The 72,089-nt window shown below is 35.2% G+C and overlaps 1 pseudogene; it reads left to right on the top strand.

Moving 5' to 3' along the window:
• The first annotated feature begins 46,709 nt into the window (after nt 1-46,709).
• LOC115516961 lies at nt 46,710-47,181 on the top strand (annotated as a pseudogene).
• The last annotated feature ends 24,908 nt before the right edge of the window (nt 47,182-72,089 follow it).

Raw genomic sequence — 72,089 nt, 5'->3', positions numbered from 1 at the left:
AAAGCAAATGTTGATTTACCACCTATTTGCTTTATGCTATACACCATGCTAGAAGTTGAGGAAATATTTTTGTTTATGATAAAAATAAAGGAGCTTTAGAACAAATAATCAATTAGTTCAAAATAAATTAGTACCTCAATATCACTTTTTACTTATTAATATTGTATTAAAAACTTGTTATTCAATCAACCCCTCTTCAATTTTTCTTAATGTGGATTTAAAAAACCTTAACATCAGGGGTGCCTGGGTGGCTCAGTCAGTTAAGTGTCTGACTTCGGCTTGGGTCATGATCTCACGGTTGGTGAGTTCGATCCCCACGTCGGGCTCTGCACAGACAGCTCAGAGCCTGGAGCCTGCTTCCGATCCTGTGTCTCCCTCTCTCTCTGCTCCTCCCCCACTCATGCTCTGTTTCTATCTGTCTCAAAAATAAATAAACATAAGAAAAAATTTTAAAAAATAAATTAATTAAAAATTGAAAAAAAACCCTTAACATCGAAAGACTTAGCATGATGGATTACACAAGCAAGAAAGGGTTGCTTTCTGTAATCGTCTATTGCTGGTCCATTAAAATTTCTGGGCCATTAAAAGTCTTTATAATATCAAACATTTATAAGAGAAGGATGAGGTACAAATTTAAGGTTAAATAATAACAGCTCTGGTAATTATAGCAATAATAAGATTATCAATATCAATATTTACCAAGTGCTTACTTAGTGCAAAGAAGGAGCTAATAAAAATATATGAATTATCTCACGTGATAATAACCTAACTTCTCATTTCATATTTAAAAATTAATTAATTAATTTTACACTTAAACACACATATATAGAAAACCTATGTTCATTGTGCATTCTCTGTTTACCATATCATCATTTTCTTCCTTATATACACTTTTTCCATTAAAAACTAACATTTTGGGGCACCTGGGTGGCTCAGTCAGTTAAGTGTCCTACTTCAGCTCAGGTCATGATTGCACGGTCCATGGGTTCAAACCCCGCATCAGGCTCTGTGCTGACAGCTCAGAGCCTGGAGCCTGCTTCTGATTCTGTGTCTCCCTCTCTCTCTCTGCTCCTCCCCCACTCATGCTCTGTCTCTGTCTCTGTCTCTCAAAAATGAATAAACATTAAAAAAAAAACCTAACATTTTTAATCAGCTTAAATATTACACTTTCTAAATAAGTGGTCTCTGTTTCAGAATTGGACATTAATAATTTAGGATGCACAGAGGATTCTAATGGTATTCAATCAAATCATATACCTCACTGAAATTTTGAACTTTTAAAATTTTGATAGTAGGTGACAACAGGTAAAGGACAAAGGTCATCAAAAAAGTCCCTAAATTGGCATTTTCATTGCTAATGCCATTACCTGGAAAGAATACCAATACAGTAAGTTTATTCTTACACAATGATTACAAAATATATCCAGGTATAAGTTATAGGAAAATGCTTTAATTTGTATAACTGCCATTATTTGCATTATTTTAAAAAGAACAATCATTTAAGTACTAAATGGAACTTAATTCCTTTAAGGAGAGAAGGAAAGAAGAGGTGTTTGTGAGAAAGCATGCTATGATTTTTTTCTGGAAAATTTTGAAATACACTTCAAACTTATTATGTTAGTTAATATAGAAATGCTTATAAATACTTCTTATTCATTCACTCAGTTTGTTGATTCAACAAGTATTTATTGGGCAGGAAATGTCTGCCAGATCCATGGAAAGAGATACATACTTTAGTGAGCAAACAGAACTGTCCTTATTCAAACAGCCTATTGTCTAGTAAGAATAGATAGGCATGAACTAAATACTAAAATAAATATAAAATTATAAACATGACAAGCATTCTGAATGAAAAATACATGGCACTATGGAAAATATAAATTAGGAGAATGTTTTCTATCTGGTCTGGATAGTTAGGCAAGGCTTCCCTAAGGAAGTAGCTTTTGAATTGTAATTTGCAGATTGTGTTTTCTAGGTAAAAAGAAACGGTACATTTTTTCTCTGAAGAAGAAATGAAATATGAAAAGGCTTATGACTCCAGGAACTTGATTATTAGAAAAAACACAAGAAAGTCACTGTGTCTTAAGCAGAGAAAAATAAAAAAAGGGGGGTATGACTAGATAATCCAGAAGAGAAGAGAAAGAGCCACATAGTCAGGACCATGTAGGCTACATTAAAGATTTAGATTATTTAAAACCAATGGGAAACAACGGAAGTGGTTTATGAACATAATCGGATTTTTTATTTGATGAAAACCACTCTAAGGGAAGCAAGGCTGGTGAAGGTAGACCAGTTAGGAGATATGATGGGAGGAATCAATTTCAAGAGTAGACAGAATCAAGATAATTTAGGTTAAATTCACATAGTGATGGAGCTGGATATGCAATAATTATGACTGAAGTATCAGAATTGACTCCTAGGTTTTCTGGCACTGAACTCAGGGTGCTGTTGTGGCATGCAAGAGGAACATATTTCATAATGCAGAAAAAAAAAGAGAAATACCAAATGTGTGCACAAGTAATAGAACTTCAAAATATATAGTCAAAATTTATCTGAAAGGAGAAATAGAGAAATACACATGATGTGAAAGGTGTAGAATTAAATACTTTTAAAAAAATAATTGAACAAGTAGGCAAAAAATTATTAAGGGTATACAATTTAGTGACAGAAAATCATCCCTGAAGATAAGGAAAGTATTTTTGGTATAGTGACATTGGCAGAAATCAGCCCATGGCTTCTTTAAATAATTTACTGATACCCGATTATCTAAAGATCTCCATTTATTTTCATTTTCTGTGCCTGAATCTTCTGCTATTCTGCTACATTTAAGATAGAAGCCAACTCTGAAAATGCCTGGAATTACAAGATAACACTAGTTATCCTGGGAGACTGGGATACAAAAAAAGTTAACTATAGCCTCAAAACCAGACTAAAAGAAATCATCCAAAAAGGTTAAAAGAATGTATTACCTTACCAAATTAATATAGCTATTTAGGAATCCCTTCAATGACCTAATATTTTCTTCTTTTTTTTTATATATGAAATTTATTGTCAAATTGGTTTCCATACAACACCCAGTGCTCATCCCAAAAGGTGCCCTCTTCAATACCCATCACCCACCCTCCCCTCCCTCCCACCCCCCATCAACCCTCAGTTTGTTCTCAGTTTTTAACAGTCTCTTATGCTTTGGCTCTCTCCCACTCTAACCTCTTTTTTTTTTGTTCCTTCCCCTCACCCATGGGTTCCTGTTAAGTTTCTCAGGATCCACATAAGAGTGAAACCATATGGTATTTGTCTTTCTCTGTATGGCTTATTTCACTTAGCATTACACTCTCCAGTTCCATCCACGTTGCTACAAAAGGCCATATTTCATTTTTTCTCATTGCCACGTAGTATTCCATTGTGTATATATACCACAATTTCTTTATCCATTCATCAGTTGATGGACATTTAGGCTCTTTCCATAATTTGGCTATTGTTGAGAGTGCTGCTATGAACATTGGGGTACAAGTGCCCCTATGCATCAGTACTCCTGTATCCCTTGGATAAATTCCTAGCAGTGCTATTGCTGGGTCATAGGGTAGGTCTATTTTTAATTTTCTGAGGAACCTCCACACTGCTTTCCAGAGCAGCTGCACCAATTTGCATTCCCACCAACAGTGCAAGAGGGTTCCCGTTTCTCCACATCCTCTCCAGCATCTATAGTCTCCTGATTTGTTCATTTTGGCCACTCTGACTGGCGTGAGGTGATACCTGAGTGTGGTTTTGATTTGTATTTCCCTGATAAGGAGCGACGCTGAACATCTTTTCATGTGCCTGTTGGCCATCCGGATGTCTTCTTTAGAGAAGTGTCTATTCATGTCTTCTGCCCATTTCTTCACTGGGTTATTTGTTTTTTGGGTGTGGAGTTTGGTGAGCTCTTTATAGATTTTGGATACTAGCCCTTTGTCCGATATGTCATTTGCAAATATCTTTTCCCATTCCGTTGGTTGCCTTTTAGTTTTGTTGGTTGTTTCCTTTGCTGTGCAGAAGCTTTTTATCTTCATAAGGTCCCAGTAGTTCATTTTTGCTTTTAATTCCCTTGCCTTTGGGGATGTGTCGAGTAAGAGATTGCTACGGCTGATGACCTAATATTTTCAAAAGGATCTGAACAAAACATGAAATGAATTTTTAGCATGATAATAATGTTTCAATTAAGCAATTGAAGAATACCATTAGTAACAAAGAAAGATTGGAAAAAGAGTAACTCCCTAGCCCAAAAAATAGCAATTTAGCCTTATTACCAATATGAGCACATGTAAAGGGGGGAAAAGGCACTGTGAGAAAGGACAATCATACTTAAAGAGAAATAAAAAATCCAGAAGTCCATGAGGTAGAACAGGTAGGTTATATCAAGAACTGAGCAGACATAAGAAACACTGATCTACGAAACCAAAAGTGTCTGATTGGGTATTCTCTTGAAAGGCAAAGGGATTGATTAGGCTTCACCAACACTTAGGACAAATATTCTTCAATACTTCAATTCATCTTCTTTTGATCCAAATCAATGCCCACCCCAATGCTTACTAACTCAGCTTCTTTCAATATCATAATGCTAGGGAAGTAGTTGCTATGTATACTGAACAATTGAGTCATTAAATAGGATTATCTGTCTACCTTGGACATTTAACAAATTGTCATCCTAGGTACTGGTCTCACATACATTATGCTATCAGTGATCTTTCTTTGTGTGACTGCTCACATATGAGCAACCCAAAAACTTAATGGACCTATACAAGTGAGTATAAGACCTTGAAACCTAAAAAAAAGTCAACAATAGATGCTAACCCAATAAATATTCTAGTAGCCAAGCTTTCTTGTTGACATGCTGATGATCCAACACACCCCTCACTTAAAATATCTATAGGCAAATATCTAAAGACTAATGTAAATGAAGAGCACAGATCTCTCAAGAAACATTCAAGAATACAAATATACAAGTGGCCAAAATTAACCTAGATTTTCAAAAAAAAAAAAGGTGGAATGTATATTGAGAAACAGTGAAAAAGACATGTAATCCCTATTTTTATGTTGTCTTCTTCCCTGAGAATATTGTTTTACAGATTGAAATGTGTAGTAAAAGAACTGATAATCAAATGAAGAGGATGTCTAAGTTCTTAATAAATGAGTTCAACTTTTGGGGGCTTAAAGAATTATATTACAAGGTACTGAGAAAACTCTCACACGAAATCTCTGATATGCTACTAGTAATTTTAGAAGGATTATGAATAACATGAAGTAAGAAGTGTAAATAAAACCTCAATTTAAATTGTGGGATACTAAGAAATACATAATGGTAAGCATTGAATTAAGTTGGGGAAAGAAATTTGTTGAAGAGGAAGCTTGCAAATATATAAAGAAAATTAGCGAATATCAAAAACTACAATGAAATTGCTAAATCAAGCATAAAAAATGTGTAGACTTGATGTGCATTCTTACTAGACTTGAATATTAAGAAAATATGGTACATTGATCACATATAGATATTATCAAGATGCTCAACAAATTCTATTTTGACAACTCAAATCTCTTTGTTAATATTCCAAGCCCACTAAACAACCGTCTGATTATAATTTAGATTGCTGACTAGTCTGATTTATTGAAAGTATATATGGATCAGTATGTTTAAGTTTTTGGATATTTTGTATATAGTTCTTTCTGTCAATTGTTATGTATATCAGTGTTGTGAGAGCCTGGTTAGTGAGAGCCCATTCTTGGGAAACAAACCTAATCTCACTTATGTTTAAGAAGGATTTAAAAAAAATCTGTGCTTATAATGCTGAGTACTAAAGTTAAAATCCAGATGAATTCCCCAAACCCAGCAAAAGAAAGAAAGTAATAAGATTAGAGCAGAAACACATGATGTAGAAACTAAAAAAACAATAGAACAGATCAATGAAACCAGGGGCTGGTTCTTTGAAAAGATCAACAAAATGATAAATCTCTAGCAAGACACATTTTAAAAAAGATAGAGAATCCAGTAAATAAAATTACTAATGAATGAGGAGAAATAACAACCAATACCACAGAAATATGAACAACTATAATGAATATTATGAAAATCTATATGCTAACAAATTGGACAACTTAGAAGAAATGGATCAATTCTAGAAACATATAACCTACCAAAACTGAAGCAGAAAAAATAGAAAATTTGAACAGCCCAATTACCAGCAATGAAATTGAATCAATAATCAAACACTCCGCAAAAAACAAGAGTCCAGGACCATGTGGCTTCATAGGTGGATTTTATCAAATATCTAAAGAAGAGTTAACACCTATTATTCTCAAACTATTTCCAAAAACACATGAGAAAGAAAAATTTCCACATTTATTCTATGGTATCATCCTGATACCAAAAACAGATAAACATACCATAAAAAAGAACTACAGACCAATATCTCTCATGAATACAGATGCAAAAATCCTCGACAAAATATTAGCAAACTGAATCCAACAAAATATTTTTTTAAAAAATCAGACATCATGATCAAGTGGAATTTCTTCCTGGAATGCAAGGATGGTTTAATATTCACAAAACAATAAATATGACATGTCACCCCAATAGAAGAAAGTGTTAAAGCTATATGGTCATTTCAATAGATGCAGAAAGAGCATTTGATTTAAAAAAAAAGTCTGCAAAGTAGGTCTAGACAAAATATATATCAACACAATAAAGACATTATATGAAAACCAGCAGCCAACATCATATTATACTCAACAGGGAAAAACTGAGAGTTTTTCCCTTAAGGCCAGGGACAAGACAGGGATATCCACTCTCAGCACTTTTTTTTTTCCTTTTTATGTAATGTCTACATCCAAACCGGGACTTGAACTCACAACCCCAAGATCAGGAGCCACATGCTCTTCTGATTGAGCCAGTCAAGTGACCCTACTCTCACCACTTTTATTAAACATACTACTTGAAGTCCTAGCCACAGCAATAAGACAAGAAAAATGAATAAAAAGGTATCCAAATTGGTAAGAAAGAAGTAAAACTCAATATATGTAGACACATGATACTATATATGGAAAATACTAAAAACTCCATATATATGTTTAAATTTTTATTCATATGTTTTGAGAGAGAGAGAGAGAGAGAGCAAATGACAGAGGAACAGAGAGAGAAGGAGACAGAGGTTGAAAAAGAATTCCAAGCAGGCTCCATGCTGTCAGTGCAGAGCCCTATGCAGGGCTCAAACTCACAACTGTGAGATAATGACCTGATCTGAAATCATGAGTTGGTGGGACTTAACCAACTGAGCCACCCAGGTATCCTAAGACCCCATATATAGAAAACCCAAAAGACCCCACCAAAAAACTTCTACATCTGATCAATTAATTCAGTAAAGTCACAGGTACAAAATCAATGTACAGAACTCTGATGTATTCCTACACACTAATAATGAAGTAGCAGAACGTGCAATTAAGAAAACAATCCCATTGATAATTGTACACACACACACACACACACACAAACACACACACATGTATATATATGGAATAAACTTAACCAAAGAGGTGAAAGACCTGTACTCTGAAAACTATGAACCACTGATGAAAGAATCTGAAGACAACACAAAGAATGTAAAATCATTCCATGCTCATGAATTAGAAGAACAAATATTGTTAAAATTTCTATACTACCCAAAGCAATCTACAGACAATAAAATCCCTTTCAAAATACCAATGGAAGTTTTCACAGAACTAGAACAAACAATCCTAAAATTTGTATAGAACCACAAAAGACCTCAAGCAGCCAAATCAATCTTGAAAAAGAAAAACAAAATTGGAAGCATCACAACTACAGATCTGCAGTTATAATACAAAGTGGTAGTCATTAAAATAGTGTGGTACTGGCAAAAAAATATAGACACATAGATGAATAGAACAGAAAACCTAGAAATAAACCCACAATTATATAACCAATTGATCTTTGACAAAGGAGCAATGAATATGCAATGTGAAAAGCATCTTCCACAAATGATACTGGGAAAACTGAATAGTCAGTGCAAAAAAATGAAATTGGACCACTTTCTTTCACCATATACAAGAGTGAACTAACAATGGATTAAGAACTTAAATGTGAGACCTGAAACCATAAAATCCTAGAAGAGGTCACAGGCAGTAATCTCTCTGACCTCAGCCATAGCATGTTTCTAGAAGTGTCTTCTGAGGCAAGGCAAACAAAAGCAAAAAAACAAAAAAACAAAAAACAAAAAAGCAAACATTGGGACTACATTAAAAAAAAGCCTTTGCACATCAAGGGAAAAAATCAAAACTAAAAGGCAACCTACTGAATGAGAGTAGATATTTGCAAATGACTTCTCTGATAAAGGGTTAGTATCCAAAATATATAAAGAACTTATACAACTCAATATCCCCAAAATAATCAAATTTAAAAATGGGCAGAAGATATGAATAGACATTACTCCAAAGAAGACATCCAGATGGTCAACACAAAAAAATCAACAACACAAGAATCAACAACACAAGAAACAAGTGTTGGCAAAGATGTGCAGAAAAAGGAACCTTCTTGAATAATTGGTGGAAATGCAAATTGATGCAGCTACTGTGGAAAACAGTATGGAGGTTCCTCAAAAAATTAAAAATAAAACTATCCTATGATCCAAGAACCACATTGATGGGTATCGACCCAGAAATGAAAAAACATTAATTCAAAGGGATACAGGCACCCCTATGTTTATGGCAACATTATTTATAATAGCCAAATTATGTAAGTAGCCCAAGTGTCCATGGGTAGATGAATGGATAAAGAGAAGGTGGCATCTATCTATCTATCTATCTATCTATACACATATATGTGTGTATATATATATATATATATATATTTCAGCAATTAAAAAATAATGAAATCTTGCCTTTTGCAACAACATAAAGTTAGTATAATGCTAACTGAAATAAGTCAGAGAAAGACAAATACTATATATCACTCATGTGATTTGTTTAAGAAACAAATGAGCAGAAGGAAAAAGAACGAGAGAGAGTGAAACTAAGAAACAGGATCTTAATTAACTACAGGGAACAAACAGATGGTTTATCAGAGTGGAGGTTGGGGGGTGGGAGGATAGGGTAAATAGGGGATGGGGACTGAGGAGCACATTTTTTATGATGAGAAAAAAAAAGAAAAGAAAATGGAAAAAGAGAGATCAATGTGTGAGATGATGGATATGTTCATCTAGTTAATGTGTTCATCAACTAGATAGGGGGATTCCTTTCACAAAGTATACATACATTCACCAAATGTACACCTGAAATATCTTATAATTTGTGCATTATACCTCAATAAAGTCAGAAAAAAAAGAGAAAAAAAGATTAATTCCCCAAGATAAACACTATTTTATGTGTTGAATGTGCACTCATCTCACTTTTCATGTCTGCCTAATGAAAATTAACTTATGTTAGCATCAGAAATTTACAGTCTTATAAGCTATTTACTCATCACTCTTTAAGGTCTTTAATATAAAATTAAGATCTGACTGCTTATTAGATGGGTAGACAAAAAAAGATAAGAGTGAATCCAATTCTTCTATTAACATATTCTTGAGATTTGAGGAGAAAACTCATTGCTCTGGGCTTGTTTTGCTGTTGGATCAACCGGTTTACTAATCCTTTGTTATAGCACCACTATTTACTGCCTCTCTCCTTTACCAGAAAGACCAAAAGCAGCAGAACCAGATCAAGTCTCCAACCAGAGGGTGCCTTTAGGCAGATAGCAACCGTTTAAGGATTACCAGAACTCAGAAATTTATCGTGACTGTCACAAATTTTTCTTCATCACATCAGAATTGAGTTCTTACTAGTCCCTTTTCACAAAGGTGTTATTTCAGTAGTGTGTGAGTGTGTTTGTATGTGTGTAAGAGAGACAAAGAGAAACCAGTGTAGGACATAGAAGTGTGCAGGTAGTTCAGAAGAAAATAGTTTCTCTGAATTAGCTTATTTCCTCCCAAATACGTTACAAGATAGAAGTCTCAAAACCATTAGAATCTTCTATTACTTAAGCTCAATATTAGGATAGCCTTAGTCTCCATTTATATAAATGGAAGAAACATCTCATACAAAGCACTTTACCATTTTCCCAAATCCCAATATTAAGTAAACACAAGGCATTTTTTAAGTCTCTATATTCCCGATTTCAAATGACACTTGTGACATCTGGTAAATTGACTGCTTGACTGACCATACCTAAATATTGACATGGAATTACTGCCCATTTTGATGATGTGGAAAGTCACAGAGCTTCATCTTCTTCTAGCCCATTAATGACTTGCATTAAAATATTCATGGGAAGCTCAGAAAATGTGTGAATTATGTGAATTTGGGAGGCATGATGATCAAGTCCAAGATCTTGACAGGCTCAAGTGATGGGCCAAATTTAACAAGACGTATTTAATCAAAATAATTATAAGGTTACACAAGGGATATCTTATGTCCAAAAACCCTAATTGCACAAAAATGATTGGAAAGAAATGTGGCTTACCAGCAAAAACTATGGTAGAAAATTATGAAGCAGCTTAGGAGTTTTGACTGATATTGTCTCTCTCAATGTTCTCTCAGTATTAATTGCCAATGTAATGAGATGAACATAAAAGCAAGTTTCATCTTCATTTTAATTGATTAAAACTATACATCTACAACTTGATAACTATTATGGTCAAACCACACCTAGATTTTTTTCTGTAGTTATTCAATCTGCTTTTTAAAAAGAATTAAAGATAGAAGGAAACCCATCCAGGTGAGTATGATCAGTTAATAAACTTATAAATATTGAAAAAATTTATAAAAATAGTTGAAAATCTTTAAATCTTTAACGTATCTGCAGGCACTTATGTGGATAAGGTATGAATATTGTACAATCTTAAGGTACTGATAAAGCTGAAAATTACTGATTTCAACTTCTTACGAAGTAAAAAGGTAATGAGTAAATAATGTTTGCAGAATGTAGAATGTTTATGTACCAAGTGCTGTGTAACTGAATTTCAGAACAGTTGTTACTTTGCCTATTGGACACAGAAAGTGAATGCTCGATTGAGTTTTCAAACTCAGATTTGACCATATCCAAAGTCTTTGATAATTCCAATTAACCCTTTTCTTATTATAGAAAGTTTTTCTGTCAGATGAGCCAGCTGAAAAGGCAATGTGTTTTAAAAACATTGGAAATGTTCAGTCATGGGATGAAAAACCATTTGATATTTAATGAATTCTACTAAAAATACCTTTCTCCTAAATTATCATCTTTACAAATGCAATGTTTCCTTTAGCGTGTTCAAAGTATTTCCATAAAGCTGTGGTTCTTTGAAGATTTTGTGAATCTCTCATAACTAAACAAAGAATCCCATTCAACTACAGTCAAGTAACTACACTAATGTCGATTCACTACTAACTGAAAACAAAAATTAAGAAAGCACAATGTAAGCTCACAGACTTCAGAACTTTGGTCAGAGAAATTATGTAGTCCATGTTTGTATTTATACATATGTACTTCACATAAATGTATATGTGAGTGTATTCACTAGGATTCCCTAATGCTTTCTAATTATAGATAATAATTACAATGCTTATAGATAATTTAATATGTGCCAGGTACTGTAATTCTATTCATAAGATATTTAATCCTCACAACAATCCCATAGGGCAGATTTTACAGATGAAGTGACTGAGTCATAGAAACATTGAATTACTTGTCCAAAACCACACAAATAGAGAGTGCCTAAACACAATTAAAACTAAGAAGTCTTACTGCTAAATACATACTCTTAACTACTAAGGATGCTGCCTCTCATAATTATCTGCCACAGTAATTAAAATAACAAATAACTTAAATATAAATGTCTTACTTTTTGAATTTTAGTTTTCACTGGGTGAGCATGTAAAAAGTCTAAATATGTAATATATGTAATTTTAATAATATAATTTATTTCAGGTAAGTGCTAAATATTTTGTTTTATATTTTAAACTTAAGTTTATCTCCTAATGCCTTTATTTATTTAGCCATATAATATGGAACTCTCATGTGTATAATGAGCATTATCTCTACTAACCTATTTTACAAAAATCTAATGAGTTCAGCTATGCTTAACACAAATACACAAATCCTTACAATATGCTAGGCGCTACATTATATGCTAGAGAATGTTCCACAAAAATACTATAAGGTCTCTTCCTACAAGAACCATACTATTTGGGGAGATAAAAGTTGTAAAGATATTACAAATCAATGTTATATATGCTATACTTATATAAAAGTGTAGGAATAGAACAGACTGTTTTGGGGAGGGCACGCCAGGCACTGCACTGGGAAATGGTCCAGTGAAACCTCAGCAGTATGTCAGCTGAGTAAGCTTTTGAAAAATGGATATGGGTTTAGCAACCAACAGAGACTTCATGCACAATAGGAAGGAGGGACTGTGTTTACAAAACATGAAAGAATAAAACAGCTGAGTGGGCAATGGAAACTATATGCATGTAGTTCAGTAAGGGAGTAAAGAATGAGTGTCAGAGTGATGTGGGGCATGAGTCTGAAGATATTTGAAGAGTAGGCAACGTGTAAGGAGGTACTAATACTCTGTCCTTTATCCAGCAAGGATCCAAGCAGCATCCCAAAGGGGAGAATGATGTGTGGATTATTCTGGTGGTAGTGGGGAATTTGAGCTGGAGGTAGGATCAGGGAGAACAGCTAGCAGTAGTAAGAACAGTTAAGAGGCTATGCTGCTACAGTCTCTATGAGGTTTTGAGGGCCTGAACTCAAATATGTAGTAAAGATGGAGAGAACAGAAGTTGAGGAAATTTAAGGAGGTCTAGAAGGCCTTGCTTGAGTAATTAAAGGAACGGTGGGTCATACCACAAAATAAGATATCTTGGTTGGATAATTACAGGGATAGCGGTGCAGCTAAACAAAATTTTAAATACAGAGCAAACAATTGTTTTGTTGAGAAAAAGAGAAAATACACACTCAGTAATGGAGTTTGAGGGGCCTTGTGTCATCCATGAGCAATCTGAATATATGAATCTGGCACTCAGAGGATAGACAAAACCAGTATTTTTGCATATATGGTTGGTAATTAAAAACGACGCATGTTATTGCAATCACCCATGGAAAATATATGAAAAAAAACAATGGAAAGCCCTACAAAAAATATGAGCATATACATCAATGTATAAAGTTGATGATATTATTATTAAACGCTTGCACAGTGGGATTGATAACAGAAGAGGCAACTAATCTTTGGTTTCTTTCGTGGAGACAATGCTGATATAATAATGGTAATAAAGTGCAGGTCTTTATTTAAGTTACAGATTGAAACAGATGACAAGACAGGTAATTTGTTTTGCTCAGACTCAGGCCTACCCTAGGGTTACCATGGAAGAAATTGGCACTAAATTACTATCAGATTTAGGTCAAAGCAATATCATGAGCTTTTCTTAGGGCAGAAATTCAATGAATTTTTGTGGACAGCCTACAGAATCCTTTTTATTTTTTTTCACTTTACAGATCAGGCATGAGAAGAGCAGATATTTTTCTATTAGAACTAATTTATCCTGAAACTTTCCCGTATCAGCTTAATACTTCAGAAACATTTATTTTTCAATCTATAATGATTAATTAGAAAATGTCCAACTGCTATGGAGCTGGTCTGAGGCTGTGCATGCAGACAACACAGTAGGAGCCTAGCCATTCATATCTCATAGAATAAAGATGTTCATTTAAAAAAATAATAACCTCTGAACTGCTTAGAAAATCCTTATAAAACCACATTTCCATAAAATTCCTTTACAAAGAGCAAATGTGATCTTTAAGGAAAATGTCTTCAGTTACTTTCTACTGTTGTGTTAACAAAAGTTCCCACTTCCTGAGTTAAACAATGTCATTTGTATAGCAGAAGGTTCTCTGCCAATCAAAGAACAAAGTAGTTGTGCTTTGGACTTTGTGTTTGACCCTATTTTTTCTCTTTCAGCAACTACAGAACAAACACAATGCAAGCTTAGGTGGGAAATGTCTAAAATTTAGTTGAAACAATAAGTTTGTATATAAGTGCAGATGAGAAGCAGGTAAAATCAATTCCAGGAAAGTTCAGTGGAGGAACTTCAAAAGATAACTGGAACATCGAGAAAAAAATTTGTGGTAGAGATCGACATTGGGAGAAGCTTGTATGTTGTAAAAGAGAAAAAAACAAAACAAAACTCAGGTAATGAATTGATCAAAGCCTCACTCAGATTATCAAATTATGATTGACTTTGAAAGCCAGCATAAGTAATGTATAGTTGAAAAAATAAAATATTCACATCTCAGTTTAATTTTTTGAAGGTTTTGTTTCATCAATGAAGAATTTTGAGTCCCTCTAAAGAATCCAGTGCAATCCTCACTCTGTGGCATACAAACCCCTCCGAAACCTAAATTTTGTTTACCTATAAACCATCATCACATACACTCTGGAACAGTCAATAAATAATGTATTCAAAATTTCATTAAACTTCTAAACATCTTTAAGAATTTGCCCAAAATGTTCACTCTGTCTCGAATATTTTTCTTAAATTATGACAATTTATGAAAATTACACTTTCTGTAAAGTTTCACTTCTAATGTCACCTATATTGTAAAAATTCCCTTTCCCCTAAGTTATTATTAATTACCTCCTTTGATGTGAAATGTATCTATATACTTTTTTATCTATTTGTGTGTATGTGTATACACTTACATATACAACTAATATAATACTTGCTAATTCAGTTCACCAATTCAGCTGGGGGTTTGTGTGTTATAAACTTAAAGACTCAAAATATTTATTTCCTGTAGCCCATAATGCTTAACAGAATTTTTCCATGAGAAACACTTAAAAACATGTTAAGCACACCTACCCGTACATATACATATGCATTCAGACCAGAATTTAATTCATGATCCATGTTTTTCATATTAGATGTTAAAACAAATCTATATGGACTTTACCACTGGGACTGATTATGATGATAACAGATTCATATAAATCTACAGTGTTTTAGATAGCTAGGAAGACACTTTTTGCTCCCTTTCCACAGTAGAGACTTAGTGCAGGAAGTGGTTTCCCAGCCTTTGACATTTAGGTCTGGCATTGTTACTGATTCTTGCCAACAGAATACAAATAGAATCGACATGTGTTAATCTCTAATTTTATAAAGAGACAGGTGTTCCTTCTGTATTTTTTTTTTTTTTTTTTGTCCTTCTACAAAGTCTTGTGGATAGCAATGCTGCATCCGGAGAATGTTAACATGGAAAAAGTTGAAGACTCACTCTGATCCTGCAGGGAAACTTTAGAGTGTAAATTATACTTCATTGTGCAATGCTGGCCTTTTATATTCTCAAATCAGTCCACCAGTCAGTCAGTGGCTAAAGGTACCCATTGGTGTTACAACTCTCACAGGCACTTCTGACTCTCTGTGCATGTATGCAAAGTGGTTCAAGTAGCTCCTGGAAGAGAGTCACAGGTATAGTTCTTAGCGGCAAAAGAACACAGAAACCAGGCGAGGAATGCATAGACACAGTGAAAGAGACCTGAGGGCATCTGAGTAGAGCACTGATAGCATCTGCTACACACACTATGTAGCCAAACATCATCTAGCCATAATGAGCATGACTAGAGTCCCGACAGTACCTAATATAACTCCCTACCTTGGAGGAGATTCTAACCAGATATTAATAGCCTTCTTTTATACTATCTTCAAAACTTTTGGGAAAAAATAACTATCAGAAATAATAACTGAAAATTATAAAAGGCACTATTTTTCATATTCATAAGCATTCATATAGACACACATAGGAAACACACATAGGAATGTGTCTACCCTAAAAGTAACACAAATAGGGCGCCTGGGTGGCGCAGTCGGTTAAGCGTCCGACTTCAGCCAGGTCACGATCTCGCGGTCCGTGAGTTCGAGCCCCGCGTCGGGCTCTGTGCTGACGGCTCAGAGCCTGGAGCCTGTTTCCGATTCTGTGTCTCCCTCTCTCTCTGCCCCTCCCCCGTTCATGCTCTGTCTCTCTCTGTCCCAAAAATAAATAAACGTTGAAAAAAAAAATTAAAAAAAAAATAAAAAAAAAAAAATAAAAGTAACACAAATGGAACTCATTATTCAAAGATTACATCTAGCAATGGGTTCTGTCCAATGTCAGGGGCCTGGAAAAGGGAATATTACCATTAAAGCTTCAGTGATTTCACATAAAGATCTCAGAGAGTTGAATTTCCATAAAAACTAAAATTTAATCTCAACAATTCACAGGTATATCAAATTTAGAGGGTCAGTTGATTCAAAATTAGTTTCTAGAATAGGATGGTTGGAAAGCATCCCCTTTTTTTTCCCCAAAGTAGACAAAACTAACAATGACTCCCTCAAAGAGTGACTGCAACAGTATGGGTGATAGTGACCATGAGTGAATACCCACATGGGTCATGGCAGATACAACATCAACAACAGCAGGAAAATTAGCAACTGTAGTGACTCTCCCCTCAATACTAGAGACTTGGACATAGTTGTGACCGCAGTAAGGTTAATGATGACACCAAGCCAGAGCAATGACAGCCTCAGAGGTCGAGGGAGTCACAATAAGCACCTAGAAGCAGATTTCAGGATTCATGTTGGTCAGAATCCCATTCACATATATATGGATATTCAGACACTTTTGGAATTGTAATGAGGTCTCTAAAAACATCATTGACTTGGGGCGCCTGGGTGGCGCAGTCGGTTAAGCGTCCGACTTCAGCCAGGTCACGATCTCGCGGTCCGTGAGTTCGAGCCCCGCGTCAGGCTCTGGGCTGATGGCTCGGAGCCTGGAGCCTGTTTCCGATTCTGTGTCTCCCTCTCTCTCTGCCCCTCGCCCGTTCATGCTCTGTCTCTCTCTGTCCCAAAAATAAATAAATGTTGAAAAAAAAAATTAAAAAAAAAAAAACATCATTGACAAAAACTCTTCATCAACTTTAAAAGTCTTGAAGGTAAGGCGAAAAATTGATTCTCATGTAGTTATTTACTGAAGGTGAAAATAATGGAGCAAGGCAACAGTATAACAGAAGGCAAACAAGGGTAAGAGCATCTTGACAGTGCTGATGAAAATGGAATTAAAAAAGTTTCACAAGGGTGGCCAGAAAGATATGTAGGAAAAGAATATTGCTCTGATGTTATAGAACTGCCTTAGTTTGAACTGAAGAGACTGATCGGATCACAAGGGAGCCATTAGATCTTCTTTCAAGTCATTAAATATGGGGTTTATATAAAGGATTAATGAGAACACATGTAAATACCAAGAAAAAATATGAACCTCTGGGGCAAAATATAGCTATGTTGGCTAGTTGGTTATTAGAAAAAGCTAGATGAAAATCTGTTTTCTAACTTTTAAAACACTGCTCTTTTACATACATGACACGACCCATCATTTCACCATCCATTGTTTTCCTTGATTTGGATCCCGAGGAAATGTTTTACTTGAAGGAAGTGAAACTGTGGGAAATCAAATAGTTATGTCCTGTGTTAGGAGATTATAGGGAATGCATTGCAAAGCAGAATATTGCCTTCTGGCCTTGCTGAAAACAGCGGTCAGTATCTAATTAGTGCGTATATAGGGGTTGGCTTGTGCTCATGAATTCCTTAGACCAGATTATCTATGGAATATCTTGCCTTGTTCTCAACCCTGCTTTCTGCATCTGCTCTTTTGTAGCCTTAGGAATCCCGTTCTATATGTTCTTATTGGCATGTAGCCCGGGACATATTATGCAACATTTTCCCTATAATGTATGCGTAATAAATATGGGAGCATAAGAGCAGCTCAGGAGACTTACCTTAGACTCCCTCTCACCTCTCTTGACTTGCATGGAGTCTCAAGTAATCCTTTCTGCCACGCCCGCCTTTGCTGGACAAAGCCAAAAGCCAAACTCACATGAAACAAAGTATACACTAGTAAAATTCAGTGTAGGAAATTTATGCAAATTTTTTTAACTCAGTGGGCTTGCCTTACTTTTTTATATTAAATTTCCAGAAGGAAAAGCCAGAATTAAGTATTTTTATTCTAAAAAAATTATGCATATATATGTATATATATATACATACATATATATATATATACACATATATTAATAAAATATAACATTTTTGGCAAAGAAACATCTAATTGCAATTTATTAAACTGAATTGTTCAGCTTGCAGTAATATATCATTAATAAGTATTATTTTTACTTTTCCTATTAAAACCAAACTGGAGGATAGAATCATATATGAAAACAGTTGTTTTGCCATTAAAATTCTTAGGACTTAATTCTCCGTATTTATTGTTTACATTTTTTTAGAATTTCCTTCTCATTAAACTTTTTCTTTATAATCACATATATTTACCCAATAATTTTAAGTTTTATGTGTCTTCATTGTTGTATATCCTAATAGTATTAAGCATTCAAGGACTCTCAGAGATCTTATTTTCCTATTCTATTTTAGAAGTCCTGTAACTTTATACTCATTGGTTGGGTGGGGCTAACATCTTCATGAGCAAAGCACTCATAAATTCAGAAAACTATTTTTCAAAACTGATAGTCACTTGAATTTTTCAATTAAATGTAATGACTAAGTAGATTATTTTAATATTCAATAATCTTTCTTATATCACATTTTTGTTATAACTATATGTATTTGTATATAATCAATATAATAATATACCATATACTCTATAATATTTTATATATCACTATCACTTGTCTATATTTTAAAATATTACTATATAAATAGAAAAATTGAAATGATGGAACTTTGATTAACTTCAATAGAAGTGATCTACAATCAGATAGTGAATAATAGATTTCTCTTTTACATCTATGCTCATATGAGACATAGCTGTAATCTGATCAATATATCTATTTTTTGGATTCCCTTTTAATATTATTAGAAATAAATCATAAAAAATTTATGGTCACAATCAATTCTGCCTATCAAGGCTGATCCAATTTCATCTACATCTGTACTTATTTATGCTTTTTCTTAGGCAAGGCCACTTGCTCTAGGGAATACAAAATTACGTAATGAACAGTTACCTCAAAGAGCTTGCAACTAACTATTAAAGTTCTACTTTAAATCAATTCAGGAGAAAGTGAAATAAATGAATTAAAGATCAAAGGAAAATGCTATTACACACCCGTGACTGTACTGGAAAAGCCCATTTCATTAAAATTGTTTCATAAGACATATACTCTGAAATTTTCAATGACCTTGAGTTACACATTGGCTCACCTACTCCAACATCAATGATAGATCAAATTGGGCATGAGATTGGTTGTTTGGAGACTTCATTTCTTTTTTTTTTTTTTAACCTAAGATACCTTGGGCAAATCAATTTACCTTTTCTTAATATGAATTTCCCCTACTACTATCCTTAATTTTATATATTCAAGATTTTTTTAAGATACTTTCACATCCCAGCATTTTTAATATTTGCATTACTACCTTTTGTCTTGACAGTTCCCGGTCAACCCTTTTCATATACCCTGGCTTTTTTGTGATGTTTGGCAAGCATTCAATAATTTCAGAGAATTCAGATTTTATCATACATATTGTATCCCCTAAGAATTCAGCCTGGAAGATTTCACATTTTTACTCCATATAGAATAAGGATACATGCTGTATTCTCATCTTTATAGCCAAGTTGAAAGTATGATTCTGGAGCTGAGTGTAAAGTTCAGACTGGAGATTTGCTTCTCAAATGTGGCACTCCAGTAAGGTGCAACAGAAAGAAAGAAAAGAGAGGTCATTATAGAAATTATTCAGTATTTGCTACCATTTGTCTTGAGAACATAATATTTCTGCCATTTTGCATCCTAATTGCCACACATCGTTAAGGTACAGTTGGAATGAGAATGAGGACATGGAATAGATTTTAGTAAAGTTTTCATATACTGCAACTCAAAAATCTTTGTGAATTCCTCACTGTCTAAACGATGTCTGTACCAGGCTATAATCTAACTCTTACATCATAGGTTAGGACTAGATGGCTAATTGAACCTATGAAGACTCTGCTTCTTTGTCATAATTTATCTTAATGCAGGACATGGCACACTTTCTGTAAAGAAGTGAAAACATATAATATGCTATAAAATAAAAGAGCTTTAGTCAAGTAGACTGATTTAAATGGACTGACTTTTCATGTTTTCTGGTCTTGTAGTCTACTTTATGAAGCTTCTGTCTCACAGCAGAAAACTGAAATGGGAATGTGGGATGAAAAGCTATCATGGGGATTCCAGACACAAGTGATAACTTATTCTTACTGCTTACTAGAAAATGTCTTCATTCAATATTTATCCTTTACAAAGGAGGTGGCTTATGAATATAGAAGTAAAATACTGTGAAACTGAATACTCCCAATTAATCTTTTACTAGAGTCATGGAAGATCCCCTTCTTACTTCTAAGAATAATATTTTTTGTCTTAAAGTTTATAATTAGTTCAAGTGATTTGCCAATGGTGTATATGTGTGTGTGTGTGTGTGTGTGTGTATACATACGTATCTTTTCAACTATTGTCTTGCCCTTCTAATGTTTACAAATATTACTAGAGATGATAATAAAATAAAGTTTAGCAAACATTCATAGAGGTAGAAAAATCCTCAAATTGTCATTTTTCATGCTATTCACTAAGAAAATTAGAATTAAAACATCTGTTTGGCTTCTTTTAGTACCTTATTTTATAGCTGCACAGAGGAAAGTTTTTCTTGGATACCTTTCATTTATTTGAGAAGTGATACTCTCAAAATGTTTTCCTTATGTTTCAAATACTTTTTTTTCCAAAATTAATTTAGCTTTTCCTTTATGTAGACATATGTATGTACCTTTGTAACAAATTCAACATTTTATGCACTTATTAAGGTGTATTATTTCCAAAGCACATTATATTTAAACATGCAATTCAATGATGATGCTACATCTTAATATCTGTTTTTGTGTAAAGACGTAAATGTATTTAATACCAGTCTTAAATGTTATTGTCCTTATGAACAATAAAGATAATAATATGAACCTATTTCATGATGTTTCACTCAATTCTATTTCTTCATCCTTTACTAAAGCACTATAAACTGCAACTCTGCAGTAATAAGCTTTCTTCACATTGCTAACCTTATATGCATTGATATCTCCATCCTTCACTTAATCAGATACAGACTAAAATATGTATATATGTTAGTAGAATATTTTCATAGTTTAAATTAAACTGATATCATAGGCTAAAAGGGGAGCACAGGCAAAAATATAGATAAAAGATAGCTCGTGGTGGTTTAGGACATGGAGGCATCAATTAATGACTAGAAGTTAGGGGTATAGAGGTACGTGGAGATAGCTTAGGTCAGTGGATCCTAAATAATTAAAAAATTATAAAATTCATGATAATTGATTTGAATTTAACTATACAGATAAAGAAGACTTCATTTTCTCTTCTTTTTGAGAAATAAAATCACACACCAGCCGTACAAAGGATAGGCTAGAGATGTAATAGAGATGTAACAGCAAGATTCCTTAAGAAACCCTTACTTTTGCATAGGAAACAAAATTTTACCTCTAGTTTCTGAGGGTCTTCAGCTGAGCCTGAGGATTAAATTGACATAAAACAGATTAACAGAAGAGAAGCATAGAAGTTTATTTGATATATGTTTTCAGTGACACAGGAGTTTTCACAAGGAAATTTACTTCCAAAGAAGTAGCAAAACCTAAAGGTTTTATATTAGGTTGAACAGGGAAGCAATTGTGCAAAAGTTACTAAAATACATGAAAAGCTAAAAGAAGATAAGAGTTATTTTAACGAGATTTGTTTGTACAGAATTCTCTTGTTCTCTATTCCCGTCTCTGGTGATAAGAATGTTCTTTCATCCTCAGAGAGGGAGGACATCTTTCACATGGGAATTTTATCTCCTGCTTTCAGGAAGAAAAGAGAGGGTCAGAACACTCTTCTTATACCTGCTGTTGTTGAAGTGCCTTTAGCTCAAAATAATCCTTATGCTAAAGGAGCATATTTTGAGGTGGTATATTTTGCCACCCTTCACTTTACTAGGACACTTTAAAGAAGTTAAAATAAGAAAAACTGGGGGTCTGGCTTAGAACAGCAGCAGCAAGTAAAAGAGAAGAAACATATGCTACAGGGTACAATTATAGATGTGGTTTTGCTTAAAACATGAGGGTAATTGACATTGGATGTAATAAATCATTATAACGGTTCTAATCTAAGTAAAGGAAGTTGGTTACCATACTACTAAAGATACAAATGCAGAAGAGAGAACAACCACCTGTAACCTGTGTTCTGCCCATTATTCTAGCATTAAGATAAGAGTAAGAAAATTATCTGGATTTATACAAGTTTAAAATATTACCAACTAATCATTTCAGTAAAAACAAAACAAAACACACTAGGAGTATTTTTACTGCATAATAAATTCAGTAAAAGTTTACTCTTCTAAACTTCTAACAGTGGAAAAATCAACCCATATCACAATATCACTCCACTTAATATTTAACAAAATGAAGAAGCACAGTAAATACCAGCAAAAATTTCAGCAGTAGAAATCAAACAATATAATTTATAAATATCTTCATTCAAAACCTTCATAAGATAGTTGCAAAAGTAACAAAGAGAAGGTTCTAATGAAAATGAGTGAGACTCAGTGTGGCTCTGAACCCTACCTGCAACCTTCAGAAGCAGGATGGGTGAGTCAATATTACCTCTGGCACTTGGAAAGAACTATCCTATGTTATCCTAGGAAAAAGTATCCTAGACTTCCCACCTTCTAACTCAGATGAAAGATTGGACTGAGACTGAAGAAAGTGAAAAATGCATATTATAATACTCGGTAGGTCAACCATTAAGGAGAAGTATAATTGATACAAAAAAGAAGAGAAAATAATATCAAATAATAATATAATATAATTAATATAATATATAATTCATTATAATATAATATCAAATGCTCAATTAAAACCAGAGAAGGCAGAAAAGAGGAGAAAATAGTAAACACACATGAAATGGATGGAAAAACTTTCACAAACAGTTAATATGAATCCAATGAAACTAACAATGACCTTAAACATGAGTGTAATCATATTTAAATCATATAAATATGAGATCCTAAATACCAGTTAAAACACAGATATTGTCTAGGGGAATTAAAAAGAAAATCCAACTATATGTTGTCTAAAAGAAACCCACTTTACATATAAAGTCGCAGGTTGACAATAAGGGGGTAGTGAAAGATAAACCATGCTAACATAATCTAAAGAAAGCTGTAGTAACTACATTAATCTCAGGCAAAGAAGTTTTCCAAACAAGGAATATTGTGAGAGATAAAGAGAAGCACTACAAAATAATAAAGAGTCAATCCTATAAAAAGAAACATAATCCTAAATATATCTAACATAACCTGACTACAAAAATGTCAAAAACGCATGATACAAAAACTGATAAAACACACAGAAGAATTAGAAGAATCTACTATTAAAGTTGAAATTCAACAACCCTCTGTCACTAATTAGTAGATGAACCAGAAAAAGAATCAGTAAGAATATAGATGACCCAAATAACAGTATCAATCAACTTGATCTAATTGACATTTAGAATGCTCCATTCAACAGCACAATGGAACATTCATCAAGATAACCAATATACTCGACTATAAAACACATCCTAACAAATTCAAAAGAATATATATCATATAAGTACATCCTCAGATGACAATAGAATTAAACTAGAAATCCATAACAGAATAATAGTTGAAATTTTTTAAAATATCTTGTTTTAAAAAAACACATTTCTTAACAGCATATGAGTCAAAGAAGTGTCAAGAGAAAATAAAATTGAAAAAATGAAAATGAAAACACATGATCAAGGTGCCTGGGTGACTCAGTTGGTTAAGCATCCAACTCTTGATTTCAGCTCAGTTCATAATTTCACAGCTGTGAGATCAAACCCTGTATTAGGCTCCACACTGAGCATAGAGCCTGCCCCCTCTGCCCCTCCCCACTCACTCTCTCTCTCGCTCTCTCCCAAAATAAACATTAAAAAAAAAAAAGAAAGAAAATACAAGTGATCAAAATCTGTGGGATTTAGTAAAAATAGTGCTTAGAGGGAAATTTACATTATTAAATGCACATATTACAAGAGAAGATGTATTTAAAACCAATAACTTCATTTCCCCTCTTGAAAACTATACCAAGTAGAGAAAATTAAGCCTAAAGCACACACAAACAGAAGACTATGAATGAGAGGAGAAATCAATTAAATTGTTGGTAGGATGAAAAATGACCACCAGAAATTCAGGCCCTAATTATTGGAACCTATAAATGTTATCTCATATTGCAAATAGGACTGTGCACATGTCACCAATTTAAGGATACCTAATGCGGAATTTGTCCTAGATTATCTTGTCTGCCCTAAATGTAATCACAAGTGTCATAGAAGAGGAAGCAAGGGGAGATTTGAGATACGAAGCTGAAAGCAAGAAGTTGGAATGAAGCAATGAAGGGGTCACAAGGCGGAGGACTGCAGGCTGCTTCAGATTCAAGAAAAGTTAAGAAAACCCATTATCTCCTAGAGTGTTCAGGATGAACCAGCCTGGCTGACACTTTGACCTTAGGTCAGTGACAGTGACCTCCAAAACTGTTGTTTTAAACCATCAAATGTGTGGTAATTTGTTACTGTAAGCCATGGGAAACTAATACAAATTTAAAACAGGGAAATAACAGAGAAAAAAAAAAGGCAACAATAAGTGGCCTTTATGGGGGTGCCTGGTTGGATCAGTCAGTGGAGCATGCAACTCTTGATCTTGTGAGATCAAGCCCCATGCCCCATTTTGGGCCTAGAGCTTACAGGGTAAAAAAAGAAGGAAGGAAGGAAAGAAAGAAAGAAAGAAAGAGAAAAAGGAAAACACACACAAAAAAAACCTCTATAAAATTGATAAACATCCAGCCAGACTAACTAGAAAAAAGAGAGAGAGAGAGGACAGACATATTATCAATAAAAAAATAAAAGTATGGCCATAATACTGATAAATAGGGATAATAAGTAACATAATAGACAACTATAGGCAAAAGTTTTTATAACATAGATAAAATGGATGAATGCTTCAAAGGACACAGGCTACCAAAACTCACAAAATGAGAAATAGATAATCTGAATAACACTCTACCTATTAAAAAATTAATCTATAATTAAAATCACTAGAAAATATAAAGCACTAGGTACAAGCAAATTCAGTAGTGAATTCTACCAAATATTTAAGAAAGAAATGATACCAAATCTCTACAATCTTCCAGAAAATAATTTTCTTAAGAGAACACATCCCAACTCATTTTATGAGACCAGTATTACCCTAGTAGCAAAAACAGATAAAAAATTACAGGAAAACTATGCCACTCTCTCTCATGAGCATAGACACAAAAATCTTTACACTAGCAAATCAAATACAATAATAAAATATCTATTACAGAAGAATTCAAGGCTGACTCAATCCTCAAAGATCAATCAATGCACTAGACATATAAACACACTGAATTTGTGTGTGTGGTCTTATTAGTGGATTCATAAAAAAGCACTTGAAAAAATCAACACACATTAATGAAAAAAAATACTAGGAATGGAAGTGATCTTCCTTAACCTAAAGAGAATATGTTAAAATCCTACTGCTAAAATCATATGTAATGGTGAGTTATAGAATGAATCTCCAAGATTCAGACAAGGCTAGGACATCCTCTCTTGCTCCTGCTATATAAAATCATATTGGATGTCTTAGGTGATGAAATAAGACAAATAAAAGGAGAAATAAAACTATACTGTTTGCCCAATAAATATAGTCTATGTAGAAAACCCAAAAGAATCTACAACAAGAAACTTCTGGTACTAATAAATAAGTAGAACATGGTTGCAAAATGCAAAATGAATACATCAAAGTTACTTAATACCCTACATAGCAGCAGAAATATGGAATTTGAATGTTTTAAATATACCATTTACAATACCACAAACATATGTAAATACAGAGATCTAAATTTAGCAATATACATATAGGATCTACATGAAGAAAACTACAAAACACTGATTTAATAAATCATAGAAGATCAAAATAAATATATCTGTCATGTTCGCGAATTAGAAGATTCAATACTTTTAGAATGTCAATTATTCCCACTTCATCTATGAAATCAATGAAGTTCCAATAAAAAAACCAGAAAGATATTTTGTATCTATACACAAATTGGGTCAAAATTGTATACGGAAAGGCAAGGAACTAGCAGAGCCAATAGAAAACTAAAGAAGAATCAAGTTGGAGTATTGACTGACACTATCTAATGTCAAGACTTCCTATAAAACTTACTCTAGCTTATAAATCTATAGTAATTAAAACACTATAGTAATTATGAAATCCAAATAAACCTATACCATAGCCAAACTGTAAAACAGCAGTCATAGAGAAGAATCTTACATACAGGAAAAGAGAGAGAGAGAGAGACTACTTCAAAAGAACTCCATTGACATTGGCAGCCATCTAAACACTAATAGGGAAGCCAGAGCTATTTCCTCAAGGCCATGTGAGAAAATGTCAAACTAGAATGCCAAGTAAATTATTTTATGAGAATGATTGCAAAATAAAACATTTGAGGTAAATAAACATTTGAGGTAAAACAGAGATAGATTACTATCAACAAACTGTCACTAATGAAACCTCCTAAGAATGTACTTTATAAATAAAGTTTTGAGGGGTGCCTGGGTAGCTTAGTCAGTTAAGTGTCTGACTTCAGCTCAGGCCATGATCTCATGGTTTGTAAGTTCAAGCCCCACATCTGGCTCTGTGCTGACAGCTCAGAGCCCACAGCCTGCTTGCTTCAGATTCTGTGTCTCCCTCTTTCTCTGCCTCTACCCTGCTTGTGCTCTCTATTTCTTTCTTTCTCTCTCTCTCTCTCAAAAATAAGTAAACATTAAAAACGTAAAGTTTTGAGAAGCAAAAAAGACAAGTAAATGAAAAAAAACTGTGGACATGAAATTAAAGATAAGCAAACCTTTACTATATATTGATAATATTTAATTTATAAAACAAAAAACTGATACAGCTAAAAGGTTGAAGAGCACTAATAAAGGTGAACAGAATTTTATCATTGTGTATTCCAAATTAATGCAACAATATTACTTAATTTTAAATGTTTACTTATGCATGTTGAAAGTTAATGGAAAAGTATAGAAATAAAATGTATACCTTTAAAACAATTAAAAGGGAAAAAATGGAATTCAGTCAATAATAACAATAAATACCTAAGTTACAAAAAGCCAGAAAATTATAATCTCCAAATCATACGATATACATAAATAAATATAAGTCAATAATCCAAATAAATGTAAATATTATAATCTTTTTAGTTGAAAACAGATTTTCATTTAAAAAATCCTGACCAAAAAATAGCAGGTATAGTTCCATTAAAATCACCCTATTATCACTTCTGTTCAATATAGTATCAGAGGTTCTAGCCAGCACAAGTTGACAAATTAAAAACAAACAAGCAAGAAAAAGGTAAAAATTAGGGTGGAAAAACAAATTTGTTATTATTTTCAAATAGTAACATTATCTACTTGGAAAACTTCAAATAACCTATAAAAATTATTGGAATCAATAGATATGACCAGTCTTCTTACCTGTAAGATTAAAAATGAAATTTATTCTATGTTTATATATACCAGTGATAGATATGAAATTTCTAGAATTTAAAATAGTATTATATATCATCATTTAAATAGCAACAAAGAAATAACTACCTCCATAGTAATAAACACACCAAAGAAGAAAATTATAAAACTTTTAATTCAAAGATACTAAGAAAGTATACAAAATAATTATATTTTTAAAGATATTGTACCAATTTATAAAGATGTCAGTACTTCCCAATCTATATGAAGACTCATTGTAGTGCCAACACACAGTGCAACAAAATTTTCATTGACTTCACATGTTCAACTAAAATGTACATGGAATTCAAAAGGCAAAAGAATATTCCTTTTTGAGAAAACAAAAGTATATTTGGTGAATATATATTTGACCTAGAAGAAATAGGGATCTTACCAAGGGAAGAAGACATTAAGATATTAAGTGGTATGATACTAACATGGTCATGGAGAAATAAATAAATGGCATAGAACAGGAAGCTAAGAAGAATACCCACCCACATGAAAATATTGATGTATGACAGAAATGTCATTACAGGCCTTTGGAGAAAAGATGGATTATTTACTAAGTAGTGATAGAAAAAATAAGTATTGATATAAAAAAGCTAAAAACCTATGAAATGTCATTTACAAAATTTTGTCAATATGTAAATTCATCGATTAGAAAGGAAAAATTTTTTAAAGAGAATATAGATTTGCTGCTCAATTTTGGAAATAGAAGGATATCTTAAGATACGTAAAGCAGACGCAAAGAGTGAACATTTTGACACTATAAAATTACGAACCTTTCTCAATTAATAGATACCTCAAAGAAAATGAAAATAAAAGCCATTAGCTGGAAAAAAATGTTTGAGACAATTGTAATATAAAATAAATACTGGTAAAGTCTCTACTTCGAATAATAGCAATTTCCCAAATATCATCTCCAGAGCACTGAATATCCTCTAGCCTAGAAAAGGAATGTTACTTTACATTTTACTAACATAAGAACTACAGGAATTGATTCTACCCAAATGCAGCAGGGACAGAGCAAGATGCAAATACTCAGGGAGTCTAAAGCAATCTAATATCATAGGCCAAATATTAGTAGCATATTGATTGCAATTTCTATCCAGTGCAAAAATCTGTATTTTGTTAGTGTACTGCATATGGATTGTATATTCTACTTTATGGATGGGATTGGAAAGCATTTCCTCCTGAGTACCACAGAAAGTTAGCTGTGTATATAATTTGATATCTTTAGATTGCATAGCAACACATTTCCCAAGCACTTCCTGATGTGAAATTTAACTTGAAAGTTAGATTTGTATGCTCCAGCTCATGAAGTTGACACTGTTCTGACTACCACCACGGGCAAGTTATTCTCTGCATGGTATGGAATTTTGGAATTTAATTAGAGATGCTACATGATTTCAGTTACTTGTGAATTGTTGAAATGGAGATTTGATAATCCTCAGGAAAATGTTGTTCTGACAGAGAAAAAGAACAGATATGTAGTTAATTTGCATTTTAGTGTTTGATGTAAGGGTGACCGCTTTAGAGAAAACTGCAAAATTGTCTATCGCTTATCGCTTACTCATAGGTTCTGTGTCTGATGTGACATTCCTCCAGTGACTATACAATTGATCAGGAAGTTACAGAAGCAGGAATTTTGATGTTAATGGTAATTAAGACTAAAGGCAATGCCAGTAGCTCTGAGGGACAGGAAAATGAACTTATTTTTACATAAAAAAGGCACCGGTACAAACTGTGGCATGCATAACACTGTATTGTACGTGATTTTGTGTATCTATAACCACCACTGTACCATCTGCCCCAGAAAACAAGGGCTTTATCAAACCTAACTCCTTGCATTTTACATGGAAGGCACTCAGTAAATATTTGCTGAATGAAGAACTGAATGGCTAGATTACGAGATCTTTTTCTCCTTAATGAACAGATTTTACAGGAACAAATAAAGATTAACCAGATTAAATACAAAGACGATTTTTCCAGGGTCCTGTGGTAGATATGCTATATTCTAGCAAATGTGCATTCTTAGAGAACCACCAAAGCATACTGCCAACAGTGCTGTGGGAGAGGGGGTAAGGCATTTAGGATTAGAGTCAATTTTAAAATGATGCAATTTTAAAATGTTGTAAGCATAAATGCTATGAAAAAAGTGAGTTATTATCAATGATGGTTTTTTCAGTCGTCTCTATACATTGTGGTTTAAATGAAGCCAGGTAAGTGCAAGTTAATTATATAAATTTTACAAAGTGCTCTTTAAATATTGGTGTTTTCATTTTATAAAGCACATTATAAAGTGTGTTCATATAAAGCGGAGCCTCATAAATTTGATATTTCCCAAGGACAAATGGTATAATTATATTATTGACAAAAAAAACAGTGTATATTTTAAAACCACTCAATAAAAGGTTACTTAGTGCAAACTTCTGCAATAAATGTAATAGTAAAAATAGACTCTAGATCTTAAACAGAACACGTAATATATTTTACACATGCACCTCCTAAAATAATAGATGTATAAGTATATACTCAGCACATGAAACAATTGTTTTCATTTGTTTGTTAAACATTTAACCTAAAAGAAGATTAATTATTTAGAAAATAATTGTTGTGATTTAAAATTAAAATTTCATGATGTTTACCAGAATGTTCTAGGTTACTATAAAGTGATGTCAGAATAAATTTGTTTTGAATTATTTTCTAAGAAATCAGAAGCATTCAAAATATTTCCACAAATTTCCTGGTCACCCCCAAAACAGTATAATGCTTGGTGTGTATTTTTTATTGTTGTTATTTGTAGTAGTGATAATGATGATACGATTTTAAATTGTCTAAAGAATAATCAAATCTTTCTTTCCTTAATCTTTCCTACAAATCTGTTTTATTCTAAACAGTCTTAAAGCAACATATGATAGATATCAGAACTTCAGTCTTCACTGGAAAAACATGCAAGGAAAACTGTTATAAATTTATCTGAAACTCTTAAGAAGATTCTAAACTTCTTTAAATGATATGTTAAAATAAGCATAAATATTCAAACAACATATGCTGATTTTCATTGTGTCTTCACTCAGCTAATGGATTAAGGCACCTAGAGGATGGGCATTAATTAGGTAATGCTCAGTAAGTAGAGAAGGGAAATAAACTTCCTACTTTGTTAAGGTAAGATTTATATCCTTGACTTCAGGAAAATTGGATGAATTGAATAAAAGAGCTGACATTTGTAAAGTCTTGAGTATATGCCAGGCACTAATTTATGTGATTTACATTAACCCCACAGCAACTGAGTGAGGCTAATACCATTATGCAGTCCATTTCACAGATGAGGAAACTGACGTACAGACAAATTAAGCAACTTGAACTGACATTCAGACCTAAACAATCTACTCTGGAGCCCAGGCTTTTAACAATTAGGCAAACTGCCTTGCGTTGGATTAGATCTATTTGAATTGAAACAATTTTGGGGGTCAGCAGCTACTGGCGCTATACCGTGAAGGAAGGAAAGACATGTAACACAAAGCTTCTGCCCTGTAGCAGCTTTCAGTCTCATAGATGTTCATAAATATTGAACACTTAGAAATGTATGCACAGATTTTTGGCATGCCAAATTATCTTTTTATCTGATGTGCAGATCTAGATATTTCCAACTCCCTTCTCTGAATTCCTTGGTATGAAGTGGCCTGGATTGTGTATTTTGGCACCTAATCATCTACTTGTTCCCGTTGTGGGCAGGGTCACTCAGTTGGACAATTCATTGAATGCCTATATTGTATAAGGAATTATAGTGACATTATCTTTGTCCTTTTTCAACCAGATGTCTTCAACCCCAGGTCCTAGGTTATATAAAGACTACAAGAGGCCACCATGCACGGTTTCAATGGAATTGATTTCTAAATTCTCATATTCTTATATGTCCTTCTTAAAATTTATCTGAGAACAATCTAAATTCATATAGTATGTTCCTGCTTCATACAGTTACAGGCACATTCCTTTCTCACCCCTAATTTTAATATGGTAGATTAACCAAAGCTTTAAAAAACTCTAGGATGCTAAACAAAGGGATACATTTACATATTAATTACAGAAAATTTTCCTTTAATCATTATTCAAAGCTGTCTTAAACCTTAAAAATCTTTCTTTTTATACACTGACACACACATAGGCATACAATATCAATACAAATGCACATACATAGAGTTTTATATTTAAAATGAATATTCTGACCTATGACTAAAGACTACATTCAGAATAGCCAAAGCATAAGTTACTGATGCTCTTTTAAAATGTCAATATTTTACACTTTCTGCAGGAGTATTAAATTCTGCAAGTTTATTAGAAAAACATGTTGTTTTTTTCAGATGTTTTATTAAATTATGTAGTTTAAACTGACTTTATAAATATATGAAATATTTATTACTATGTTAATGAATTTTTAAGTTTTTTTCACATTTAAAAATGAAGCATAGATTATCTATCTCTTAATTGGAAGAAATATGTTTATTTCACCTTACAATTAAAAAAAAAACCTAAGATGTACACTTAAAATATGGAGGCAAGTATGTTATTCTTTCACTGTGTCAAATTATTGTTTCCCAAACTATTTCATAAATAAGTAGTAAAACAAATATGAAGAGAAAAAATTGAAGAGAGCCTAAAGAAAGCTACTACTATTTAAGCTCTCCAAGAACAGAGTTCCTGTGAATCTACAGTAAAATTTTATAAGTGAATTTCCACTGTTTAAGCTGAACATGTATATTAAAAGACATGAAATACTAGAAGTTTAAAAAACATACTCTAATAGGCCACTGTAAACATTCCATAGTAATCAGTCTTGCTGGGAATTAAATAATATCTCTTAGTATGGCAATGGTTGATACAAATCTTTCTCTGTAGCATTGATGGAATATTTTTGTTACCACAATGTCCTATAACATTCACAAAAGCTCTGTGTTGTACATCCATAAGCATTTGTTTACTCATGAGTCTGTTGATTAGCAACAGACTAATCAACTGGGAAAACTAGAAGACTCACCTCCACTCTATGGGCCTCTCATCTTCCAGTAGCAACCAGGGCATCCCTCATAGCAATAGGAGAAATATAAGAGAGCAAGTAGAGGGGCAACTGAGTGGCTCAGTTGGCTAAGTGTCCAACTTTAGCTCAGGTCATGATCTCATGGTTCGTGGGTTCAAGCCTTGCATTGGGCTCTGTGCTGAGAGCTCAGAGACTGGAACCTGCTTTGGATTCTGTATCTTCCTCTCTCTTTGCCCCTCCCTGCTCTCTCTCTCATTCTCTCTCTTGCTCTCTCTCAAAAATAAATATTGAAAAAAAATTTTTTTAAATAAGAAAGCAAGTAGAGACACTCAAGGCTTCCTGAGGCCTTGGCTTAGAATTGGTAGAAAAATACTTCTAGCTCATTTCATTGACCAAAGCTAGTCAAATGACCAAACCCCATATAGAACACTATAAGGTTATACAGCAAAGGTCATGGTTACAACGAGAAGTAAAAAAAAAAAATTGTAATCAGAGCAATTTTTGCCATCAGGCTCAGAAATATACATACTGGATTACATCGTTTTTCCTTATTATTTTTTCAGAACAGTGAAATCTGTTTGCCTAGATGTTAGCTTGGAGACATTTTTAACAGTTTTGAGGTAAAGTGACCATTTTCTGCAAAGTCTCATGTATGGGGAAGAAAAAAACACACTTTATATAGAATCAGAATTTCCAAGCCATATATTTCAATGTACAGGAGAACTAAAACATGTACTATTATGTTTATAAAAGAGGTAAAGGAAAGACTTCACAGTGTAGGTAGGGCCAAGGGTCAATCTGATTATTCTCCGGGCTTTTTATATTTGCTGTATTTAGTACCTTCCTCTTATATACGGTACTTTTTTCTCTACTTGTCTATTAATATAATGATCACGTATTATAGCTGTAATAGATAGAAAAATCATGGGTCAATAATCAGAAGATAAAAATAAATTAGTTTTAACACTGAACCAGAGTCTTCATTTCTCTTTGTGAATTTCTTTATTTTGTTTCTTTTTTAATTTTTTAAACGTTTATTTATTTTTGAGAGACAGACAGAGATAGAGCATGAGCAGGGGAGGGGCAGAGAGAGAGGGAGACACAGAATCCGAAGCAGGCTCCAGGCTCTGAGCTGTCAGCACAGAGCCTGACACAGGTCTCAAACCCACAAATTGCGAGATCATGACCTGAGCCAAAGTCGGACACAACCAACTGAGTCACCCAGGCACCCTTCTCTTGGTGAATTTCTTAAAGTGAATGATCTTTCATTGTATCTTCTCTGTCTTCACATATATTAATTTGTAGAGCATATTAACAGTGTAAGAGACAACAAATTTTGTGACTAAATGGTGGTGTTTAAAGAAAATTGTGTTTGTGAGGAAAACCCTAGATGAGGAAAGAGTTTTACATGTATTTGCAGATATCACAGTATTTTCACTGTTTAGCAAAAAGAACAAAATATTAAATTATTACATTTTAATCTCTGGATAGGAAAAGCTTTATGTGATATCAGTTAAGATGTGTCAACAAGGGGGGCACCTGGGTGGCTCGGTGGGTTAACATCTGATTTCAGCTTAGGTCATGATCTCATGTTTCACGAGTTCAAGCCCCATGTCAGGTTCCACACAGAAAACACAGAGCCTGCTTGGGATTCTCTCTCTCACTCACTCTCTCTGTCTCTCTCTGCCCCATCCTCACCCTCTCTCTTGCTTTCTCTCAAAGTAAATAAAGTGAAAGAAAAAGAAAGAAAGAAAGAAAGAAAGAAAGAAAGGTCAACAAGGGAAATGGTGTATTCACATAGAGCATCAATTACTAAATCTAGTAAGTGGTGTAGAGTCAGGTAGAGATATGGCTTTTGTCTATGCAAATACTTAAGTCAGTCTAAGAAAAATCACTGGCATTAATCTTAAAACTATATTTCACAGAATATGCTACTGAAAAATTAACAGAGTCTTGATGATAATAGTGACAACGTATTTTCCCTCCTGTAGAGAAATAACTGGTAAAAGCAACAAGCTCATGATAGTGAATCATGTTCCATTTCTCCCAGAATATACACTCTTTTCTAACCTTTATGTCTATTTTTAAATTTCACTAATGTTACACCATTCTGTGAACACACATTTGGTGCCTTCTACATGAAAAGCACTCGACTAGACATTCGGGTTTAAAAAAAAAAGGAAGGGGGGGGATGGGCAGTGGCCTCCTCCTAAAGTTGCTCACAAAATATTAAGAGAAATAAGACATGTATGCAAATAGATAGAAGATAAATGTCTAGTCTTTATAAAAAGAGAAATAGACAAAGTCTTGAACTTCAGAAGAGGGACAATAATACTACACCAAATCAAAGCTATTATTGGTTGCCTTAGAAAATAAGGAATGTAATTCAGTCACATAAGCAACAAGTATTTTGAAGTTTCCTCTCTGGCTCCAGTAACATGCTAGCAACTGTGATAGAAAACAAAATTAAACAAAAAGACAAGCACAGTGACTGGCCTCCATGATTTGTCTCTAGTCACCTAGAGAAAGACTTGATGCAGCACAGAATGCAGGTGCATTTAGGGCCAACAAAAAAGAGATCAGTGGAACCTGGCAGGAAATGCTTCAGGAAGAAATAAAACCCAAAGTGAGATGGAAAGACAAGGGTAGGGGGATTCTGGGAAGATGGCGGCGTAGGAGGACGCTGGGCTCACCGCGCGTCCTGCTGATCACTTAGATTCCACCTACACCTGCCTAAATAACCCAGAAAACCGCCAGAGGATTAGCAGAACGGAGTCACCGGACCCAAGTGCAGACGAGAGGCCCACGGAAGAGGGTAGGAAGGGCGGCGAGGCGGTGCGCGCTCCACGGACTGGCGGGAGGGAGCCGGGGCAGAAGGGCGGCTCGCCAGCCAAGCAGAACCCCCGAGTCCGGCTTGCAAAAGCGGAGGGGCCTGACGGACTGTGTTCAGACAGCAAGTGCGACTTAGCGTCTGGGAGGTCATAAGTTAACAGCTCTGCTCGGAAAGCGGGAAGGCTGGAGGACAAAGGGAGGGAGAGCTGCGGAGCCCCCGGACGACAGAGCTCAGTTTGGTGGGGAACAAAGGCGCTCGCCAGCGCCATCTCCCCCGCCCATCCCCCAGCCAAAATCCCAAAGGGAACCGGTTCCGGCCAGGGAAATTGCTCGCTCCGCGCAAACACCCAACTCTGTGCTTCTGCGGAGCCAAACCTCCGGCAGCGGATCTGACTCCCTCCGGCTGCCACAGGGCCCCTCCTGAAGTGGATCACCTAAGGAGAAGCGAGCTAAGCCTGCCCCCCCTCCCGCCGTGCACCTTGCCTACCCACCCCAGCTAATACGCCAGATCCCCAGCACCACAAACCTGGCAGTGTGCAAGTAGCCCAGATGGGCCACGCCACCCCACAGGGAATCCCGCCCCTAGGAGAGGGAAAGAGAAGGCACACACCAGTCTGACTGTGGCCCCAGCGGTGGGCTGGGGGCAGACATCAGGACTGACTGCGGCCCCGCCCACCAACTCCAGTTATACACCACAGCACAGGGGAAGTGCCCTGCAGGTCCTCACCACACCAGGGACTATCCAAAATGACCAAGCGGAAGAATTCCCCTCAGAAGAATCTCCAGGAAATAACAACAGCTAATGAGCTGATCAAAAAGGACTTAAATAATATAACAGAAAGTGAATTTAGAATAATAGTCATAAAATTAATCGCTGGGCTGGAAAACAGTATACAGGACAGCAGAGAATCTCTTGCTACAGAGATCAAGGGACTAAGGAACAGTCACGAGGAGCTGAAAAACGCTTTAAAGGAAATGCAAAACAAAATGCAAACCACCACAGCTCGGATGGAAGAGGCAGAGGAGAGAATAGGTGAACTAGAAGATAAAGTTATGGAAAAAGAGGAAGCTGAGAAAAAGAGAGATAAAAAAATCCAGGAGTATGAGGGGAAAATTAGAGAACTAAGTGATACACTAAAAAGAAATAATATACGCATAATTGGTATTCCAGAGGAGGAAGAGAGAGGGAAAGGTGCTGAAGGGGTACTTGAAGAAATAATAGCTGAGAACTTCCCTGAACTGGGGAAGGAAAAAGGCATTGAAATCCAAGAGGCACAGAGAACTCCCTTCAGACGTAACTTGAATCGATCTTCTGCACGACATATCATAGTGAAACTGGCAAAATACAAGGATAAAGAGAAAATTCTGAAAGCAGCAAGGGGTAAACGTGCCCTCACATATAAAGGGAGACCTATAAGACTCGTGACTGATCTCTCTTTTGAAACTTGGCAGGCCAGAAAGAATTGGCACGAGATTTTCAGGGTGCTAGACAGAAAAAATATGCAGCCGAGAATCCTTTATCCAGCAAGTCTGTCATTTAGAATAGAAGGAGAGATAAAGGTCTTCCCAAACAAACAAAAACTGAAGGAATTTGTCACCACTAAACCAGCCCTACAAGAGATCCTAAGGGGGACCCTGTGAGACAAAGTACCAGAGTCATCACTACAAGCATAAAACATACAGACATAACAATGACTCTAAACCCGTATCTTTCTATAATAACACTGAATGTAAATGGATTAAATGCGCCAACCAAAAGACATAGGGTATCAGAATGGATAAAAAAACAAGACCCATCTATTTGCTGTCTACAAGAGACTCATTTTAGACCTGAGGACACCTTTAGATTCAGAGTGAGGGGATGGAGAACTATTTATCATGCTACTGGAAGCCAAAAGAAAGCTGGAGTAGCCATACTTATATCAGACAAACTAGACTTTAAATTAAAGGCTGTAACAAGAGATGAAGAAGGACATTATATAATAGTTACAGGGTCTATCCATCAGGAAGAGCTAACAATTATAAATGTCTATGCGCCGAATACCGGAGCCCCCAAATATATAAAACAATTACTCATAAACAGAAGCAACCTTATTGATAAGAATGTGGTAATTGCAGGGGACTTTAACACCCCACTTACAGAAATGGATAGATCATCTAGACACACGGTCAGTAAAGAAACAAGGGCCCTGAATGAGACATTGGATCAGATGGACTTGACAGATATATTTAGAACTCTGCATCCCAAAGCAACAGAATATACTTTCTTCTCGAGTGCACATGGAACATTCTCCAAGATAGATCATATACTGGGTCACAAAACAGCCCTTCATAAGTATAAAAGAATTGAAATTATACCATGCATACTTTCAGACCACAATGCTGTGAAGCTTGAAATCAACCACAGGAAAAAGTCTGGAAAGCCTCCAAAAGCATGGAGGTTAAAGAACACCCTACTAACGAATGAGTGGGTCAACCAGGCAATTAGAGAAGAAATCAAAAAATATATGGAAACAAACGAAAATGAAAATACAACAATCCAAACGCTTTGGGACGCAGCGAAGGCAGTCCTGAGAGGGAAATACATTGCAATCCAGGCCTATCTCAAGAAACAAGAAAAATCCCAAATACGAAATCTAACAGCACACCTAAAGGAAATAGAAGCAGAACAGCAAAGACACCCCAAACCCAGCAGAAGAAGAGAAATAATAAAGATCAGAGCAGAAATAAACAATATAGAATCGAAAAAAACTGTAGAGCAGATCAACGAAACCAAGAGTTGGTTTTTTGAAAAAATAAACAAAATTGACAAACCTCTAGCCAGGCTTCTCAAAAAGAAAAGGGAGATGACCCAAATAGATAAAATCATGAATGAAAATGGAATTATTACAACCAATCCCTCAGAGATACAAACAATTATCAGGGAATACTATGAAAAATTATATGCCAACAAATTGGACAACCTGGAAGAAATGGACACATTCCTGAACACCCACACTCTTCCAAAACTCAATCAGGAGGAAATAGAAAGCTTGAACAGACCCATAACCAGCGAAGAAATTGAATCGGTTATCAAAAATCTCCCAACAAATAAGAGTCCAGGACCAGATGGCTTCCCAGGGGAGTTCTACCAGACGTTTAAAGCAGAGATAATACCTATCCTTCTCAAGCTATTCCAAGAAATAGAAAGGGAAGGAAAACTTCCAGACTCATTCTATGAAGCCAGTATTACTTTGATTCCTAAACCAGACAGAGACCCAGCAAAAAAAGAGAACTACAGACCAATATCCTTGATGAATATGGATGCAAAAATTCTCAATAAGATACTAGCAAATCGAATTCAACAGCATATAAAAAGAATTATTCACCATGATCAAGTGGGATTCATTCCTGGGATGCAGGGCTGGTTCAACATTCGCAAATCAATCAACGTGATACATCACATTAATAAAAGAAAAGATAAGAACCATATGATCCTGTCAATCGATGCAGAAAAGGCCTTTGACAAAATCCAGCACCCTTTCTTAATAAAAACCCTTGAGAAAGTCGGCATAGAAGGAACATACTTAAAGATCATAAAAGCCATTTATGAAAAGCCCACAGCTAACATCATCCTCAACGGGGAAAAACTGAGAGCTTTTTCCCTGAGATCAGGAACACGACAGGGATGCCCACTCTCACCGCTGTTGTTTAACATAGTGCTGGAAGTTCTAGCATCAACAATCAGACAACAAAAGGAAATCAAAGGCATCAAAATTGGCAAAGATGAAGTCAAGCTTTCGCTTTTTGCAGACGACATGATATTATACATGGAAAATCCGATAGACTCCACCCAAAGTCTGCTAGAACTGATACATGAATTCAGCAAAGTTGCAGGATACAAAATCAATGTACAGAAATCAGTTGCATTCTTATACACTAACAATGAAGCCACAGAAAGACAAATAAAGAAAATGATCCCATTCACAATTGCACCAAGAAGCATAAAATACCTAGGAATAAATCTAACCAAAGATGTAAAGGATCTGTATGCTGAAAACTATAGAAAGCTTATGAAGGTAATTGAAGAAGATTTAAAGAAATGGAAAGACATTCCCTGCTCATGGATTGGAAAAATAAATATTGTCAAAATGTCAATACTACCCAAAGCTATCTACACATTCAATGCAATCCCAATCAAAATTGCACCAGCATTCTTCTCGAAATTAGAACAAGCAATCCTAAAATTCATATGGAACCACAAAAGGCCCCGAATATCCAAAGGAATTTTGAAGAAGAAGACCAAAGCAGGAGGCATCACAATCCCAGACTTTAGCCTCTACTACAAAGCTGTCATCATCAAGACAGCATGGTATTGGCACAAAAACAGACACACAGACCAATGGAATAGAATAGAAACCCCAGAACTAGACCCACAAACGTATGGCCAACTCATCTTTGACAAAGCAGGAAAGAACATCCAATGGAAAAAAGACAGCCTCTTTAACAAATGGTGCTGGGAGAACTGGACAGCAACATGCAGAAGGTTGAAACTAGACCACTTTCTCACACCATTTACAAAAATAAACTCAAAATGGATAAAGGACCTAAATGTGAGACAGGAAACCATCAGAACCTTAGAGGAGAAAGCAGGAAAAGACCTCTCTGACCTCAGCCGTAGCAATCTCTTACTCGACACATCCCCAAAGGCAAGGGAATTAAAAGCAAAAGTGAATTACTGGGACCTTATGAAGATAAAAAGCTTCTGCACAGCAAAGGAAACAACCAACAAAACTAAAAGGCAACCAACGGAATGGGAAAAGATATTTGCAAATGACATATCGGACAAAGGGCTAGTATCTAAAATCTATAAAGAGCTCACCAAACTCCACACCCGAAAAACAAATAACCCAGTGAAGAAATGGGCAGAAAACATGAATAGACACTTCTCTAAAGAAGACATCCAGATGGCCAACAGGCACATGAAAAGATGTTCAGCGTCGCTCCTTATCAGGGAAATACAAATCAAAACCACACTCAGGTATCACCTCACGCCAGTCAGAGTGGCCAAAATGAACAAATCAGGAGACTATAGATGCTGGAGAGGATGTGGAGAAACGGGAACCCTCTTGCACTGTTGGTGGGAATGCAAATTGGTGCAGCCACTCTGGAAAGCAGTGTGGAGGTTCCTCAGAAAATTAAAAATAGACCTACCCTATGACCCAGCAATAGCACTGCTAGGAATTTATCCAAGGGATACAGGAGTACTGATGCATAGGGGCACTTGTACCCCAATGTTCATAGCAGCACTCTCAACAATAGCCAAATTATGGAAAGAGCCTAAATGTCCATCAACTGATGAATGGATAAAGAAATTGTGGTATATATACACAATGGAATACTACGTGGCAATGAGAAAAAATGAAATATGGCCTTTTGTAGCAACGTGGATGGAACTGGAGAGTGTGATGCTAAGTGAAATAAGCCATACAGAGAAAGACAGATACCATATGGTTTCACTCTTATGTGGATCCTGAGAAACTTAACAGGAACCCATGGGGGAGGGGAAGGAAAAAAAAAAAAAAAAGAGGTTAGAGTGGGAGAGAGCCAAAGCATAAGAGACTGTTAAAAACTGAGAACAAACTGAGGGTTGATGGGGGGTGGGAGGGAGGGGAGGGTGGGTGATGGGTATTGAGGAGGGCACCTTTTGGGATGAGCACTGGGTGTGGTATGGAAACCAATTTGTCAATAAATTTCATATTAAAAAAAAAAAAAAAGAAAGACAAGGGTAGACAATGGCTGAGGTGAAGGCAAGGGCAGGAACAGAGATTGAGAATCCATAACAAGCATCTGTGCTCCAGGAGAAGGGAGCAGATACATTCATTTTTATAAATGTCTTTTTGGAGGACATAACAATGAAATAAAAACTTATTATAATAAGGGAAAGAGCAGACAAAAAGAGAAATGGAATTTAAATAGTAAAATTTGATTCAAAATGCCATCAGGGGAACTTCTAGTTTCATAAATGAGTCAAGATTTGTTTGGCAGCTAACTGAAGGATGGATTGGAAGAGGCAGAGAGAGGAGAAACAGATGTCAGGAAAAATTCAAATCCTTTTGCCAATCTAGAACTATATTCCATTCTTCACTCCCCCTTGAGGAATGAAGGATTTATTTCCCCATCTGCTAGGAGTGCTGCCAGCAGACAACTTTAAGTTGTCAACCCCCTTTGAGGATTCCTTCAGCGAAAGAGAAGGACCTGCCAAACATCACACCCCCTTCCCCGGGAGGCCTGCATCCAGTCTACTTGCCTCAGATGGGGAGATCTCTAAAGGGTCATGCTATCCTCAGAAGTTTAGAAGCTTAATTTCTTCCTCAGCCCAACATCCTTCCCCTTCCCTTTCCCCTTCCCTTCCTTTCCCTCCCCCAGGGTCATCTCAGGGGCACTCCCCAACAGACCTCCATCTTAGAGTCAGCTTCACAGGGAACACAAGTTGTGAAATTCTCTTTTGCTTCTCTTTACAGAACTGTAACTGTTCTTTGAGGTACACAACGTTGCCAGAATGGATGTGATAACAGTGCCTTGGCAGCTATGTGCCCTTGTTGCTTGTCTCTGTTCTTGCCTTAAGGAGCTACTTTTACGCTGACATCTATACTAAGTACTTCCACAGGGCACAGAAGCACTGTAAAAACAATGGCGACACCTACAAAAAATAGTTTCTTTCTCATTTTTGAAGAGTAATGAGTAACTATATCTTAAAATTTTTCCCTCAATCCATTTACCCTGGAGCCATCTTTCCCTTTCAAGAGGACATTATTTCACATAAATTTAAAACATATTGTCGATTCCCTCCTCTCTTCAGTGTACCTCCCAACTATCACCATCACCTCACTTCACCTCCACTCTGGGTAATCCTGTGGGCTGAATTACTCACTTTATGACATAACTGCACCTTCACCATTTCATAACAGCTTAGGCCATAAGAATTATGAGAAGAAAGGACAGGTTTATTTGCTGGTAGGTTGGTCTTCTCTGTAAAAGGTCCAGAGGGCATACCTTTTCCTTTGGAGACTTTTAATGGGAGCAAGCTTTAACAAGTAGAACTAAACTAAATGAAAAAGCCCTATTCATCTACCCATGTTCCCTTTTTAAAAAACATGTATTTTATGTGTGCAGGAACCTGCTTTCAAATAATGTTTCAAATGTTGTAGCTTTCAAAATGTGATCGTGCTAAATCTTTAAAAGTCATTTTGACCATTAGAAAATACTATGTTTTTTTAAATTTTTTTAACGTTTATTTATTTTTGAGACAGAGAGAGACAGAGCATGAACGGGGGAGGGTCAGAGAGAGAGGGAAACACAGAATCTGAAACAGGCCCCGGGGTCTGAGCTGTCAGCACAGAGCCTGACGCGGGGCTCGAACTCACAGACTGTGAGATCATGACCTGAGCTGAAGTTGGAGGCTCAAACGACTGAGCCACCCAGGTGCCCCTATGGGTTTTAACTAAGATATTGGAGAGACCAAGGTGATACTTAAAATGAAAGATAAAGCAGGCATACCTGATACAACGTGTTCTCCACATGTTCAGGGAGCAGAACCTTCTTTAATGGAGCTAAAAGAAAATCGCCATCATTCTTCTCCAAAACTGTTTACTCATTGGCTCACTAGGGAAGAAAAGCCACATCTTTTGATTAAGTGCAAATTCACAAGCAAAGCTAAAAGGTCACAACTTCTATCATTTAATTCATTTGAAGGAGAATGCTCCAATTAAAGTAAGAATGGCTCACACTGTTTTCAGAGTCAAAAACCCTTGGCCTGAGGGCTGGTCTTCTGGAGATGCTGGCAGGGGTGAGTTTACTCTAGGGGCTTTGGGCCCAGGCTGGAGAATACCCAGCGGGAGGTGAGAGTGAGGTGAGGTTTTCTGAGGAATGAGGAAATGATGACTGCAGGGGTTATCTCCCAGGGAGCTTTGTTTCTCGGGGATAATGAAGGCAGATCCAAGGGCCTACACCTGCACAACCCCTGGGCACGCAGCTTCTACCGCAGCTGGGTGATCTAGGCCTGGGCTTGCTACCCTCTCCCCGGGAGGTCAGCGGGCGTTTGTCCCAAGTGTCCAGCCCCAAGACCAGGGCTCCCACAACCTGAACCCGGCCCTGCCCCCTGGCCAAAATCAACAAGCAGAAACAGACGCCAGCCCTCCTGCCAACTGCCAGCCTCTTCCCGCCCTTGGGCCCACGGGGTCGCGGGGAAACCTTTGAGAGCCCCCCCCCCATCCCAAGAGTGGCAACCTCTAAGGCCTAGAAAATTGGGGAGAGCACCGTGCGTAGGAGGGAAGAAACCACCACCGGGGCTCCCCAGGGCCACCACGGGGCTCCAGAGGCCTGAGCCACTCTGGCTCTGGGCACAGGCAGGCTAGAGGACAGTGGGCTGTGGTCGCAGACAGGGCCCGGAGTCTCGCCCAGCCTGGAGGGAGGGGAAATATTTCTTTCCAGCCCTCTTGTCCAGGTAGTTCCTGTGAAGTAGGAGAAGGAAGAGGGAGATTTCCTCAGTTCTGAGCCCACCCAGCCCTCAAGCACACCTTCCCCCTTACTCCTGGGTTACATCTTCTGGCTCTATCTTTTTTCCCTTTGGAGGGAATTGGGTCCTAACTAATGAGGAATGAGAGAGAGAGAGAGAGAGAGAGAGAGAGAAGAAAAGATTTTCTTTCCTGAAGGAAAGAAAGTGATATCATTTTGCTCAGATTAGATTGTGCACCTGAGCAGGTGTCTAGATGTTCCATCAAATCGTTATAAGTCCTAAAAACTGAATTTCTTGCATTTGGAGGGAAACTTCAATTTAAGTCTAATCTTACTTGCATCTACAGTAGTCCCCCATCCATGAGAAATGCTTCCAAAGCCCCAGTAGATGCCTGTAACTGCATATAGTACTGAACCCTATATATACTTTGTTTTTTATAGGTACCTACCTATGATAAAGTTTGATTTATAAGCTATGCACAGTAAGAGATTAGCATAAAATAGGATAATTATCATAATATAGAAGTTATGTGAATGTGCCCTATCAAGCTCTGTCCTTCTTACAATATCTTATTGTACTGTACTCACCCGTCTTGTAATGGTGTGAATACAGAGGGGAGAACGAGATAGGCATTACAACTTAGCATTAGGCTACTTAAGACCTTCTCAGGATAAACAAGGATCTTCTGCTGTTAGACTGTGGTTGACCCTGGGTAACTGACACCACAGAAACAGAAAATTGGGATAAAAGGGTATCACTGTGTAGTCACTAGGGCTCTCTGCCAGTTCAAAAATGCAAATGAAGTATATTTCACATAGATCTAGTACGCAGGAAGAAAAGGAAGAAGATAAGAAAGAGAAGGAAGAAGAAAGAGAAGGAAAAAGAAAAGGGAAAGAAAATAAAAGAAGGAAGGAAGGATGGAAAGAAAGGAGGAAGGAAGGAAGGGAGGAAGGAAGGGAGGGAAAGAGAAAGAAATTAGCCTGAGACCAACCATCAGATTAATTGTGGAGAGCAAAACTAACCAATTAAGTATTCATTTCCAGGGAAGCACACAGCTGAAGTCAAAAAGGGCGAAAAGGTTAGTCAACAGATTCTCCTTCTCAGATATTATAAATTGATTTAATTTTTTCTGAGTTTACGCCTGGAGACCTACGGAAGAAATGTTTTGCTATATAGATTGTAAGCTACATGATACTGTTAATTTTGTTTCTAAATAAATCTAAATGTAAATGAGTCTCTTACTTATGCAGAAATTTAGCTAAATAATAATGTATTTGTTAAATCAAAAGTTGTATTATTCTAATTATCATCTCAGATGTTACAATACTGATTCCTCACACAATACTGAGACAAAACTGTCTTTAAAGAAAGCTTTAAAGATAAAAGCTAATAAGGAAAAAACACTTTAGTGTTTTCTGGTAACCAATTAATGAAAACTGCCCTTCAACTGGGAAAAGAAATAGTTTTCTGGTAGGGTACCCTCTCTAAGGAGAGAGAGAGAGAGAGAGAGAGAGAGAAATCTCAAGGCAACCTAGCTATATGCATATGTGGCAACATCCCTCAGGACCTTGTAACAGGAGACCACCTAATCCGACTGTATGTTTATGTGTTACCATATATGAGAGACAAAGAAATAGAAAATGTAAAAAAACTATGCCATATGGCGTGAGGGCTTAGTTCATGGAGTACGAACCCAACTGAGCAGTGCCTGCATGAATAAAGTTGTTTCCTGGAAAGAAAAGCCTCCCTGTCAAGACTCTCTGTTCAAGAATCCTGCTACAGTTTAAGCTCTTACAGTCTAATACCTGGGTTGATATTAGCTAAAGAAGTTTAAACTCCAACAGCATGTGAATAGACTATAATTTGTATGAGAGATGGCTGGGTAGCTGAGTCAATTGAATAACCAACTCTGGATTTCCACTCAGATCATTATCCCAGGATCATGGGATGAAGCCACACACAGGGCTCTGTGCTGAGCAGGAGCCTGCTTAAGATTCTCCTTCTCCCTGTCTCTCTCCTACTGTCCCTCTCCCTTGCTCACATCTCTCTCTCTCTCTCTCTCTCTCTCTCTCTCTCTCTCAAATTAAAAAATAAAAATGAAACAAAATGAAGAATATAATTTTATGAGAATATCATGGAGAGATCTCAAAAATTCACTCTATTTTATGTCTAACTTTGAAATTTCAAATGTGATTAAAAATAAGCAATAGATAATGTTACAAAATATTTACTTTGCCAAACACTGTTTTCTGCTGAATGTTGCCTTTTCCCCCAACTTACCTATCTAGTTCACTCTTGGAACCTCTGTGACTAAAATGATCAGTTGATTACTGATTAATGTATCTCAGTCATCACTTTATGATTTCTTGAATAGTTACCATTTTTTAATGGTAGTTCCATTTTCCCCCTCAAGGTTCTTCATTGTCCTGAAAAATGCATTTTAGTGGTGTGGCTTACCATGAGTGATGCAAATTTGACCAATGTTACTCACCTTTGAACAGGCATCTTTACATTCTCTCAAAAAGGGCAAAATGTCCCCTTCTCTTCGCTCCAACAGGTGCAGGCAGCTGGCAAGCTGAGGCCCTGCAAGGCCATGAAGGTGAAGAAGAGGGGCGGCAGTGGTGAGGCTGGGATAGGGACACAGCCTGTTCCAGGGGCCTCTGGCGAAGCCTGGAGCGCCAGCCCAAGCCGCAACTTCAGAGCAAAGGGAATCTGGGTCTGGGAGAGAGCCGGGCCTCTGCGGAGGAACAGCTATAGGGCAGGAGGATGTGCTGGGGCAACCGCGGATCACCGCTGGCAACTTACCTATGCTTACGCGAGGAGAATATCTACAAAATCGACCTCATCAGGTTCAAGATTTGAGACACGGATTCAGGCACTGTCCTCTTTGAAACCAAGAAGCCCCAGCCTCAGAGTGGTTGCTTATCAACCGGCGGGACCTGGACCCCAATGCTGGGTGCTTTGTCCACCATGAGTACACACCTGCCTTCCTGGGTCAGAGGCAGGTGGGAGCCACGGTGGGAGACAAGTCTGTCAACCACTTCCTCATGATTGAGAGGCACTAAATCGCAACCAGCTCCAAGAGCCCTGGATCCAGAGTCAACTATGGGAGGGAGGGTGCCTCATGTCCCACATCCAAATCAGCGAAGCCCATGGGCCTGGTGCATGGGGTGGGGTGGTAGGAGGTCTGTCTGCCTCCATGTCCAGAAATGCCTCCTGGGAGAGAGGTAGCCAGGACTTCCTGACAGCATAGTTGGGCCTTTTTGGAGCTTAAGCATAGTGTTCCCCTATCTAGGTTTTGAAGAAGTCAGGGCAGGGACCCATTCCTTGTCCCCTGCCCACCACCAACAGGCCATTTAGAGTTGTAAATTCACAGATGAAACTCCATGGTGGGGTTTGGCTTCCATGACTCCCAAGGGAGTCTGGGCCCTGGGCCCACCCCAGGTGTTACCATCCGGAGCCCAGCCACTGCCTGTGATGTGTGGGAGGGACTGGACCAACTGCATATAGTTTTCAAAAAACTCTTTTTCCTTTACTTTCTAAAAAGAAAAAACAAAGCAAAGTGTTGGAGAAACAAGGGTCTAAACAGAAAATAAATAATGTAACAGATTAGGATCAAAGGCAATTAAATAGTGACTGTTTTAACATTTTCTCTTGTTTACTAATATCTTCATTTCCTTACATAAACTGGCTCACACTTATATGGATTTTATTCTCAAAATAGCTTAGTCTACACATAGCTGCACAGCACTTCAGTTTATTAATTGTAGTATCAAAATTTACTACAACTTATAACTCTTAAATGTAGCCTGCTAAAATAGTCAAATAGTATAATTAGATAAAAAAAAATGCTCATTGAGAAAGATAGTATATTTCCATTTTCTGTGTAGAATAATTTTGCAAAAGGGACAACACAAACTTAAAGGATTGATTGCATGAGAATTTGTTTAATAATCCCAGAATAGCTCAAGAAACATCAGAAAAGTTTGTGAGGAGACGTGAGAAATGGCTTCTAATTTCAAATGTAAAAAATCATAAGCATTTTTTATTTAAAAATATCCATTTTTATATGTGCTTTTCTGTCCTCTTCCTAGAATGTTTACAACCTAAAAATAGACATTGCTTTGTTAAATATATTTCTACTGGATATTGGTTGTTTCTTTCATTTTTTTTAATACTGGTTATTTCTTAGTAAAAAGTTCAATACATATTTTTTTGACAATGATAAGATCTATTCAGTCTTGAAGTACTTAAGTTTTGATACTCATTTCTCTGGATACACATTGGACATAATACGGCTTTGCCAAGATCAGATGACTTGGGAAAGGTTCATGCTCAATCTCCTGGATCCCTGGAGCAGCAAAAGGCCTAACAGCAGAAAGAGTAAGGCACAAGAAAGCCAGAAAGCCACCTGGGGAGCAATGTGGTTTGTTAGGTCTGTGTAGTTACAGCCTGAGTAATTGCAGGGTGCTTGCTACGGGAACAATTTAGTTTTCTAGGTCTCTGGAGCCCTGCAACAAGCAATAGATCAGACTAGCCACCAAGGAAAGAGCTCATGTTACACAGCCCTACATATGGCAAGGAAGGCAAAACAACAAAGGATAGGAATCAATCTTTTTTATGACCTCCACTGGAACACCAAAGTAACATCATATGGTACAAGACTAAGTGACCCACCTTGGGAGAAGGCAATTGTACCAACTCTTTGAAGCATGAAAGCAGCTCTGTGGATCTTTGGGTGAATGATACATGGCTTCTAAGTATACTGTTGGGAGGAACATGTCTCATCCAAGAGTGAAATGTTTTGCACCATTATTTTCTAGGCTGGGTTGTCGAAACAAGGCTGCTGTTCTAGTTTATTCTCTCTGTTGTGGGTTTAAACATAATATATGCTTGTTTACTAATGTTTGGTATTCAGTTGCTCATGTGCCAGTGTCTTTCCAAAAGACAATCTCTTTATTTCAGAAATTCCATTTTTATAAAGGGATTGAGTCTATCCCATACTTAGCATTGAGTTAGCTTAGCTGAGGAATCATTTATCTAAAATTCATCTTCTTATGGAGAATGACTGTTTCAAGTGCACAATATTAAGCAGTTGGGTATCCAGTCAAAAAATCAAACAAGTGAAAAATGGATAAGATGAAAATGAATTTTATCTGAAGTTGGTCCCAATGATTACATTTTGGATTTAATAACCACATTCTTTATAAAAAGAATAAAGTCTCCTACTGTAATTGCATTAAAATCATTGCCACATGAAGACATGGGCAGGAAGCTGAAGACCCAATAAAATCAGCAGAGAGATGACTTATCTCTCCTCCACTCAAAGTCATGGTCTAGGCCACAAAGAATTTTAAACTGTCCCATCCACTAAGGGAATTAGAGAACTATATAGAATTCCAGAGAACCATAGGGCCTAAGGCTCTTGGATAAGCAAAGTGAACTCCAATGACTTAAAAAAAGCTTAGGAGGGGCGCCTGGGTGGCGCAGTCGGTTGAGTGTCCGACTTCAGCCAGGTCATGATCTCGCGGTCCGGGAGTTCGAGCCCCGCGTCAGGCTCTGGGCTGATGGCTCAGAGCCTGGAGCATGTTTCCGATTCTGTGTCTCCCTCTCTCTCTGCCCCTCTCCCGTTCATGCTCTGTCTCTCTCTGTCCCAAAAATAAATAAACGTTGAAAAAAAAAATTAAAAAAAAAAAAAAAGCTTAGGATAGTAAATAAAGAGTAGAAAGGATAAGAATGATGATAGACATAATTATCAGAGTAGTAGAAATGTCTTCTGTACTAACACCTCTGGTGTTTAGGGTCAATAAGTAACACAGTACTATTTTCTCAATTGTAACACTTAGGGTCAGGTTATAATGACAAAGTGAACAGGTATTAGGGCAAAATTAATCACAAAAGTAAAGTAATGTGGTTCTATGCAGGTGGGATAGTTTCACCTTGTTGATCAAGAGAGAAGTCAAAGGAAGCACTGATTTTATGTATGTTCTTCAATTATTTTACAAAAACATGGAACAGCTTGATCTTTGAGAATTATACAGTCATTGCTACCAGCTTTTCTGGCCTTGGGGACAGCTCTACTCAAGGAAACTGACAGTAACTCTGTCTCTTGATTTACAGCTCAGGTAAAATATTCCAGAGGGGATCCCAAACCCAGTAGCATTTTTTGTTATGTTATGCCTACTTAAATTATTCAACTTTTATGTTATGCCTACTTAAATTATTCAAAAATAAGCAATAAAATCTGAGTGAGGCAGCAAGTAGGTGCTATCTACCTCCCTTAAATACTAGAACATTAATCATCAAGTTAATCTATGTGGTTTGAGAATGATGGAGTAGTCTGTTCCTGGTAACAATCCAGTCAAAGATAATCTCAGTGTGCATAAAATTAAGAATATTTACACACCCTCTCTACCACAGTCACAAGATATATATATATACATATATATATATATATATATATATACACACACACACAGATATATATACACACACACACACACACATATACACTTATATGTGTGTGTATATATATATACACATATACACATATATAATATTGTTAATGAAATAGGACACTTTGGCCACCTCCATTTTGCCCTCAAACTTTTTAGTTGGTTTCTTTCCAGATGTCTCTTGGCTCAGGTATAAGACCCTGAGGGAAAATCATTCCCTGATAGGAACTGAAACTACCCCCTGAAGCAATAAGGACTGCCTTGAGCAACGAGAATGCATCCCTGTTTGATTCCAAAACAATGATGACTTAACTTTCTGCCCACCTGCATGTACGCGCCCACCTTTGTTCCCCATTCTCCATTCTCCTTATATACACCTGTAAGTATTTTCAGCACTTTGGAGATAGTCTTTGAGACACTAGTGCTCTGTCTTCCCAATATCAGTCTCACTGAAATAAATTTATTTCTCATTTCACCACCATTCATTTCTCCGCCTTTGGTTTTTTTGTTGGCAGCTAGTGGCTGAACCTGGTGTATCTGGGATCCCTGGAGCCCGAGCTACAGGAAGCTATCCCTGCCCCCTGGCTACAGGAAGAGATTTGCACAGAAATATTTCAGAATCATTGTGAGGCATCAGAATTGGAAAACCATGGCATGAGCTTAACTGTATTGGAATTAGTCTCACAGTTAGTATTTTCATATCCACTTGGAGTTGAACAGTAATAAAATTAGATCAGAACTATCAATTACAATATCATTAAAGTACTTTAAAGATTAAACTTTCAATCACACAAAGGAACTAAACCCTTTAGTATGCATCTTCTTTGGAAGCAGTAGGGGAATGAGGAACAGCAAAAGGAAGATTAGTAATGATATAACATTGATGTAATAATGTTTGGCATTTATTTATTACTTATAATAATCTAGGCACTATTTTAACCACATAACATGTAGTAACTCACTTAATTCTCTATCTGGACTGTAGGAGCCGCTATTGCATTTTCCAAATAAGAAACTTTGGGCAGAGAGAATAAGTAACTTGTTCAATATGACGCAGTTATGTAGTATCAGAGTTGGGATATGAACGCTAGCATTGTGACACCAATGCCTGTATGAAATTGAACAATTTGACGCAGATGCATCTAGATGAGCGTAGGATAAATATTTCCAGGGAATAGATATAGATCCCAAGATTTTGTATAACTGGCTGATAACCCAGTTATTAACAACAGTAAAGATGAACTAAAAGTTAGCAGTAGATTCTTCTGTAGTGATAGTTACCAATTACTTCATGTGTCACAAAGAAGATGACTAGTTCCATACCCTACACATAGTATATAGTGCACCCTTTGCCTAATTAAACCATGTTCCCTCCATAACATTTAAAATTTAAGACCCATATCAGACAAACAGTTAAGATCAGGTACCTGAATTTTTTGGTTTAAGCCACATCTCTAATTTCTGGTTTTACATTCAAAACTAGAAGTCAGAAAAGACACACTTCTACACAATGATTTTGACCATGACTTGTTCTGAGTACAATATGTATCTACCTACTGCTGTACTTGTGGTTTATTGCCACCATCTTCATTGCCACCATCTGCTGAACTTTTGAGCTTAAAGAAAAAACACAAACAAAAAACTAAAAGTTTACTAGATATGATGTCACACGATGCTTTCATATATACTATAACAAAAGGCTTACTGCATCTCCTTAAAGTATGCTCTTGTAAAGTATGCTTTTAAATCATATTCTGAAACTCAGCAGTATAAATTTCATTGTCATTAATGGAAACTGCCCTGCTAAAACACCACATGATGCCTGCATAATGTATGCTGCAGTCCCCGGTGACCCATATGGCCTATAACGTATTGATTCCCTCATTACTGTATGAAGCTGCGTAAGAAGAGACAACTAATGCACTGTTTTGTCTAGTTTTATTATATTCTCCTTCAAAATAAAAGCATTTCTTCTATATATTAAAATTACAACCTATAACCTAGGAACTATAAATAAAAGCAATTGCATTGCAACTCATGTTAAAAGCCAATATTGAATTTTATCTTATTGAACAAAGTCTTGCTGCATCAAGGTTGAGGATATCGTGTATTGGCCACAATTCCATGGCCATAGAGTAAATATTGTACTACTGCAGAATAGGATTCTGAAATATCAAGCTACTGACTTGAAATGTTTCTTTTCAGGTGTACAGATTTGAGAAGCATTCCTTAAATAATTCTACCTTGCTTAATAATTGTTCCGGTTTCTGTATTGTGTTTTTCTGTTCTTAGTACTTATAAAATTGTATTCATTATAACACAAAATGACCTGCAATGTGTGATTAGTAATTCAAGAAATCTATTTTACTGTGTTTTCTGGTCTATTCCATTTTTAAAATTTCTATTTATTTATTTGAGAGAGAGAGAGTGCAAGCAAGGGAGAGGGGGAGTGGAGGAGAGGGAGAGAAAGAGAGGGAGAGAGAGAGAGAGAGAGAGAGACAAAGAGAGAGAGATTCTGAAGCAGGCTCCACACTCAGTGTGGAGCCCCACATAGAGCCCAATCCCACGACCCTGGGATCATGACCTGCGCCTACATTGAGAGTCGGACATTCAACTAACTGAGCCACCCAGGCACCCTGATTCCATTTTTTTTTAACGTGAGGTAATTAATTCTCTCTGAGAGATGTCAAATCAAATCTAAATATGTATATACAATCATCAGGAAACTAGGATTGCCAGTCAGGAACACCAACAAGTATGTAGGTTAAATTTCTTAGTTGAGAGAATTAAGTGGGCTGGAAAGAGTTGGGTGAGACATTTCATTAAATGTGGTTCTAGAGAGAAGATTATTCTAATGTTAAATACAATCTATATAAGCTTTTTATGAGTTCTGTGAATGTCAAGAGAACTTGATATATATGAGAAGGATGAGTAGAAGATGGAAGAAGAAATGGATTGCAAACTGAGATGGATTCAAAATTCCAAACTTAAAAACACTGATTAATCCATAATTTTCAATAGTAAATCCACTTTCTTGATAGTTACCCACCATATTTTTTTCATAAGTCCATTTATATATATCGCATTAACCAAAAGATTGTTAGATGTACCTAAAAAGAGGGAGACCCAGTTTTCTAGTGTTTGGGGGCTGGGATAATGCTGTTAAAAAGGAATAGCCTTATTCAATGAGAGGTTTCAACCCTGAGCTAGCCCTATTGTAACTCTGAAATAATTGGCTGAAATTGACACATCATTCTCCTAATCCGATGTGATTTGGATTTCTATGTAATATAAATAAGAAGATAAAGGAGAAGGTAACATCTTAGCATACCTCTCCTGTGGAGAATCATAACTCCCTAAGATTTGTTACCTTCTCCCATGTTTCCAGGAACTGTAGCCAGTCTCAAGAAAAAAAGAAGGAAAAAAAGTGTCTTCTCTCCAAAAGCATTATGTATAAATCCAAATCACAACCAATTAAGGGAATGATGTATCAGTTTCAGCCAATTATTTCCACTCTTCATTCTTTAGGTTAGCAAAACCTGATACCTAAATCTCTCTTTTTCCTCCTAACTCTACTTCTATCCCTCTTTAGCTGTGTCTCTATTCTCATTGGTTCAAATATCTCATTAAATAATTTTCGCAAGTATATTAGAGCAATCATTCCTTTTAAATAAAAGAAAACAAATATTATGGATATAAATATTCTGTCCAAAATTAATTTCTTAATCTTTAGGCTCTAAAGTATATTGTCTGAGAGCAATACCATAATGAATGGGTTTCTAAACTTACATTTGTCTTCCAGAGTGGATCAATTCAATCAATTTATAATAAGTATTGAAGATATTTGGCACATAATATGCAATTTTAGTAAGATAAGAACAATGTCATAGAATACTCAATCTAGTTGTGTAGATGTGTAATCAGAGGGAAGGTTGAGGGGTTGGGGAATGCCTGACACCTGAAGAGGAAAAGTTCCCTTGACTTCATTGTTCTTAGGTTGTCTATAGATGTTCTCTTGATCATATGCAAATGCTTCTCTTCCTTAACAGAGTTTTGCAGACATTTGACTTGGAGGAAGAAAAGAAGTGATTTTTGGAAGTTAGAAGAAAACAAATATTAAGTAACTTTGTGTGTCATGCTATGTAGTAACTGGAATACACAATGCACTCTCATTTTGCTCCAATGATCCAATGAGGCAAGTACTACTCAGAATTGAAAACCTGAATTCTAAAACTTTTCTCAGCAGTCCCACATGTCTTTGTCAACCTCTCCCACTTAGAGGTCAGACTCCCCAGTCTTCCATTTAACCTCAGTGACATTTCTGAGTTTTCGACATGAAAGGTTCAAATGGAAGACATTTTAGGATCTTGATGAGAGTGATTGAAGACCGAATGAAGCTGATTTTCCCGGGTGCATGCATGAGGTAACAACCTCAACATTTATTAATTACCTTTCTCTCACAACTAAGAAATCATATATTTTCTAGCATATGTTTCTGGGATGCCTTTTTAATTAAAAAAAGAAATAAGAGTACTGTCTCCATTTTTAGAGTGGTTATGGATACAAACCCTCTAAATCATATGGTTTGCTTATCAGGTTAAAGGGAGGGATATTTACCAGTCTTAAATCACACGTTTGCATCCTTGCCTCAGTAGCTTCAGTGCAAATCACTGTGCGAGTTGAGTCAGACAAGCTGGGGACTTACATGAGATATAATCAGGAGCACACAAGCTGTTCTGCACTGATATAACTTATAATAGGAGTTTCATGGAGCTTCAAGGTTTCTCACAGAGAACTTCAGAGAGGTGAGATTCTGGAGTAAGTGCGAGAAAACAAAGTAAAGGAAAAGAATGTGTCTCCTTGTTGTCATGGTTATTTTTTCTAAATAGGAAACAAATGCCAGTAAATAAAATGTAAGGCCACAAAGAGCAAGTTTATCCTGAAGTATATTTTTTGACTCCTACACTGGCTTTCCCATTACCTACCACCACTATGACTCAAGATTCTCCTGGAGTTTACCTTTCCTATCATGGAATTCATGTGCAGGTTCACGGATCACTCAGACTGTACTCTGTGAACTTCCTGGGAATCTTACCACCAAGAAGGCCTTACTTTTGCATCTATTTAATCATTGCTTCAGGTATATATTCAGCATCATCCAGAATATATGAGAATAGAAAAAATACAGAAAAAGACATACAGACATATTTTAAAAGCATTTAATTTCATCTGCAATACCTCAAAATAATTTCCTTCTAAGGATTCATGATTTGCACCCAAAAATATAAATTACCTAATGCTTTAAACACTGCTTTTATCTGTGGGTCTTACTGTTATTTTTATTATTAGAGTTGTAGTAGTAAAAAAAATAATATGCTTCTTTTCCTGATGACAAAAGAGGAACACTTGTGAAAAGATATAACCTGTACATGGCATCTTCAACCTCCCATTTTGAAATACTAACATAATTAATTTTGTTATTATAATAAATAAGGAATATCATTAATCACAAAAACACCTTAAATGTACTGTTTATATACATGAGTATGTATTCAATATAGAGATTTCTTAGATACATGTGTATTCACATCACATGTATGAATGTGAATGGAAACTTTTTTTTTTTTTGAGAGAGAGAGAGGGCACAGTGAGTGAGGGAAAAAGAGAGGAAGAGAGAGAGAGAGAGAGAAAGAACTGGAGCTCACTTAAAGCAGGGCTCCTGTTTTACTTCAAGTCGGGCTCATGTTTTACCAGAAGCAGGTCTTATGCCCACCCTATGAGGAGCTCAAGCTCACCTGGTGTGGGACTGGAACTATCAACTAAGAGATCATGACCTGAGCCAAAGTCAGATGCTAAACCACTGAGCCACCCGGGCACCCATGGATGGAAACTTTCATAGAAAGAAAATATGAAAAACTTGGAAAACAGAAAGGGAATAATCATGAAATTTCTACCATTATCACAGAATGGAGCTGTAAGCAAGTTATGATTATCATAAGAAACTACAGTTCTGCATTTCTTGACTATAATGGTTTTCCAGTCTCCATCTGCCACACTGTAGAAAACCTCATCTCCTGTTGATTTCCACAGTAAACCATGCCTGATTGCTCAGCACCAAGCTTTATAATTTGAATCTCTGGGCCAAAACATTTACTAATGATCACTGTTCCAAACAGGAATAATCAATAGAGCCTACAATTACAGCACTGGTCTTTCTGGTTTTAAAAAAACAAGCTGCTTCTCTGCAATTATGTTCCATTGTAAGCAAATACAACATTTTAGTTGGCCTTCTCCTTTAAAAATTAATTTGTGCCCCTATTGTGCAGTCACAATTAATTTATTTAAAAAAAAGACATGCTCTTGAAAGATGCAAAGTGAATTGAAATCCCATAGTCAAGACGCTAATACTAAATAAAAAGCTCAAAAGTAAAACCCTGGATACCACAAAAAGACAGGAGACTCTAGATTTTTCCTTGTATATTTTTCTTCCTTTTGTATTTTTCCATTTTTTTTTGCTATTTTCTTCTATAAATTTTATCATGTTTTCTTCAATAAAAACATCAGCTTTCTTGTGAATCTAATATAATGCCATCTGAAAGTCTCAAGATGTATCTAAATTGAAGATGCTGTCCTATTTTTAATTCAATTAAAAGATAGTTGCTATCACTAAAATGATTTAAAGCCTGTCAAATGCCTGTTGATCCTAAAAAGATCAACATAGTTACATCCTTCCTCTTTGTTCCCGGACTTGCCCAATGCTGACATTAGATGTGCCTGTTGATTAGAGTCTTGTCATTATAGGGGCAATGTACTAATCAGCTGATTGTTAATGGACATCACTAGATCATTCACTACCACATTTAACAGGAAAATTCTATTCCCATAATTTCCTCTGGAAATTTACTTAATTCACCTCTATTTTTATGTGCTTAACAATCTAAAAATTGCCATACAAATACTAATTTGCTCACTTATGCTAATTTTCTTTCAATAAGAAATTTCAAAGGCATGAAGAGAGCAGTTAATGCTATAGGCAACATTTTTGAGAAGCGTGCTATCTTACCAGGATACCACTTGCAGGTAAATAAGCCCATTTTAAACCAAAAAGTGGTCCCATTTTCCAAAAACATTGGAGTGAACACATAAAACCATGAAAATTCCTTTTTCTCAACATTCCAAGGTATCTCTAATTGTTTTAAATTATAATTTTGCCATTTAATTCATGAGTAAAACTATAGTATAACAATTGAAAGACATTTTATACCATCAGTTTTTTCCTAACCATCTATTTCTATCACAAGTCCCTATTTTGATCTCAAACCATTTCTACATTAATATTGTAGATCATTCACAGTGAAACATGAAAATACAAACTTGAGTCAATGGACACACAGGCATCATTTATACACAGGAGATGCTTATATTTGAATTGTTTATAAGTTAGAACCTGTGGAAGGCTTATTTTTAATCAGAGATTATCTCTCCCAACTATTACCTTGGTTTGTCTAATTTTGGGGGGGGTATAACAAGAATCATGCTTGAAAACTAAGAAATTACATCTAGGAATATTTTATATAACTAAAATAAAAGAATACACACCCTACTTCTTTCTGAATGTTTCTCTCAATCAGTACTTTGGAGATCCACTTGGAAAAGTTACAACCATGGTTCTCATTTCAAAAATACACAATAGCTTCTTACCTTATCTTAGTTAATCCATATAATGATCTTTGAAAGTAGTCATTATTATTCATTCTTTACTGTGACAAAAATAGGGTTCAGAGTTTAAATTACTCATCAAAAGACAGAAATAACTACCAAATACTAGCCTTAGGGTTTGGACTCAGTGCTCTCCACAGTCCAATATCTTGTCATTTCCAGGCCAGGCGGCATCCCCAAAGTGAATGGTCAGCTTGCTTGGTAAAGGAAGTGGGTACTAGTTGTAACAGCAAACACTAACCCAATACAAGGCAACATTTTTGCCAATATATATGCCTATATATATATATATATATATGATATTTTGAATAATATTTTATTTATACATATATTTTATGGTTTACCAGTTTTCCTTGGAAAACAAAATCAAAATAGTCTTCAAATCAAATGGAGGAGACTTTTTAAAAAATGACATAAGCAGGGTGCCCGGATGGCCCACTCAGTTGAGCATCTGACCCTTGATTTCAGCTCAGGTCATGATCTCACAGTGGTGAGATCGAGCTCCCCATCTGGCTCCTTGCTGGGTATGGAGTCTGCTTAAGATTCTCTCTCTCTCTCTCTCTCTCTGCTCCTCTCTCACATGTGTGCATGGTTTCTTTGTCTCTCTCAAAAATAAAAATTACAAAAATGACATAAACGAAGATACATATTCAAAGAGAATATTTCATTATAGCCATAAATCTACAAACTTGATGAGGAAAAAATAGACTCTAAGACTGGAAAACCAGTGATTTTGTTACAAACAATGTGCCTAGAGTTAATACTATTGTTCTATACATTTAAAAATTATTAATAATGTTTTGTGTTTTTTGCCTCATTAAAGAAACTGAGAAGATTTTAATGTTTTCAAATTCATTCTAAGAGTGGAGAAATGTAAGATTTAAGATTTACCCAATTAAGAAATAAATCTTAGCTCAAGATTATTATTGCATGCTTAATAAATAAAATTATTACATTACCTTGAAAAAGTTAAAATCAGAAATGTATTTTATACATAATGAATAACAAATATTGCCAATTTTCATGGTTTACTTGAAAAATATACACTCTAAGTTTTATTTTTCATGACATCAAACATGGATTATTTTGTTTGAAAATCAAGAGCATTACAATCTAAACAGAACTAACAATGTTAAAAATAATAATATATAAATGTAAAGAAAGATATTTAAATAAATCATAGTTTACTTAAAGATTAAAGAACAACAACAGAATCCTTTCTTAGGATTTTTATAACAGCAGGACCCAAACAATGACAATATGGATCTTACCATTTGAATGTATTTGGTCACTTTCACTTTTTGTGCTGTTCTTATAAGCAACAAACTTCCTGAACATTATTATTAGTTGAAATAATGTGTCTACAGAACATGTTGAGTTTTCTAGATGGGTAGTATGTTTATTCATAACAAAAGTATTGCTTTTGTCCCTTTATTTTCCTTGGCTGGTGCACTGGCTGCAATTTCCAGCACATTGTTTATTACAAAAGGCAGGGATGGTTTATCTGTGTGTTTGCGTGTAAGGTTTTATTTTAAGGATGATGTCTGTTTAGGCTTTTGTGATATCAGTATTCATAGTTGAAACTGGCCTATAGTTTTCTTCTTACACAGTTTCATTCTCCTTGTCTTTGTTACTAATATTATTCATAACATAAAATGAGTGAATGAATTCCTTCTTGTTCTATCATTTTGAACAATTTGTATCATATAGATTATCTGTTTCTGAAAAATTTGGTAGAATTCTTTTAAAAAAATTATGTGTGTTGCATGTGTGTGAATACTTATTGGTCTGTTTTGTTCTTTTGTTATCAATTTAGATAGCAATTTCGGTAACAATTGTCTTTCCTTTAGGATTTGAATGTTTTTTCTTTTCTAAATGAGATATAATTTACATATAACATATTACTATATAACATCACATATAACATAATTTAATATCATGCAATTGGTTCATAATATTACCTATTTTAAATGTCTAATATTATATATATTATTTGTAACTTCCCTCATCTTTCTTATCAATCATCCCAGATGAGATTTTTCTATTTAATTCCATTTATAAAGAAACAGTTTTGGGGCACTTCGGTGGCTCAGTGGGTTAACCATCCAACTCTTGATTTTGGCTCAGGTCATGATCTAATGTTCATGAGTTCGAGTTTCTCATCAGGCCTGGTGCTGGCAGCATGGAGCCTGCTTAAGATTCTCTCTCTGCTCCTTCCCTGCTCATTCTTTCTCTCAAAATAAAAAGTACACTTAAAAAAATTTTTTAAAAACTCACTAAAAAATAAATAATAAACAGTTTTGGTTTTCTTGTCATGTATATTTTCTTTTATTTTTATACTTTAAGTTCAACAATCACATATATTAATTTTGTTCATTACCTATCACTTTATCATCTTATTCTTTTGCAGCTTTTTGAGTTCCTATACATGAATATCAATCTTTCTTCCTTTATAATATATGAATCTATAAGTAACCTTCTAAATGCCATTTTAGTTGCACCCTAGAAGTACTGTAATGCTATGTTCATGTATTTATATACCTAATTTGTCACATGAATTTTGTCTTCAATAAATTATTTTGAAGTATATCTTTAAATTCATTAAATTAAGACATTGAGTTCTATCTCTTATATTGAGTTGTAATAATTCGTTGAGATAGATGGGGTGCCTGGGTGGCTCAGTTGGTTAAGTGTCTAACTTTGGCTCAGGTCCATGGATTTGAGCCGCGTGTTGGGCTCTGTGCTGACACCTCGGAGCCTGGAGCCTGCTTCATATTCTTTGTCTCCCTCTCTCTCTCTGTCATGCTCTGTCTCTCTTTTTATCTAAAACAAGTAAACATTAAAAAAATAAAAAATGAATAACCATCCATTGAGATAGAGATCCTATTTGGTATAAACTCATTCATCTAGTCTGTGCTAGGATTTCTTTTGCCGTGTAATACATGCTCAATGTTTATACGTTTTTCATTTTTCATTTATGGTTACAGAAAAGTGTTTACTGATTTTTTAATCCAAAATTCTATATATGTTCTTTATTTTTTATTTATTTAAAAAAATTTTTTTATTACGTTTCTTTATTTTTGAGAGGCAGAGAGAGACAGAGCATGAGTGGGGGAGGGTCAGAGAGAGAGGGACACACAGAATCTGAAGCAGGCTCCAGGCTCTGAGCTGTCAGCCCAGAGCCTGATGTGGGGCTCGAACCCACGAACCATGAGATCATGACCTGAGCTGAAGTCAGACACTCAACTGACCGAGCCACCCAGGTGCTTTATATATGTTCTTTAGATCAGAGTTGTTAATTACATTATTACAATATTTTGTATCATTGCTCTCATTTTCTCAATTTTATCTATCTGTTGTTTCTATTAAAATCTATAAATCTGTGAGGTTTTCAATTTCCACTTGTCATTGTTAAAATGTTTACTCTGTGATTTCAACATTTTTTTGTAGGGATATACGGTTTCAGTACCGTGTTATCTTTCTCTGAAATCACAGAAATAATCTAAGTAATTCTTTTCTTTGTCACCCATTTGCACACACACATAAATATACACTGGTTTGTATACACACACAGACACACACACACACAAGTTCACACATATATATGTATAACTTCATGCATTTTGATACTTTTATTCTCTATTCTATCCTTTGTTTCTAAATACATGAATAATATACACTTATATTTTATGATTATACAATATAAGTAGCATGTATTTTTAGATATATTTATCTGCCTGCTATTTTATTTATTATATTTGCTTCATTTTTTTTTATTTCCTCTACTGCTTTGGCAATTAAAATTTGTGTATTTATATTTGTAACAGTATGTTGATATTTTCACAATCATTTTTTACTTTGGAAATTTCACAAGTTAATCACTGTCTCTGCTAGGCTCTTTCTGAATAATACAGAGTTCGAATGCTTTAATTTTAATCAACCCGATTTTATCTTATTTGTTATTATATTTATTTACTCCCAAATAGGTAATTATTATCATTACTCTTTTCCTGAGCATCTTTTTTGATTGCTCAGATTTACTGATAGACTTAGCAATTTATTCACACAATATTGCTTCAAGCATCTCTTTTAATCATGTGGTTTCACTTTCACTTGTCTATGAATGTATAACTGATAAATTTTTTTTCTGAAAAAAAGTTTTTACTCTCACATTGAGCTTACATGTTAACTCAATGAAATATAAAAATATAAATGGACATTTATTTTTACTGATTTCTAAAATTTTATTGCTACTTGATTAAGCAGGTCTATGTCTTTAGAGCTGAAAAATTTGTAAATTTCTTAGTCCACTATTTTTCCAGAATCAGGAATGAATATTGTTATTATTAATTTTTTATGAGTAAGGTAATAAAAGCCAGTTCATTTACTTCAAAGTTTAGCTGTTTGTGTCACTATTCAAAACGTTATTGGTTTAATAAAATAAGATTTATAAAGATAAATTAAAACATTGGTTTTACTAAATTGATGTATTACCAAGAACTCATGTAATTTACATTAAATAATAGCAAAGAAATATAAGTTAATAGTCAAAAAATCATTATGATGTTAATAAATAAGCTTTTTAAACTGTATTAAAATAATTGTCGCTAGTGTTTATGTTCCTTCAGCGCTCATAGATCTTTTCTCCAAGATCAAATGATGATCTCGCTTGTTTTGACAAAGTGATACACTTCTGGATGGCTCACTGTATTTGATGTCTAGATGACTCAGTTAATTAATCTGACTAAACACATTGACTGTGTTACAGCTTCTTTTCTTCACCATACTAACTTAATCATATCAATATTCTCATCATATTTTAGTAGTAAGATATAATGCTACACTTGAGCACCTAGAAAAAATAGAGATTTACAACTGACTGCTTCCAGTTGTTTGGCAGTGTTAAAAGCATTTGAGTGTTACTGACTTATATTTTACCAGACACCTAAAGAAATTTTTCTGCTAGTAATTCTGAGATAAGTGAGAAAGCAGAGGTAAAAAGAGCTTAAGTATCTTGTTCAAGATCACACAGGTAAGGAGTGATGACATGTGTTTGCAAATATGCTGAATTTCAGAGAAGAGATATCTTTAAAGCTCTGTGATATTGCTCTACCATTCAGTGTCATGCAATTGAAAGGGACACTTGCAGAAATTACCGTGCAATTTAATTTGAACTGTCAAGTTACAGAGAATACGGAAAAATAACAACCAAAAAATCCTTTTCACTTTTGAAAGTTACTCCTAAATTGAATAAGAAATGTACAGACTCACAGGACAAAAATTATAAATCTTAAGTCAAAGACAAAACAGAAGACTTGAAGAAGTCATATTGTATTCCTATATTGGAAGGCTCGAATGTATAAAGCTGTATTTCTGCCTCAATTCTTTTATTGATTCATTAAGAAAAACACACGATAATTGTACCAAATAAATGCATAAAATAAAGAGTTCTAGAAAAACTTGCATTTAAATATGTAGTATAAAGTATTTGGTTTCTGAAACATAATGGGGGGAAAACACACTGAAAAATGGAGGAATTACTCAACAAATCATGTAAATGAGAAATTTCAAAATTTGAAAAATTAAAAATATACTTGTCCAGCATATACCATAAAACAATATGTATTTCAGACAGAACAGAAAGTTAAAAGGAAAGGTAAATTTCTAAATAATAGAGCAATTTATAATACTGATGAATATTTATTATCAAGGTAGTGAAGAGCTTTCTAAACATAAAAAGAACCATAGAAATTAATGTACTTAACAACATATAAATTAAAACCCCAATATTTGCAAGTTATCATATGAAAGTATAAGGCAAATGACAAGCTTAAGAAATAGGTCACGACAATGAATTATTGATATTATGCTTAAAGTCCCTAAAATCAGTGCAAAAATAAATAATGTCCCAATAAAACTGGGAATATGTATAGACAAATAAACAGGTAAAAATGACCAAATTCCTTATTACTTGAGGATTTACCTGCATAATTACAATATGTTTTCAAGGATAGAAGTCTATCAAACAGTTTCTTTTCTTTAAAAAAAATGTTTATTTTAATTATTTTGAGAGAGAGAGAGAGAGAGAGAGTGCGAGGGTGGGAGGGCCAGAGACAGAGGTAGAGTGAGAAAATCCCAAGCAGGATCCGCACTGACAGGCCAGAGAGGCTCAGTCTCATGAGCCTTGAATTCATGACCTGGGCCAAAGTCAAGAACGACCCAGGCACCCCAAAGACTTTCTTTTAATGGTAGCTCCCCACGTTAATGAGGTTTTCATAAGAAATACAATTCCAGGCACTGTTGGTGTACTGACGACTTAGTCCAACTCTTTTGAATGCTATTTTCTCTTATGCATCGAGAATCTTCAAAATGGCAATATTCTCTGACTGCCAGAAGTAGTCATAAGAATATCTCATAGTTGTGCTTATACTATACAAAACAGAGAGGAAACACCTGAATACAACAGATAAGGGTATAATTTGATTAATTATGGTCCATTTTTTAAAACTGATTCTGCAGTATTTTATATTGTATTTTCAGAGTAGTGTAACAGAAAACAGAAAAATATGAAAACAGAAATACGTATGATTCACACTGATCAATGAAGTGGAGTAAGCAGGGTGTTACATTATGTACAGTAAAAGGAAAATGTGCTTTGTTGATATTATTATTAATAAACATTATATATATATATATACATACATACATATATATGTATATAATGTATATATAAGTTTATGAAGGTAATGAAGAGTTTATTCTATGCTGCTACAGCACCAGGAAAGGAGATGATAAAACTGAAGAACGGGCTTGGTTTGGAGGTTATAGGGGCTACCATGGGTTTCTTTCCAGTGGGAGGCAGGGCACTAGGGTGGTGCTTAGGCTATTGCCCTGGTAGTGCTGAAGGGTGAGAGTGGCTCTCAAGTGCAACAGGTTAACAAGGACCCCAGGCAGACACAGAGAGGGTAGGATGCTTCCTACATCCAGAAATATCAGTACTGTCTTGGTTTGATAATATAGTGTTCACCTTTGAGTGATATCCTTCTTTGCCTGTTATAGATTACTTTTTATTTTTCAGAGTAAATCTATTTGACTGATTTAAATTAGTGTTAATATAACAATCCAACTGCAGGAAGAAAGGATGCTGGTGCTTCAAAAATAAAGTTAGTACACTCTTCTATTTACACTGGGTTTTAATATAATTAAGTGAAATTATAACCAAGTAAGCAGGTTTGTATTTTATAAATACAAAGATGAAAAGTTTCATTGCATACCTAAACTAATTAATTCAACCAAGAACCTGATCAATTTCCTTAAATAAAATCAGATTTTCCCATTGTGTTATGTAATTGTTAATAGTATCCCAATAAGTTTATTTTTTTTCCGATTGATCTTTAGGCAAACACCCAATTAAGGTAAATTAGGTATTTAGGGAGAAAAATTATTTTGATGGTTAAAAAAAAAAAACCTTACAAACAAATGATATTATTCCCATAGGATTTGATGGCTTACTTTAGAATGTCTGAAAAATATTTTTTCTTCATATTAACTTTACTTATTCATTCAACAAATATTTGTTGACTTTCTGCCTTGTGTCATGCACACATTTAAATGGATTATTACTGTCATCTAATTTGGTTAATTATCTGCCCTCTTTTGAAAATGTAGTGACCACAAGCCCTCCAAATAAATGCCAAATAAATCCCAAACAAATCTCCAAATGGGAGAAAATAAATGCCTTTTTTAAGAGTAAAAAAAAAATAAGTAATTAAGCATTAAGATTTTCCTTTCCCCTTAGCTTTTAGGTTAGCAGCTTTGAACTTTAAAACATTTCCAGATACATATTTTTAACGCTTATTTATCTTGAGAGAGAGAGAGAAAGAGAGAGCATGCTCGAGCATGTGTGCATAAGCAGGAGTGGGGCAGAGACAGAGAGAGAAAGAGAGAGAGAGAGGGAGAAGTCCAAGCAGGATCTGCGCTGACAGCAACGCTGAGATCATGACCTGAGCCACAATCAAGAGTTGGACAGTCAACAGACTGAGATATCTAGGCACCCCTCAGATACTTTTATGGTGTGATTTTTTGGTTTGGATTTTGATTTGAAACTTAATCTGAAAACACTCTCTAAGAGTGTCCAGAAAGAGTCCTTTACATGCATCTTTACTTACCCCATGCATTCTCTCTGTAGAATATAAGTAGTTTAATACTTCTAAACTTGCATAACGGCTATTTACCTGGGATGATTGCTTAATATTTGGTGACTAATGAATACGTTAAGTTCAATCCCCACTGGGATCTAATCTATAAACAAGTGGTGTTGAATCTATGTCATGAATGTTTAACTAAAATTTTACTGAGTTTTCCAGGGGTTTTCCCATCTCAAAGGCAAACTTCTTGGTGCAAGCACCATCCCCTCTCTTCTGAATGGATTAGTCCTCTGAATAGACAGCAGTGGCAACAGAAGACGGCTTGATCTCCATCAGCTCCAGCCCCATTCTTGGAGACAGAAAATTCAAATAGCCTCAATCTTATGTAAAGTGTTATGAAAAACACAGCCTCAATCTATGCAGTTCCAGTTGCATACTTGAAATAATTCGAGTGTGGTCATCGTATGTCATGTTATAAAGAATTTTTTGAGCTGCCACAGAGTATTGACAAGAACCTTATGGATTTTCTACCCAGTTGCATTTGAGGGATTATCCAAAGGTGATGAAAAGACATTTGAGATAAACTTGCTTGCTCAACATTTCTATCAAGGCTCGTGAGTACAAATGAGAATAAGTCTCAAAATACTGTTTCAGTCACTATATAAATGTATTATTGTACTAAATAAAGCAAATAAAACATTAAAAAATTCTAATATTAAGGGTTGTAGAACTTTAAATATCTGCCCTCTAAAATATGTGAGCTTCCTGATGCTAAATAAAGTTTTGCAACCAAACTGGGAAAACCATGCTGTGTCAACTTCTCATAGTGAACCTAGGTTTCCATCTCTTAGATAATGAAATATTCTATTTTTGAAGACAAAGGTTTCAACTGTAATTTAGTACTGAGTACATTTATAAGCGATGCTTAAATAATTTAGGCTAAGTGAATTAGACCACACTTACAACTAAAATCAATTTATATTTGTTGGATGAAATAGCTACCTCTCTAATATATTTGTGTCCTGGCTCTAAACCCCAAATACTAGATTATGGTTTTTAAAACTTTATAAATTATTTCTTTGGTGCCATAAAAAGGTCATCAGCATGTGCTCTAGTGGTTGCACTCAAGAGTCAGAAGTCTTGAATTATATTCTCACTATGTAAGTGATTTTTTTAATACTCCAGAAAAATCAATCAAATAACCAATAGCCAAATATAATTAGCTTTGAATATAGGCTGATAATACTACATGAGGGCTTTTAAATTAGAGCATTTGATTCAGCTTAACTTTAATCTCCCTCCTTCTGGGCCACCATACTTGGTGGTTTAAGAAAGGAAATGTGGGTAAGATTAAACAAAATACAAGTAGAAAATATCTACTGTTATCTGTCTTACTGGGCATGAGAAAAGAACTAGAAGACACAGAGGTACATGCAAAGTTCATTGCTATTTCAATTTTAACATGTCCTCTGCTTATTGTCTCCACATCAAAGTATTCTCTTTGGAAATTAAACCTATCTCTTTATGTTCTTTCATACCTGGTTAGTCTCTAGACAATTCAAAATGGACTATCCTAAACACTCATGCACTGTTGGTGGGAATGCAAACTGATGTAGCCACTGTGGAAAAGAGTATGGAGTTTCCGCAGAAAGTTGAAAATAGAACTACCTATGATCCAGCAATTGCACTATGGGTATTTACCCATAGAACACGAGAACACTATTTCAAAAGATACTCGCACCCTGATGTTGATAGCAGCATTATTTATAATTGCCAAGATACAGAAGCACCTAAGTGTCCATCGATTGATGACTGGATAAAAATGTGGTATAGATATACAAGAGAACATTATTCAGCCATAAAAAAGAATGAAATCTTGTCATTTGTAATGACATTAATGAAAGTAGAGAATATAATGCTAAACAAAATCAGAGAAGACAAATATCATATAATTTCACTCATATGTGGAATTTAAGTAGTAAAAAAAACAAGCAAAGGCAAAAATTCTCATTTTTTTTCAAATCAAGAAACAGACCCTTAATTATAGAGAAAGAACAAATTGATGGTTGCCAGAGAGCAGGGATTGGGGGATGGATTGAATGGTTAATAAGTATTAAGAAGTGCACTTATGATGAGTTCAGGGTAATGTATGGAGGTGTTGAGTCATTGTGTTGTATACATGAAGCCAATGTATGTTAATTAACTGGAAATGAAGTAAAAACTTAAAAAAAAAAGAAATACACAAAAATTGACTATCTTATCAAACCTCAATATTATGTCTTATTTACTGAATATGTCTTGGGTCTAGAAGTATATCCCATAAATTCATTATGATGCTCTTTTCCTTATTCATTAATCCACCCTTTAAGAACTTTTGACAATTTTCAGGGCGCCTGGGTGGCTAAGTCGGTTGAGCCTCTTACTTCGGCTCAGCCCATGATCTCACAGTCTGTGGGTTTGAACCCCGCGTTGGGCTCTGTGCCGACAGCTCAGAGCCTGGAGCCTGCTTTGTATTCTGTGTCTCCATCTCTCTCTGACCCTCCCCCATTCATGCTCTGTCTCTCTCTGTCTCAAAAATAAACATTAAAAAAAATTTTTTTAAAGAACTTTTGACAATTTTCTCCTCTACACCTGCCCTGAGATTCCATATAAAATCAGCAAATCCATTCTATTGACCCAGTCTTCTATTATTTTCTTTAATATACCTCCTCTTCCTGTGCACACTCACTCCCTTGGTCTCTAAATTTATATACTTAACTTCATCAATCTGATCCCCTACCTGTTTCCCCACTTAGGGATTCTGTTCTAATCCAGTAAATAAGAAATTCTACATTCACTTACTATTTCTAGATGACCTTTGCTTCATGACCTTCTTTATGAACAGCATTTTTTCATCTACTATATTTAGTACATTTAGTACTTTCTCTTATGCATAATTTTTTGGTTATTGTTGAATTGAAGAATTATTACCCATAGTAAAATAATTAATTATAAGGACTGTAGCAATAATAGAGTTACAATCAACACCAAGAAAAAACAATGCAGCCAACTTAGGGAAGAAACAAAAAATCAAATTGCATGTGATTATACCACCATCAAATATCTTGAGGGAAAATATGAGAATATAGTTGAATATGTGAATTATAATTCACAGAGTAAATAGTACAATTTAACAATACTTTTATAGACCCTAGGGTAAAAATTAGAGCTGTTGAATATCACATTAAAACCTACACCATAGAAAAGAAGCAAAATAGAAGTGAAAAAGATGAAAAGCAAAAAATTAGTGATGGTACAAAAAAAATATTCCTTAGAATTTAAATATCCAGAATTTTGGGGAAAGATAAAAATTGTCTTATTTACTTACCTAAAATAACTGGACATTGATTAATTATCCAGTATTTTATCTTGCCTCTCACTTCAAAGACCGTCTGGAAAGAAATCTGCTGTGTACATTACCCTTGATGCTAATTAAATATATAAATACAGTACACTTGATGCGTTAAAGAATTAGTTGATTTAATATCTAGATGTCTCTTTTCAAATACAACCACTGGATGCAGCTTTTATGGTTGTAAAAATACAGAGAATTAAAATGTTACATAATAATAGAACTACTATTGACATAGAGACATCTTATATCTTCACTGATTTAAGAGAAATTATGAGAATAATTTGACCATTTTAATGAAGTAAATGCCATTACTGTCATTAAAATATTTTTAGAATTACTAATGTTGATTTGTTCTCTTCTCCTGCTTTGTGTCAAAGACTAATATTAATCACAATTTTGGCCACGTTTTGAGATCTGAGGAAACTTTGAAATACTAAGGAGTACAATAAAAGTGACTAACTTTATATATATATATGTATTTTTTTTCCTTTGGAAAACTTTAATGCTACCTACGTCCATATTCCTCTTTTGTGAGCTAATGCTCAAAATAATGGTGGAAGGACTGTAATAAGCACCTGTAGAAAGAAAATAATTTAATAATTTTTTGGCATTTGGAGTTTTAGAATATTACATTTATATAATTAAAAATTGTGACCAATTTTTCAATAAGTTAGCATGGAAGAGTAAACTGTGATTTACATGATGGGTGGAAGTTGTAAATTATTGAGATATTTTGCCCCCACATAGATTATCTGAAGCGGCAGTGAAAACCCAAAATAGATTTATTTCTGAGATAATTCTGATGTCTGCTAAAGTTTAAGAAATGTTGTAGAGACAAGAGTCACTTAAAAAATGTTGAAGATACTCTTTTGAAAAAAAGATTTGTCTACATTGTGTTACTCATTCTTGAATAAAAGAGAGTAGGGAAAGTAATAGGGCAATTGGACCATAGAATGGGAATTTAGAATGATCAAATTGTATTGTTTCAAATAATCTGCCCAAAACAAGATTGGAGTGTTGGTATTTAGTTATTACAGGTTTCATTTACCATGTAAACAAGTAAAAGGGTTTTTGGATTACAATATCAGAGATATAAATGATACTATATTTGCATCCAAATATAGTATCACTGCAAATTTTGATTTCCCATATTATTAGAAATTATGTTTTAAAAATAAAAATTAAAAAAATTATCATTCTAGTTCTTGACTCCTATTTATTCAAGCATTTGTCAGTAAGTTAATAGAAAAAAAATAGTAGAGCATTAAAAGGACACCAGCATGAAATTATTGGCAAAAATACCTATTCTTGAGACATTTAAAGTAAAATAAGCTTTGATTTATTTACCTTTTACAATGGCAATTTATTTATTTACTAATTTAATAAAGTAAAACACAAATTAATGCTAACAAAAACAGTAAAATAAATTAAATAAATAAATAAATAAATAAATAAATAAAACACGATGAAAAACCCACCAAGCATTGTAATATTTAGAAAATATATACAGCCAATTTTAGCTATTCACAGTTGCCAAGGATGTATGGTTTAATTCACTTGACTCATACCCTTTAGTTCAGTCAAGAGAGCCACCATAGGGAAGCATTAAGCAGTTTTTGAAAGGCAAATCTAGGAAGTAATTTGGGTAAACTAATCATAAAGAGGATGACACAGAAATATTGTGGGAAGACTGCAGTGACTTCAGGAAAGAAAATAAGTTTCTTTTTCTAGAGAAGAGCAAGAGAAGGATAGTTAAGCACCTAAGACTATTAATTTAAATTTGATTTTATATCGTATGTAGTTACATATCCCCAGTGTCAAAGCTCCAAATTTTACTATTATTATCATTCAAAATTCTACATTTTAAAATAGGTTCCTGTTACCAATTCCAATGGGAGAATTTTCCCATAGCAGCAAGCAATTATCTGGACACCTTCTGGGTGTCCCTACAACTCCATTCAATTTTAATGCCTATCTACTTGAAGATATCATCAGATTTCATGGTTAAAGATTCAGTCCTCTAAGTTTGCTTCTCCCTGTAGACACCAGTCACAATCCCAGAATGTCACCTGTGCTTCTGACCTCCAGGCTACAAGTTGGAGATTCCAATAATTCCCTCCACCTCAGGATGCCAAATCCAAGCCTAGGTTATTACCTGTACTTCTGATGGGCCTGTTGTAAATCAGAGGTTCCCATGACCCCCTCCTTGGGTTTAATTAATTCACTAAAGCAGCTCACATACCTGAGGGAATCATTTT

Source organism: Lynx canadensis, chromosome B3, assembly GCF_007474595.2.
Source record: "Lynx canadensis isolate LIC74 chromosome B3, mLynCan4.pri.v2, whole genome shotgun sequence".
NCBI classification, from domain to species: Eukaryota; Metazoa; Chordata; class Mammalia; order Carnivora; family Felidae; genus Lynx; species Lynx canadensis.
The sequence above is the reverse complement of the archived record's forward strand: the minus strand, read 5'-3'. Positions and strand labels throughout refer to the sequence as shown.